Here is a 62377-nt window from a genome sequence, read left to right as displayed (position 1 = left end):
GAGATATTTTCAAATGGATTGGATCATAATAATGCTAGTATAAACTGATTTCTCAACCTAGATCTGCAAGTAGGCCTAAGAGCACTCAAGTATAGCCTACTCATGTATGGATGATCCACATGTGCTCTATCGAAGCATGACTAGATTTCTATGTCATTCAGGTTTTTTATCCTCTAAGGCATGCTCGGATAATCCAACAAGATTTGACTAAACTTCTTATTGGATTTATGGATCGGAAAATCTATTGAACATGACTCGTACCAACTCAACACCTCCTAATCTAAAATTATATAAAAATAAATAAAAAAATAAAAATTCTTATGAATGTTTTTCTTCCTACATACCAACAGGCAAATTAGCTGAGATTTAAGTTAGAGTTTTGGTTGGCCCTTAGAAGCGGCCGGCCGGGTCTTACAGGATATTTTTGGAGGACTAACCAAATCGGCTATTAACCCTCGGCTTTGGTATGAGTGCCTTCGTGTAGCCCAATTCCTACCCAATCCTTTCCGTGATCTAGTATATTCCCAATCATAAATACGAAGGATAATATTATAGGGACCACTATGGTGCTAGAAAAAAAAAAAAAAAAGTTTCATGCCTTACAGCATGGGGATTGGTGCATTTCATGAAATGGGTACGAGACAGTGGGGCTCAGGTGTGAAGCACCAGTCCCCATGTGGAATGCGGTAATGGCAATTGAGAAATTCTCTGTGCACCGCTGGCGGCATGTGCAACGCTTCGACACAGTAATCTCATTTTTTAATATATATTTAATATATTTAATTTTATTTTTTATTTAAAATTTTAAATAATAAAAATATTTTTTTATTTTGATAAAATTATGATTTTTAAGATAAAAATTATGATATTTTTTGACCAAAATTATTACTACTTGTCAAATATTCAAAATAAAAATTATGATACCGTGGATCAAAATTATGACATTCTATGATATAAAATATCATAATTTTGATACATAATGTCATAATTTTCATCTTGAATATAATTTTGTCAAAATAGAGAAGTATTTTCGTTCAATAAATTTTTTTTTTTTTTAAATTTTAAATTACAAAAATATTCTCTATTTTGATAAAATTAAGATATCTAAGACAAAAATTATGACATTGTGGATCAAAATTATAACATCCTGTGATAAATCATAGGATGTTATAATTTTAACCCAAAATATTATAATTTTTACCTCGGATGTCATAATTTTATTAAAACAGAGGAGCATTTTTGTCATTTAAAATTTCAAATGAAAAAATAGAACTGCGAACATTAAATGAATATTAAATGCATATTGAAAAGTAGTGGCCATATGGTCCAATAGGATGAAGTGGTGCGTTCCATATCAAATTTTCTACATTGTAGGCGGTGCACAAAAATTTCTCAATGGCAATTTTTTATTGCTTGATTACATCTTGCAAGGTTGGGCTTGGAAGTTTTACGATACTAAATTTTATTCAAGCAGCAATGACTAGAGGTGGCTCAACACATAGGATGGCCTAAAGCTAAAAATTGACCGTCACATCTTCCACCTTCCTTGCCACCACTCAGCCACTAGAAGCTCGAAACTCTCCTGCCGTCGGAAGCCTGGAACTCCGCCGCCACCGGAGACTCCCCTTAAGCATGGAATGTCTGTCGCCAGAGATCAGAGACGCCCCTCAAGCTAAACCGCTGCCGTCGGATGGATCCACATCCTCTCCATCAACGGCGGTGCCGTCGGTGCCTCCGATGGCCTTTCGTCAGTGTCGCCTGGCCCGTTTTGAGGCCTCTCTCTGCAAGCTCTCCAACGACTTCACCGCTCGAATTGCCGACTTCTTCATCCGCAGCCCCGACAGGCACTCGCTCTTCTTCGCCGCCGCCGCCTCCGCCTCCTCACCAAGAACCACTCTCAAGTCCCGTGAGACCGTGACTTCCATCTTGCCATCTTCGGCAAGAGGACGGCTCTAATAAATGTTAGGGGTGGCGACTCCCGTCTCGCCATCTCGCGGTTCCGTCTCACCATCTCGCAGTTCTCGTCTCGTCGTCTCCCATCTCCGGTGCTATTTATCTTCTCGTAGGTGGACGGTTGGATGCAGTGAAGATGGATGGCAGAGGAGTCTGGGGGCCTAAAGCAAGTACTTTAGTGGTCTTACCCTTAAGCCGGCCTAGCAATGACGCTAGCAATGACAACCTCGGGAGTTTAATGCTTACGCTAACCCAAACTTGAAGTCAAGAAAGTACAGACTCATAAGATGAACGTTTTTTTTTTTTTTTTTCCCTGGTAAGAATGATAAGATGAACGGTTAAACGAGTTTTGACCCCCAGCTTACGTATTCTTTTCCTTAGAATTGAAAGATGAAATCAGAATCAAAAGGTGTGGCTTGAGATTTTAATGCCAAATGCTTCAGGCTACGATTGCAATAATCAATCTGTTTGGCATCAAAATGCACCTCCAAGAGAGAATTTCCGTCAGATGAGCATGATAGTGATATTAGATAAATCATAAAAATAAGTTGTGTTTACTAGAGATTTACCAGATATTACCGCTAGTCTTCTAATCGGAGAAGAGGCTCGTTTGGCAGCTCGATCTATAAAAATAAGTTTTGTCGGTTCTGTTAGGAATCCTCCGATGTTCAAATTAAAAAGAAACAAAGAGAAAGAGCGCGATATACGTTTGTTACACTATGCATTATCTGGAAAGATATCGCTATCTCTTTTCCTTGTATGCTCAGCAAGTTATCCCGTGAATAAGAGAGCTTTCTTGACTTGGCGTAATCGGATAACTAAGTCTAAGCATAAAAGCTTAACACTAACCTGAGTCAGATTTGAAAATACGTTGAATTGGTCAGCACTAAGATCGGACCAAGATAATTTTTTCATTCGTATGAACCGTAATATATTGATCATGCTGACCATATATATATATATATATATATATATATATATATATATATATATATTAGTTGTGACCATTATTAAGCACCCTTTTCAAGTTGTCTGTTATGATTTTTAATGTTGGAGTCTTCGACGGTGGGATGAATTACGGCTCTCTCCAGAGGATATCTATATTTTTATATATAAAAAAAAATGCTTAGTTAGCTCTGTCAATCCAAACGTTCAAATAGTGAAACCTAAGTGTTGATGTATCGAGAATTGCTATATACTTATTAAATGGATAGGAAAGAGAAAGCTCTAACCTTTCCAAAATTCAAAAAAATTATAAAAGAATCAAGCATATCATGTCATGAACTACAAATTCATTGGACTCCTCTTGTCTAACCCTACCGCGGAAAGAAATATTTCCTTTTTAGAATCCTACCAAAATAAAAATTTTCTAATTTATCTTCAAGTAGAACTTTCACTTTAGCAAAATCATTCTTGATTAGAACTAAGATTCCATAATTAAAGAGATTCACCGATTAAAAATATAAATTACTGTATATAATGCTTAAAATAAACTATTTTTATGTAAAATTGTTATCATTGCATGTGCTTGGGTGCATGCAAAACGTACTGTATATTTGGTTGTGCTTCTTAATTTCAAATTTCCACTACACCATACACGTACATTGCATGCGACAGGGACCAGCATGGGCTGTAAAGCAGCTACAAGCAAAGTTGAGTCGAAAGGACTAGAAATGGATGCTTTGAGATAAATGCATGCATTTTGTGCTGACGCCCATCGGAGTGGAATAGCATTATAAGCTGCTACCAGGCTGCCTTTCAACTATCTTCAGGTCTTGGCTCCTTTGTTTACCATTTTTCTTTTTCTTTTTTTTTTAAATATAAAAAAAAAAAGCACTATCTTCTTGTCAACCTTTACAAATTTGTATAACAACATGAGTCACATTGAGCTTATGAGCAAAACCGAGCCTTTTGATTGACACCCAAGCTAATGGACCTGCAAGGTACATCTTGCACATTATCGACCTAACCCAACCCAATGGACCATTTTTTGGCTAATTTCTTCTTATACCTAATAATCCATCAGACCAAGCATGTACTATTCCCAAATCGATTCCACCAGACCCAGTGGCTTAGTTTTGTGTCCAAAAAGGTTCTTGTGAAGCAAATCTTGACATTTAGGTCATCTATAGGACCATGTTGGTCTAGGGATGGTGATGATTTGAAAAAACTTCATCTAGCTTTATCCCACCCACAAGATGAGCAAAAGGGGAATTTCCAAAGAAACGGCAAACCAAAAAAAAAAAAAAAATCTTCTCACTTATTCCACTTAAACTAGATAAAATATGCTGGTAGAGTACTATAAGTTCATTTCAGTTTCTCTCTCCATTTTGCCCCAAGTTTATTCTCTAACACAGATAAAACTGGTCCCAAGACTAAGAGGCGTATAAAGTCTCTACACCATGACAGGGAAATTAAACGAATGAATTATAAGCACACAAAAGTGGAGTGGTGCACAGCCCTCTGTCACCATGTGGAAAGAATATTGACAGGTTGAAGTAGAAAGCAATCTGATGCTCCCCAAACGTCAGAGAAAGAGAGACATTGGTCAAATTGTACATTCCGGCCAAATGAGGTCACCGTTCTTTGCCCAGTACCGAGGACCACACATAGCTCACAACAAGCCATTGTTGAACTGGTCTCAGATGGCCGTTTCCAATCCACAAAAAACCGGAGAATGAATCCAAAAAAACATGGCGAGCAGAACAATAAAGTTGAAAGAGGAAATAATAGACCAAAAGATTTCCAATCCACAAAAACCAGAGAATGAATCCAAGAGAACATGGCAAGTAGAACAATAAAGTTGGAAGAGGAAAGAATAGACCAAAAGATTGAGTGTCTGACTTCAAGTGGGAATTATCACCCAAGCTTTTCCATATTTCTTTTGCGGAACTTTTAACTTATTTACTGCATGGCATGCCTCCTGTGCCATGACGAGGGGACCAGGTACCAAGCATGATAGCTTGCCCCTAGCATTCTTCCAAGAACAATTTCAGGTTGTGATTTATAGGTGAGAATTAGCTCATAGTATAGGCAAGATATTGTCATCAAAACTAAACATCATCCACGTAGCTCTTCAACTCATTGCTTTATTTGCAGGATCATTAAATGCCTCTTAGATAAATCAGCAATTTGGTGGATTGAAGAAGAGGAAATTTGTATTGGGACCGACAAACTATTTTGTTGTGAACACCTTTCCAGGATGTTGTGATCTCTACCTCCATGAGAACATCAGTCCGACATTGATTGATGCCCTAAAATGGAATACAAAATACCCACCCCTTGAGAACCTGAAGTATGCTGTTTCAAATTCCATTGGTAAACCTGCATCCCAGAAACCAACACTCTGATCCAAGGCAGTTTTAAAAAATTGGATTTATTTCAAAGAAATTTCAGTTATGTACAAGTTTGATACTCCATCCTCCTAGTAGCCTTCCAATTACCTTCATCTGATAACAGCATGTTGAGACTAAACTGAGGAAAATATGGCCGTCATTTTTACTTTCACAAGTTGTCTGAGGAGCCTCAGCATGGCAGCAGCAACAAAATGAAGCTCTAGCAAGGTTCCAAATTAGCTAAAAGAATAGCTGATTCCACTTTTCAGTCTTTGAGTGCTTTGAAGTAATATGGTAATATCTGAAGATTCTGCACAGATTGCCTGAAAACAGGATGACACTGAGTATTTTCTGGAAGAGATGGGTACATGCTGCAAATGATGCGCATTCTGATAAACAACGGATATTTGAATTACTTACCAACTCAAATGAAAGGATTGCCAGACTAGTTCACTACAGAGCATTACTAGTTCACAATTTGTTAATGTAGTGTTGGCATAGTGATAATTAAACTACCGAACATAGGAAGAGCCCAAAACTAACGAATTCTTTCAATAAGGTAAATTAGGTAATCAAGAGGTACCATAACTAGAACTGAGTGATCTACTAAGATTAAAGAAAAACTGCTTTGACACTTGGATCATACAGGGTTTCTGCTGATATATGACAACAAATGTCTCAGAACACTTCCGAAAAGAAAATGCAATTGATAAGCTATCTATCACATAATAAGATTAAAAACTTGAATATACTAGTGCCATCTAAACTGTATAATGATCACAAGTAGAGAGTTGAAGTGAGAGATAATTGCAAGTTCAATGGTAGTTCCAGTCCATTAATATACAGGTCATGTTTGAAAGGTTTAGAAACTTCAAGCATCACTAATATGGTGCTAAAACAACATAACATGCAAACAGTTTCAAGAGCTATCAGACCAAACACTACATCCACCAGCCCCAAAAAAAAATAGGAACTCAGAACACAAATCAGGAAATGAGTCAACTTGGGGACATAATTTAATCTGCATGTTTCTCAGAAGTAACTGACACACCTAACTTAAAAAGAGGTATTAAATTGACATCAACTTACCTTGCAGAGGTGTTGTATTAACAAAAGGAACGAATATATAACTGGAGTTCTGAAACGGCCGCAATGGTTCCTGCTCAGGTTCACAAAATAATAATTAAGAAATGGCACTATGAACCCAAAATGTTGGGTAGCAACTTGGGTTACCAATTCCGAGAGAAGTACCATAAAGGTCAAAGCTTTCCCGAAGAGAGCATGTGAGCAGTGCTTGGTTGCTCCATTAACTGTAGCAAACACAAGTTAAAATTTCAAAACAGGATCTTCTTCTAGATTCAAAAACAAATAAAAAATGCATTCTGAATAAATAAGAAAATAGCAATGTCCATATCGTCAGATTGTAAGAGTCAAAAGTAATAATAGGTCATGACAAGCACAACTTAAAGGCCAAATTGAAGAAAAACTGTTATCATTTAAAGTTTTTCTTAAAAACAAGGAAAAAAAAATCTTACCTTGTAACAGTACTTCTTCCTTAGTTTGATAGCCATATGTATGCATCTTTTGACATTGATTTTGAGCATATTATCATTGAACATCTGTAGAAGAGTAGACAAAAGGACAACAACAAATTTTATTCAAGCTAATTGTGACCAACATAAAAAGTCCAATTAAAGCCTTCTCAAATGTCAATGTAAATATGTCAGCTTTAAATATATAAAGAAGCTTATGGACATTAATATTGGATGCAGATTACAAATAAATTCAGGATAAGACATAAAATTCTACAGCATAAGACATGAATATTAAAATAAATATTAATTCTTAGGTCAAAGTACGATAAAACAAATTGTGATTAACTAGAACTTGGCACATGTAACATTTATGACATAGTTAAGACAGTTTTGAAGGATGACTAAGCCCATCAAGCAAAAAAGCTTTTGATTTCTTCAGTCAATAGCATGTATTGAATATGCATCCTCACTTCTTAGCATGCATCCCTTGTGTCTCTCTCTTTAGATGTGGCCAGTCTCACTATGGAACACATGGCACAAGTGGATTGATTTTTAAGACAAAACATAATGGCAATGGTCAGATGTCCATGGAATCACTTTGAGATTATAACATACTAGTAGCGAACTGCTTATACAAAACACAGTAAAGTCTAGAAGCTATATAATGAACAACACCTAATGATAACCTGTCCACTGTTTCTAAATGCAATGAAAGTCACCAGGACAGATTTGGAAAGATATACCTAATCAATTCCTATTTGTATGTAGGTTCTGGAAATAAAGATAAAAAGAAAATAAACTTGCCTTAATCATATCATCAATTGAATGAGTTTCTCTCATAATCTTTTGGCGGTTGATGACGAGGATTGCTGCTACACAGAAAACAGGCAATCCATCATCCTCGTTTCTTGTTGATGCAGTGGTATTGCGAACCTGCAGCTGATCATGTCTTGACCAGAAATTAGCCTTTGTCAGGCCACAAAGGGGATGACCTGAAATGGACCTCACCCCAATGCTATAGGGTGCACATGCTTTACCATTTCTGCGCCAATGCTGCATGCTTTTAAATTTTCTTTTACCATTCTCCAGGTGTTCTGCCTTAATTTCCACCTGTGAATTGTCTCGAAGATTTAAAACCAATGGATCAAGGCAATTTTCCTCTAATTGCTGAGTTAGAGCTTCATCAAAATCAGCAGCCCAGATCATCTGAAGAAATTAATCAGTGGTTAGATTATATACAACAGCTGACGAATAAAGCAAGTAATAAAAGTTACTGAAGAAACTTCTAATCAGTACCTCATAAGTTGTGTTAATAGAGAAAATAGAAAACCTACCTTTCCAATCTTTGTGACATACTCAATTCCTAAACCAGCTTCGATATCTTCAAAAATTTAGCCAATAAAAGGCTAAATCTTAATGTCTACAATTCAACAATAGATTGGCCTTTTTTATTAGATAGAGGTGCATAATGCATTTTTTTCAAAGCTATCTATCTTTTAGAAGCTAAATCGAGCCAGCACCTGTTCATCTAGGCCCTCAATGACAGTCTGTTACTTTTCAGCCCCTTTTGCCTAGTTTAAGATGTTCCATCATGTTGTCATTGATGCGGTTTTATATCATGAGAACTCATGATTATATGCCAATAATGCTCCTGCAGAAAGCACTCAGTTAAATGCTATGGACCTTCCCGACATTGTTATCAAAGAATGTACTGAAATTTGAGATGGACCTTGGTCCTTATTTTTTGGTTTCGCAAATGCCTTCTTTCCCTAAAGTTTATTGTTCCCGTAAGTAAAAGAAAACCCCCAATCATATCCTATCTTATTTGCACATATTGCTCTTCTGTGTTATATTTTCTCCTTCTAAAGCTGGATCATACTTCAGACGCAGCAAGAAGACCAACGATTGTCCATTTACTAAGCAGTAAGTAAAGCTACGCTTAGCTCCGACGCCAAATGAAATCCCATCAATAACCTTCCTCTCTTTTATGTAACTTTCCCACATTTGATCCTCACTAGCTATTAATGCTCCTTAAGCTGTACTTTGCCCACTTTGCTCATGATCAGAGCATATCAAATGGTTCACTTTATTCTCTATTAGGGGAACCCTTAAGCTTTGTCCACAGTAGTCATTTATAATGAGTCCTTCCAAGATATAACAAACCTCAAGATTATATGTATGATAATAATTGTTGCTAAAGCTTATCTTGCATGTGTATGCCATCTCCATTGCCAATTTTTTTCCCAGGTAATAAGATAAGCCAACTTAGAGTCCTATGAAGTGATCCCTCCTGTCTCCTTGTTCTGATTATAAACCTAATTGGTGCCAAAAAGCACATCTCCTCCATATCCATCTCATACTATGAAATTTGGAGAACTCGTATGCCGTTCTTGTGGCAAAACTTATAGGTCAAATGTCATACTGCAGTCCAAAATGATACCAAACAAAGCACACAACAGCAGATGACAATATTACTCTCAAAGCGAACATAGTGAGTATTAGGGTTCATATGCTGGACCACAGCCTATTTTCTCAATTATCTTGACCATAAAAGACAGCTACTACAGAATCATTTGACAAATGTACTTCCCAGATATGAGAACATATTTACAACACAAACCTCCCACATGCGGAAAGCCTCATCAAAGGAAAGTTCCCGACGAAAAAGCACCAGTAGCATTCGAAAGGCAAAATGAAGACTTTCAGCACCAATAAGCGATAGATGTTGAGAAATTTCAGTATCTGTTAATTCCAAGATCTTCCATAATGCTTGCAACTGCTTCATGACACCAGTTGGCCCTTCTATCTCAAAATTTTCACGCTAAAAGACACCACAATGCATATGTTAAAGAATGTATATAATTTTTAACAATAGAAGAGGTGACAAATCCAAGATAAACATAAAATTCACCATTCGTCGTAGAAGCATCTCAAAGCACCAAAAGGCATCTGCATTATCCTCGTATAGCACAATAAAGGGAGAAAGCAAATCACTCATACCTGCAATCAGAGACCTCAAATAATAGTAATAGGATTTCAAACATACTAAAATGGAAATGGCTTTAATTGTTCCCAGGGCATACATGACTAATTTGGTTGTGTCCTTGAAATTATATGGCAGGACTATCAAATCAACAATCCACACCACTTATCAACATCTAAAAATTTTCTAATGTAAAGAAAAATGTCATAAGTGTTGGAGAAAGTATTGTTTGGTTGTATGGTTGGGAATGAACGGAGACACTTGAATTTTGGTCCTCATTTGGCAAAGGAAAATATGACTGGATTCAGTGTGCATAGTCAGTTAGAATAACCATCAATGTATTTCACATGGATCATAAGTTACACACTGGGACCAGGCCATCCACTTATTAAAGTTTCAAGGAAGATATAATTGAGTCTATTCAGTTTGAGACAACAAACGTTAACCTCAATTTACAAAAGAACAAAATGTTCGATATGGAAAGAAAGATTAAGAGGAAACCTTGGCAATATCCAGTAGCAGGATCAATCCATGCATAAACAGCGAGGATATCTGACATTCTGGCCATATTTTTTGGGTCTCCAAAAAATTCAAGATGACTATCAGTTCTTACCACATCAATGACTGCAAAATAATGCATCTCAACCTTTCAAACAGATGTAAAATGAAAGAATATCAATTTTAATTGTTTGGAAATCCTAAGTAAACTTATTAATAGATTACCAATTCGATGAAGTGTCCAAAGCCATTCGGAAACTCTGTCTTCATTTGCAGATAATCCATTGGAAGTGGTCCGATCCACTGTAGCTGCTTTTGGGGCATCTGCAATTGTTGATCTGTTTACAATTTCTATACTACAATCAATTTCCTTCGACCCTTTGACATGATTCGGAGCATCTGATCTAAAAATATCAGTTGCACTGTTGCTTGAATGTAATGGACCACTCAGAGGAGAATTTGGTTCCATAATTAGATCCACATTATTATTAATTTGGAAGCTATGCATGTGCTCCTCCCCAAATCTCAATGCATGCTCATGCTCCTGAGTTTGATTTTCATTCCCATCACCTTTCTGGAATAAGTTTATCATAGGAAGAGGAGGAAAATCAAGAAAGTTGTGTGTGTCATACTGAGGTTCATGGAAATCACTATCAAAATTTCTTGGATAACAATTATATGCCTCGGAAGAGGGCAAAATATATGAAGAGTCATAGGCTGAATCATCTGTGTTCATCCTGCAACTGACTAGCTCAGCAGATTTACTAGAGTTCTTCCTTTCATGTGCAGATGATGTGTCTGTACAGCCATTATTTAAATCAGAATATGTCTCTAACTTGTTAGTGTCATCACAAGAAGCTCGCCCATTTTCAGTTACAGCTTCCCTAATGTCATTTTCTCTTGACAGAGTCCTAATATCCATCACTTTGGACCCAACAACATAGGCAAGAGAGCCAGTACCAACACTTGAGTGCATCATCTGGCATTGCTTAATTAAACTGTCATACCGCTCCCTGCATTGAAAAATTATATGTTAGGTCATGCCCCGGAAGATCCAATGGCAGGGTTAGTTCGATCCCTGGGGGCAGGAGGCTGATACAAGGTAAGTGAAAAAAGCAGCACGCTAAAGATATCTTGCTGATATTTGAAGGAAATGGATAACTTTTGATTCTCCAGCCATCACTAGGCATCCTTAAAGCATGCCAAAGAACCATCTGATATAATTTGCCTCTTTACTACTGTATATTTTTTCCAGACAAATAGCTTTAACTAATTGAAGTTGTTGAACGATGACGATAAAATTACTGCTACAAATATATCTTCTAGTTTTATAATAGTAACACATAGCAGGTACCAAACTTGTGCACAAACATATGGAGATCCTAACATGAGTTCCATGGATCGATAATCACCAAGGTTGCTTGAGAACAAATGCTGTGAAAATAAATGCAAAAATGCAAATGATGCATATATAGTTAGGTGCAACATGTATAGTTATATCTACAAACTATGACCCTAATATTCATTTCACCAACACCCATGTGCCTCTGTCGCCAGGCCCAAGGGGGAAAAAAATGGTGCGTGCATATAATTTTGGTCCCATCCAGGATGAGACAAGCAGGGGCAGCCGTTAGGTGAAAAGCTTATTGCAGCATGTGAAACTTTGTTATGAATCCTAATCAGCAGCTATACATTAGTATTTTCAAGTTTCAACTGACTTATGATTAAATGAGAAGTGGTATAGATAAATATTCGAAAACAAAAACTGCAAAAAAATAAAAATAAAAAAACAGATAGACTGTCTAGATGTGGAACAAAAACATCACTGAAAAATTGAAATATACTGAAGGATCATCGCAACAAAAGAGAGTTAAATTGATAGGTGAAAAAAATTTATAAACTCATTAAGCTCTTCAGGCCATAGATCTCTCTCAACATCGATGCAATTGAAAGAATAAATTTTCAATATATTGGAATTTAAAAATTTGTGGTTCCTCCATGTAAGTCTCCAACTGCATAAAGAACAATTTTCCCTCTCCTATCAACACTTGATAGAGTGGCTCCCGGTTGCAAACTACCCATCCACTCACTCTGCAGAGAAAGGACCAAAAAAAGACAGAATTCAACCCTCAAAAGGCAACCATCCATTCAATTTTTGTAGTCAAGCATAGGAAAAGGCTTTCGACCTCCCGCTCACATGACAAATATATTACATATTAACTCACTCCTAATGAAATTATCACAAATTCAACTCAAGGATTAAAATTTGAAGGATTGATATTTGATACCGTATCAATGGCTGGATGTGGTATGATCCTCAATAGGACTATATGGGAGTGGCAGTGGCACATGTCGATACATCTTGATACAAATGAGCAAGATAATTTTTTATTAAAAAACATACATAGTGGTACAAGGTCAATATGCCTTGTTAGGAGAGGCAACAGACCCTGATATGCCTCAATAAAAGTGATATGGCAGGATATGGGCCTAGTTCACCTAATATCGTCATATACTGGCCCCTTTTGTACCTACTCATGGTCTACATGAGATTTTAACCCTTGATTCAACAACTCAGCCAAAGTTGTAAATCATAGAAGGCATACCAAAATCAAAGTTTCCTAATGGTAACTTATTACAGTATTGCTGATGGGAGAAAAAAATTACAAGCTTGAAGAGTCGGTTTTCACAGTCTGCAAGGGTTAGTAGAAATCAAGCAAATGCAAGTTGATATGAATAAGAAAAATCATCCAGTACAAAATCATAACCACGGTATACAACACCGGACTGAACTGCCCAATTCAGTTGAGGTGGTACTTTATTGACCACAAACTGGGACAGTTCATGATCTCAGTACCACATGGGGCCAAATCTCTTGGTTCCAGTCCTTACCAGGCCAACCCACTCAAAACCAAGTGGTTTCAGATGGTTCAAAATAAACCTTGAGGCAACTATCAATTTTTCAGAATTTTTTGAAAATTACCCATTTTTTAATTTTGAATTAAAAATTAATCAACCCATGAAAAATCATGGATAATTTGCAGATGCATTGTGATAATTGATCCAACTCCAACAATTTTCTAGGATTTATGATGATTGGTTTTATAAATTGCAGGATTAGGCAGTCAACACTGGAACTGAAATGTAAGAAAAATAAGGAATAGGATATCAGGTGGTAGCACAATGAGATAATAAGTGGTCATCCCCTTTGGAGGTGTAAGTGGTGTTCCTCCAATGAGGGATTGTCTGGGTTATCTTGTGATACAAGCAATGATCAAAATGACTCTGAGTCATGGTTCGCCGTACCGAGCCGAACCGCCCGATACGGGGCGTACCGAGCCGGACCAGTCCCTTACCGATCCGGTTCGGGCCTGTTTTTCGGAAGACCCCGAACCACACCGAACCGGACGGTTCGAGCCCATACCGCCCGAAATCGGGCGGTACGGCTCGGTTCTGGACCGATTCGGGGTGAACCGAACCGTACCGCCCATGGAAAAGAGGGGGGAGGGGGGAAGGTGGCTCAGTTTGATGAGGATCTTGTGTTATTTTCTTGGTATCTGAAATAAAATGAAACCTCAAGCATATATCTCTCTCTCTCTATTATATCTGTTATACCATCTGTCTTGTAGTATCCGATATGATGTATTATATCATATTGATATGTTATTTCATATTATACCAATATTTGATATGTTGTTTTGTACCAAATTGAAATATATATCGATATTATAATAGAATGGTGTCAGTATAAGATCCGGTACCGAGATTGTAAAGCTTGTACCATGTATTAGTTCATCGGAATCCAACTCGTAAGATGAATTTGATTTGGTTTTTCATCACCAAACAGATGGAAATGCCTAGGGAAGCATTCTGAGAACTTGAGAGGAACCTAAAAGAAAATTTTGAACCTCTGATAGCTAGTAATGGAGGTTCCCCGCCCCAACAATTACTAAGCATTTACCATTACCCTTCTCCCTGTTTGGTACCATGACTCCTTGCTCATTTAACCCTGTGCATTCGTACCGTTTTAAGTATTCGTTTCCACAACAATTAATCGCAGTTGTAACAGATAGTTTAGAGGCTTCAACAAGATTTTAAAATAAAAATCTCAGTATTATAATCACACAACACTCAGCATTTATGATTAAAAAAGAAGCATGGGCAATATCTAATATTCCAATTAGTAACTCAAAATGGCATCATAAAATTGAATAATATCTGGTTGTATCAATATCATAAATCTTGTGATGCTAGTAGTGGTATATATATGTCTCAGAGTTAATGAAGAAATTCTTATGGTGGAATCATAAAATTGAATAACTTCTGGTTGCATAATGTTGTGATGCTGGAAGCTTAAACTGTTATATGCGATATCATATAGGATCACAATTGGAGCAAGGCTTTTCATAAATAAGTCAAATAGGAGAGAGTTCAGGTGTTTTACCATCCTAATTTTAATCAAGTTAAATGGTTGAGGGCTTTATGATGTGTTCTGAATCTTCCAAACCCATTTCCTTCTGCATAAAACTGATTCGATTGCAACATATGGCTATTAAGAGTCTTTGTACCGCAATCTAACTCCAAATTGAACCCAAATATGTCAATAATATGCAATATAATGCCATATTGAAGTTGTATTTATCAATTATTAACTTCAAAAATCCAAAAAAAAATTGAAAATCAAAAAAAATATTGTGTACCGGTATCGGACCGGTACGCCCAGGCATATCATGTGTCGGTACGGTAGGTACGGTACGGTACGGTACCGGTACCGTACCGGTCCGGGACTGGCACGCCATCCGGTACCGGTACAGCGAACCTTGCTCTGAGTGCTTACAGATTCAATAGTCATAGTGGAGATAGTGGACCAGGAAGGGTAGCATGCAGTTTCCTTTCCTCACTCCATTCACTGGTTAGTTCTAGTTTGAGTATGGAATGCAGGATAGAGACCACAGGCATAAGGATAGGGGGGACATCAAAGCATACAGGAGGAAGGGACCTAGAAGCAGTGGATGCAGACTGATTTAGCTAATGAGGTGATATGTTGAGTGGAAACCCTGGACATATCAGAATAACCCCGGCACTCAAGATCATCATCCTACACTGGATCCTATCCTCCCGAGTTAGGTTATGACCCATAAAGATGCACACCCTCTACATCTTGTTGTTCGAGTGGGTATCATTCTCTCCGGCCTTTGTCAAACTATAGATCAAATCTTGCTCAATCCTTTTTTGGATTTTCACCTCTATACCTGACAAAGCAGCAGCATCAGCATAGCCATCCGATAGAAATGGCCTAACAAGATCTAGATGGCACATTATCAAGGCCAGAGTCAAGTCCTAGGGCCAAGCCTCGAACATCACCTAGAAGTGTATAAGGGATATTGACACTCGACTTGGCATTGAACAGATGCAAGTATGGTATTTCATACCAGTCCGAACAGGTCGATACACCCCGTACCGTACCATACCGATGGAGAACTGATTCGGTTTAGGTCAAATTTTTGCAAAATGGTCTGAATGGGTTCGGTACGGTATTGACCCGAACCGTCCGATACCAGATGGTTTGGTCCGGTTCGATCCAGTTCGACCCAGTTTTCTTCTTTTTTTTTGTGCTGATAGGTTGGATTTTTTTTTTATTTTTTTATTATTGATACAGTACGGTATGGTACAGTCCAGTACGGTATGGTATGGTACCATATTGGCCGGCAATCGGTATGGGTTTTGGTACCAAGTCCGTGAACCTTGGATGCAAGTGTGTTGCATTGCAATTTTTTAGAATGAGTATTTTACATTTTTAATGTTATATTTACTTAAACATGCATTATATAGTCACACTATTCTTTAGGCATGTAACATAAAATATATATATATATATATATATTATATTTAAACATCAAAAACAAATTTGGAAAACCATTTTCCAGTCAAAGCTAAAGAAAGCTTAAAAATCTTGAGAAAAAAATAAAAAATGAGTTTTTTGTATACATATATGGGGATAAGTATGGTACGATACTAGTACAGTACCATATTTGTCATCCATTGATATATAGTATGATCTCAAGAGTATGAATCTTGATCAAAACAACATTAGCTCCTCGAAAAGTAAGATGCTGACATATCTAAATTCTAGAAGTTTAACTTTCAAAATCATAATTTTTCACTTTCATCAATGCAGAATTTTAAAATTTCAAATGGCAATATTATAAGAAAAGATAACTGAAAGCTTGAAAAAGAAGGGCAACTAAATAAGAAAAGAAATTCACGAACTTGGATATACTTTTCCAATTCAAAAAATTTAGGGATTTTATGATTTGCCAAAACAAGATAGCATATTCTCGTCATAAAGAAAAGATATGCAAGCATGACAAAAAAATTTGCAAAAACCGCCATATTTCTAACTTTGCAATCTATTCAAAGGCAGTCATGATATTAGCCAAATTTAATTTTCACTAAGAAGAAATTTCATGCTGAACATATAAGTGAGCCGACACAACCCTGACCAAAAGATATTCGCAGAATTGTTCAGAATTTGTGATGCACCTAAAGACTAACAATCGTCCAAAAGGCAATAGGCAATTTAACCCAGAAATACATTACATGGTAGGACTAGGACACATTTTAACTTATTGACTATGAAAACACTACATGTGCAATAGCCAACTAATCAGCACTAATATACAATTGAAAACAAAAGTAAAACCTTCGAGCCATCCTCAGTTGCTTCCGATACTCAGCAGTGCTGCTTAAAGCGTAACAGCCAAGAAGAAATTCCCAAACTTCTGCCCGTATAGAAGGATCCACACCCTGCTTTGTGTAGAACAGAAATGCATACAAATAAGAAACATACAAAATTAAACTTCTTCAATAAGACAAGGAAAAGACTGAAGAAAAGATTGAGCTAAGGTGATTCTGGAAAATATGAATGATAGGTGATATTGTACTGTATAATTGTCTAGGAAGCATGGATACGTCAAATCACCTGCCGTGTCCATATCATATCCATACCAGATATCGATACTCGTTGGATACCCCTTGAATACATCTTTGATATTGTGTTAAGTATCTTATTTTTTAAAATTGGAAAAAGTACACTACCCGGATACATTTTAGATACATCCCCTTTACATCCAAAAAATGAGAGGAGCGTTAAGTTTGTAGTCTATAATATAAACTTTAAAACATTAAGTATGGATCATGGTCTATGGAATAACGACTAAATAATTAGCTTGTAAAAGTTAATGCTAGCGTATAAAGCATGAAATGCATTATTTTGATAGACACAGCTTATTATGCTTTATGGATTCCTTTCTTAGAAACATATATATTTGTGTGTGTGTGTGTGTGCGCGCACGCGTGCGTGTGTGTATTCTTTGATGTATCCAAGCCATATCATATCCTACTTTTCAAGATTTGTTGTTTGAGTGTATTCTTGTATCGTGTCATATCTGCATCTCAGATCTGCACCCATCTTCATAGATACTTAGCTGAGCAGATATTGCAGCTATCCACTCAATTATGAGTTTGATATAACTTGAAAACACTACATGAAGTTGCATTGCCCAATTCTTTCCTAAGGATTTTCACATGCAAGTTGAAATTGTGATAACAGTGGGTTTGATCACAAAATTTAGAGATGTTGAAAGATCATATTAAGATAGGGATAATTAATATGAATTTAGAATTATGAACAATCATGACCTATTTGTGGTATACTTATGGAAAATACTAGAAAGCACATCAGATGCAATAAATGTTTAGTACAAAAACATCAAAGTCATTCAATACTTAGAAAGAGCAATAAAGAACCTGGCAAGCAACTTACCCCTAATACAATTAATTTAAGCACTTTTCGAAAACCTATAAGCTTCCCGTCGCTGTCAAAAATTGTTTGCCACTTTTCTGGCTTCAGCATTTTGCTTCCCTGTATCATACAATAAAGCAAAAACAAGAAAAGGAAAAGGACAATGAAATTGACAGTGGCTCATAATTTCCATTGTATTGGCATAATACATATGCAGTACATTAGTTTCATATAAAAAGATTCATTTAAAGACAGTTATTCAAAATTAAATATAATCATGTTACAAAATTCTTTAAAGTTTCTGGAAAAGATAACCATATAAGAGCATCAAGTTGCAAGTGACATCACTGGATGATATTATCACATTGCCGTAGTTGAAAATGAAAATACAGTCACAAAATAATATCACAGTCATCATCAGATGTCAGGTTATGGTGAAGATATCACAATTATAACCTCATTTCAGCCAAATCAGTCATCATGAGATTTCATGTTGTGGTAAATACAATATAACTATACCCACATTGAACCTTTCCATAAAGGCAGAAGTCACAACATGTCAAGAGTAAATGAAGGTCAAAAACTGTTGACCACTTGTTGCCAAAAGTTATTTACCCACTATTAGCATATCTGCAGCAGAAACCATCTGGTGACAGCATTATCCTTGTTCATTTAGTTCCATCAGAAATAGGGATGTAAATGGGCCTAGGCCAACCACCATACATCCAAGAACCAACATTGTTTCATGCCAAGTACACCTACCTTGGCCAAGCCAAAACCCAAGCCCAACTCAAATATTAATGTTATTACATTGCATAAAAGTCTATTCTACTATAAAACTCAAAAACAACCAAGCATATTGGCAATGGTAAGGGTCCACTCAGAGTGCTGTCCATCTCCACACAATGTGAATCACATTTGTCAAAGTTTTATATGTAAATCACCACACAAAAGCTTGTAGGATCAACTGCCAACAGTGCTATAACGTGGCAGTAAGTGAAAGCCAAACTTCTCCACTCCCACCCCTATGGTTGTCAAAATCGCAAGTAAACTCGTAAAATCGTCCGAGTTTATGTATCTACTTTCCCCCAACGAGTATAGTTACACTCATAATCATTGCCTCATGAAATCGACAGTCAAATGCGTCAAACTCGCTAAAATTGATAAAATCGTGAGTTTGATAGCGATTCTGGCGAGCTTGCTTCAAGCTAGTAATTGGACTGTGTTAGGCCATTTTAAGTGTTGGGCTGTACATTGGGTCAACAAAGCCCAAGTGCCCATTGTTTTTACTGTAGAATAGTGTCTCAGACCAAAAAAATAAAGTTCCTCCCTAGGGCACAAAAGTCACGATCCCTCCTTTCTCAAACTCATAGTCCCTCTCTCAGTTAAAGGAAGCAACTGCGATGCCATTGGAATAGGGAGAACCAGCAGCGTGGGGACCATGGAATGATTAATGCACAAGAATAAATTGATAAGTTGCTTATTTTCTAATGAATAAATTGGGGATCATGGAATGAGCATTGACCACGATGGAAATTTTGGGGACCATGGAGTTTTTATTTTTTATGGGTTTGAGTTGTTTGAAAGTTTGGCATTTACTCTTTGGCCATACATATGGACGATATTCATTCTGACTTGGAGTCCTGGAATCTTTCACTTTGTCTTAGAGTCTCTCACTTTGTGATTTATATACATAAAGACTACTTTATTTTGGCTTTAATGCTTAATTTATTATATGTAAAAGAATAGAATAATCAATAATCTATGAATAATATTACAATATTAGTATCTCTATGAAACTTATAGTGGCTGGCTAACACTTCTAAATTTTTTATAATATGAAAGGGAACAGTGTCTGACATTGTAATTTGTAAATCTTTATTATATAAATGAAAATACTTTATTTTATCTTAACATGTGTTATTTAACCATAATTTTCTGATACTAGTTTATAACTTTTGTTTGAATATTTATTGTCATTAAGTCGCCCCTACCCTATTGCTGTCCTGTTGCTGGTTTGCTGCTTCTTGTTTCTGTGACTCAGTTCTGAAAATATCAGCCTCTTGTTCAAAAAAATGTTTAAAAATTATGAAAAAGAATGCACCTGGTAATCGATCAGATATAGGTTGGAAATATGGGAAGGATATTGAAAACACTGGCAGAAAAGTGGAATGCAATTATTGCCACAAAGTAATTAATGGAGGAATTTTTAGGTTCAAGCATCATTTAGCTGGTAGTAATAAAGATGTCCTGGCTTGTACACTTGTTAATGAAGAAGTTAAATTGCAAATGATGAATATTGTGGTGGAAATGGAAGCTGCAGCGTCAAAGAAAAGCAATTGATATTGGGGATGAAGAAGAGGATGTTGGGCTTGGGATCAAAGAGAAGAGGGGGATCAAAGAGAAGAGGGAAAAAACTTGTGGGTTTGGCATTAGAAGCACTCAAACAACCATAAATCAGATTTTCAAAAAGGATTTAAGAGAAGAAGCATGTCAACAAATTGCAAGGTTTTTTTACACTAGTGCTATTCCATTTAACTGTATAATGAATCCTGAGTTTGAAAAAAAGTGTCAGCTGATTGGGAGATATGGTATTGGGTTTAAGCCCCCATCCTATCATGAGATTAGAGAGAAATATCTCAAACAAGAAGTGGATCAGACTAAAAATTTGCTTGAAGAGTACAAGGCTCAATGGAAGAAAACTGGTTGTTCTGTCATGTCCGATGGATGGACTGATAAGAAGAGGCAGTCCATTTGCAACTTTCTGGTGAGCAGTCCCAAGGGAACAGTATTCTTACATTCTATAGACACATCTGATATTTCTAAGACTGCTGAAAAGGTTTTTAAGATGTTGGATGATGTTGTGGAGGAGGTTGGAGAAGAGAATGTGGTACAAGTCATTACTGATAATGCTGCCAACTACAAGGCAGCAGGAGAGATGTTGATGGTGAAAAGAAAACACTTATACCAAACACCGTGTGCAGCCCACTGCATTGACTTAATGTTAGAGGATTTTGAGAAAAAAATTAAGTTGCATGAGAAGACAATCTCCAAAGGAAGAAGTATCACAACTTACATTTACACAAAAACACTTTTGATTAGCATGTTGAAGACCTCTACAAAGGGGAGAGATTTAATTAGGCCAGCTGTAACTCGATTTGCAACTTCTTATTTGACTTTGGCATCTCTTAGTGAGCAAAAGGGGGCATTAATAACCATGTTCAACTCAAAAGAATAGAAGTCCAGCAAGTTTGCAAACACCAAAGATGGAAAGAAAGTGGAAAACATAGTTATGGATTCTAACTTTTGGAAGAACATCAGTACGTCTTAAGGCAGCTTGCCCTCCAATTAAAGTTCTTAGGTTGGTTGATTCAGATGACAAACAAGCTATGGGTTTCTTATATGAGGCGATGGATCGGGCTAAGGAAAAGATACAACTCAACTTTGACAATGTCAAGAAAAGTAAGCTTCAATTTTCACTTCAACAATTTAGTTAATTACTATTTAATAGTTGTTTCCTTGTTTTGCAACTAATTTTTTCTATTTGGTTTATGGTTGGTAATCTGATTTTGAAATTGCTGATTGTAGATATGAATCCATATGGAATATAATTGATGAAAGGTGGGCAACTCAACTTCATAGGCCCTTGCATGCAGTTGCATACTTGCTGAATCCTTACTACCACTATAATTCTGATTTTAAGATTGATTATGAGGTAAGAAAAGGATTTTATGATTGCTTAGACAGACTGGTGGAAGATCCCAGGAGAGAAGCACAATTGATTTACAACTCAATGATTTCAAGAATGCTAGAGGACTGTTTGGTTGTTCTACTGCTGTTGCTAATAGATAAAAAATGCCTCCTGCTGAGTGGTGGGACTCTTATGGAGATGGTTGTTCGGAGTTAAAAAAATTTGCCGTTAGAATTCTTAGCTTGACTTGTAGCTCTTCCGAGTGTGAGCACAATTGGAGTGCTTTTGAGATGGTAAGTTTATTCATTTAGTTTACCGTTTTTTAATTGCTAACTTGTTTGGAGACTTTTTTGAAGCTGTAATTTTTATTTTCATATTATATAGGTGCACACTAAAAGAAGGAACCGGCTGTATCAAAAGAAGATGAACGATCTAGTGTTTGTAATGTGCAACTTGAAGCTTAGAAACAAGCACGCAACAAGAAATCCAATGTTTGACTTTGATGATATCCATTTCGATGATGAATGGATAACTGCAAAGAATGATGATGAAGAGGTAGCTGAAGCCTGAAGGTGTTGGTGCAGCTGTAGACATTCAAGAGACTAATGATCAAGATATCCCTGTGGTTGATGTGCATGAACCAGTTGAGAGTTTTGGAAATTTAGAAGATTTTCATGTTGAGTATGAAGTTCAATCAAGCTCATCTGATGGTGAGAAGGAAGATGCAGCTAGTAGTGATGAAGATGATGAATCTGATGGTCGTATGTGACCTATTGATGATTTATATTACCTTTTTATTATTAATCTGTTGATCATGAATTCTTAAATATGGATATTGCACTACTGTTTTTGTAAATTTTAGGTGCATAATGCATCTATTTTGCTGCCCTTGTTGGCATAGGACTAAGGATTAAGTATATGAGATGCCTATCTTGTTATGATATCATTGAACAGAATGTACAAACATAGCATGTTGTTAAGTAATTGTCTTATTATCTATAACTTTATGATACCTTATATTATTATAGGTCTTTACATAATTATTTTTTTAGGTTTTTATCAAAGTGAGTAAACTCGTCCGATTTTACGAGTCGAGTTTACGAGTCGATTTTACAGGCTCCCAATGAGTTTACATAAACACTCGAGTTTGACAACTTTGCCCACCCCTCTCTCTTCCATTTTCTTCTTAACAGCAAAAGACAAACCCATACCCATCCACACACACACACATATAGACATACACAAACAGAGAGAGAGAGAGTGGCCACTAAGGCGAGGGGTTCAGATTTATTTGGTGGAGCAACCCTATTATCAGAAACCTAAAGATGCTCTCATTGTGTCCACACACACATGCAGACATCCCCTATCCATACCACCCTCGTATGTATCTTTTTCTCTCCGCTTCCAACTATCCACCACTCTGCTTAATAAGGATGGCAGTGGGTCAGGTAGATAGGCCATTATCTGTACTCACCCTGTACTTACCTTGGGGCAGAGCAAGGGATGTAAGGTCTCAGAGCGAGGTGGGCAGAGTTAGACAAGGCAGGTTGGATGGATTGAGTTGAACAAAACTACAAAAATCATTTTTTTACATACAAATCAATTTTTTGCCTCTAGGAGGGGATTTGTGAAAAGTTATATATCCTAATCGGGTTCAGGGCAGTTTTTGCCATTAATCGTACCCGTCTTAGATCCATCGCGAGTCAGAAAGAACCCATCCAATTAGGATCATGTCAGGTTGGATATCCAATGGGATGGAGTAAACTACCACTCCTACCCTTATGGCCCACTTAGCTTCTCCACTAGGTCACCAGTTAACTTAAGAGACCTCGTTTCTACTACCATATAGCCTTGATCCTTGACCCGTCCCCACCTTCATTCTGGCTATTCCTATTATAGCCCACCATATTGGCTATGCCTTGCTGCCATGTCACACACATGTTCAGTCTACAACTTTTTGATTCCCTAAAGACCCAACCCACCACACTGGCTTTGTAGCCTACCTTTCTTTCCAAGCTCTCTCCCCCCGATAAGCACTCAAGCTTGAGTCCAGGAACACTCGAGCCAAATTTGGCCCAGCCTAAGAGTTTGATTTACATTAGCTACATCATACATCCATAGGTTAAAGAAATTAGAACTTCCGTTAACATCAAATGTTCTTGAGTAAGATTTTTTTTTTGAAAAAAAAAAAAAGTAATTTGATAAGATTTGAATGCAACAAAACACACATTATTAAATCTAAATTAGGAACTAGTTAACTTTTACAATATTTCACTGCATATAGATAATCCTTCAATCAGCTATCAAGATCAAGGAATAATTACCAATTCTGCAAATGAACATGAGAGACAATATGAAAAGAAAACAAGATAAATGAGCATCAGAAATGGTTGTCAGACAGACGAAGAAAATATTTAACAAAACAAGAGGTAAAGCATGTAACTCACAACAAACCATAGGAAAACCAATGGGCTGCCCTTACTCTTTAATTATTTTATCACCGACTTCAAGCAAGTATCTCCAAATTTCTTTATTGAAAATTTTGTTTAAAAAAAGGTTCTACATAATGAACAAAATCGTCAGACTTAACCAAAGAAATCCCTTTGAGACTTGAAAAGCAAGTACTGAATAGATCGCAAGAACACAAATAACCTACTATTGGGGGCATAACCTAGTACATACAATTTCAATAAGCTCTTTGAGCTGCTCTCATTAATACATGAGAAAGTAGTGTTTTCTGAACATGGTGCAACTACCGTTACGTTACTTTCTTTCACACTCCCATCAAGCTCATTTTTTAATTAATAAAAAAGAGTTTATGAACATGCATCAAAAGCATAATGTTGATTTCTAAAGAGGTTAGGAATTTCTGGTGGTTAGCAGTCCAATATATATTAGTAGATAGCAACATAGTTCACACAAAGGAATTTTATAAGCTTTAATAAGAGATAGAAGTGAAAAGGAGGCACTCAAGATAGACTTTCATCACAGATACCAAGAAGAAACATAAATTTGTTCAACATGCATATTGCATGCAAAATTTCCACTCCAATGAAGAAATAATCAAGTTAATAATATCATCCACTAGTTGATGATACTGAGTGGGATCAAGGCCCATTATCAAGCATCAGGTCAAGCAGGACACGGTTGATAACATGGGAGGTATATTGCTGCATTAGAAAGTACCATTGTGCAATAATAGGTAAATTTCAGATCCAAAAGTAACTTAGCATGCCAAGGCCCTCTATGGCTCTATCACAAAATAAAACCAGTAACGTTGCTTTGATGAGGCCAGAATATATACGTTAGCGTGAGTAATAATCATTTTGTTGGCAGTGGCTAGGACTAAAAAGTTGCTTGAGAAGCTCAATGTGAAAAGGAAATGAAGCTTTTACCAACTTTGGGTGGGCAAAATATTCAAGCTAGGCACATGGAGCTTGTCTAAGTATATTTTTGACAAAGGTAAGGTTAAAAAAAAAATCCTAGCCCACCAAAGGGCACAAATAATCGAACAAGTGGCATCTAGAACACATTTTCAAACAACATCACAAGTTCAGATATATAGAATGTAAATTTAATGAGAATGGAAATGAAGTGTGGCATGAGTTAAAACTTAAAATTAATGACCAAGAGATACCACAAAGTAACAGGTGTCATTATTTAGGATTTATTATACAAAAAAAGTAGGAGGATAGATGAAGATAAGTAATAAAACTAGAGTTACTTGGATGAAGTGGAGAGGTACATCTAGAATATTATGTGATAGGCATATACCTTGAAGATTTAAGAAAAGTTTCATAACACAACAGTAAGGCCTGCTATATATTATATGGACCAAAGTGTTGGGCAATAAAGAAAATGTAGGAAAACACTGAGTGTGGCGTACATGAGAATTAAGCAAAACTTTTATAGCATAACAATAAGGTCTGCCATGCTTAGAGTACTGGGCAATAAAGAAAATGAATGAAAACAAGTTGAATGTGGCATAAATGAGCATTTTAAGATAGATATGTGCTAAAACTGGAAAGGATGAAATAAGAAATGAATATATTAGAGGAATTGTAGGAGTTACATAAATCCAGGACAATGATTGAAAATTGACCGAGATGGTATGGACATATACAACAAAGATATAAGAAGAATCCAGTAATGAGAGGTGCTTTGATTTGTGCTGGAGGTTGTAAGAAAAAAGAGGAAACCCTAAGATAACATGGATGGAAGTTTTGAGGAAGGATATGAAAAAATTTGGAATAATGGCTCAAAATAGAAACATTTGGCAAACAAGGATCCATAAAGCCAAAACAAATAGTTGGGAAAGACTAGATGGTGATGGCATCACGAATCAAGGTATTTTTTATGTTGATCCCTTCGCAACGTTATTCATGAACCATCAACAATGGAAATTAAAGCATGAAAAATGATCATCTTTGGTGCAAGATATTCATAATCAATGTTGTGCCTAAGGAAGACAATGCTTGTGCTAGAAAATACAAGGCTACTTGCAACTTTTACAGTATGCTACCTTCAAACAAGATCAAGGGTCTTATCAACTTGTTAAATTAAAAAAATGATTAAGACTATCGATTGTAACCTGTATCCAATGAAGCATTAGTGAGTGAACAGCATTCAAGAAAGGTATCAAGGGAGGAGGAAAAAAAGATCCAATCAAAATATTGCTCTACTAGAGTGTGTGAAAAATTGAAGTTTATCACCCAAATGTAGAGGCACCCTTCACCCCAAGAAAAGAGTTCTTGGAGTTAAACAACAAAAGTAAAACCCTATATTTGCAAGATCTCTAAAGCAATAATCCTGATCTTAAACAGATAAAAAGCTCAGATAACTCTAGTGGCCAATTCAAGGGTTACCAATTGAATCATAAGCCATTGTATCATGGGTTAGCCACTCCACAATAGATGATTAGATTCAAGGTTTAAGATACTCAAAACATCATTTCCCTTCCGCATGTAAAATTCCCTATATTCTCCATTTCGCCAGCCCCAATATGAGCTCCTCTTCAGCTCCTCCTAATGTGGCATTCTTCCAGATTTGCCATCTCCCTCAATAAAGTGAAGGGAGAAAAACTCCAATGATGGCAATGTCCTCTCCATCCACCTTCATGGCACATAAGTTGACGTCAGTAGATGGCGTATCATTATAGACAATAGTGGAGTTGAAAAACCCTTCAAGGCATTGGGGAATAGCCATTACCATTAGTTGGATTAAGACCAAACATACATGTCGACCCTAGGGATGATTAGGTAATCATTGAGCTTCATGTTGACTAGAATATCATGATCCATGAATTTAATGTCAATTGTTGCCTTGTTGGTAATCCGTGGAACAACCACTAAAGGTAAGCCCAAAGCTATCGTTGTTGGTGGAGGTGGAGGCAAAAATACGAATAAGCAAAGAGGGGGTTGCTGTTCCTTCTTCTACTACCTTTGATGTTAAGCTCACTGCAGTCCCTCACCTCCACTGCTTTGATAATGAGACTCCATTCTCATTTGCCCACAATTGACGCCCCAGGCCAACTGAGTCATGGCAACATCCAAGATCAAGGAATCGAAACATGGCTAATGTAGACACAAGAAATGGTAGCAATGGGAGGGAAGGGATTGGGAAAGAAGACAAAGCTTTATAGTTAAGGGCATAGACTCAAGTCCTGGTGAGACGTTCTGCAAGATTTCGAGGCAGGGCACCATCCTAAGTGTTGGGATGGGACCATCCCAACTTCTCATTCAATGCATTGTAGGACATTACCCACCTCAGATGTTAGGGTAAGGTAGGATAGTGGCACATCCCACTCCTTGAAAAAATCAGGACAACCCTGTTCAACAGGATTTAAATTACTAGTTACGAGATTCGGGATAAAGAAATTTTTCTTTCCTCACTATGCAACTGGTTTACCAATGCAGGTCATTAGCCATCTAATCTAGGATATTCAGATGGTTAAATCACTTAGGTTGATGGATCGAATGAATTTCCATAATTTCCTGGCGTCGATATCACTTGATCCACAATTGGATATAGGTGACAAGTCAACTTGGCCGATCCGCCCCCACTCCTCATGGAATTTTAAATGCTGATCTTAAGCAGGGGTTGGATGACAATACAAGCATGTAAAGGCATGAGATGTGAAGGTTCAAGAAAAATTGTAGCAGTTGATGGCATCAAGGTTCGCCGACTCGATACCGGAGCCCGTGCTAGCCGGCCAGCGGTATGGGTCAGTACGGATCCATACTGTACCGGACCGACGCGAACCGAAACAAGGAAGAGAATCAAGAGGAGGAAAAGAGAGAGAGAGAGAAATAGAGAGAGAGAGGAAGAAAGAAAAGACGGGAGGGGATGGAGTCGGAGGGGCTGCCGGACGACACAGTCCATGCGCACGGCACTGTGGGTGCGACGCCCTTGTTTCATAGAATTTTTTTAAAAAATTGAAACTTAAGTGAAGCCAGCAAACCATTTACCGGCTTCATTGTTTTTGCTTTAAAAAAAAAATTAAAAAAATGAAGCCAGCAATCCGACTGCCAACTTCACTATTTTTAATTTTTTGTTTAAAAAAAAATCTTTTAAACAATGAAGCCGGCAAATGATTTGCCGCTTCACTATTCATCTTTGTTTTTAAAAAAAGGACCAATGCGTGAACAGGGGCGACAATCCCTGTTCTGCTACTGCGACTCCACTCGCATAGTTTTCGCCGCCCGCTGGCCACGACGACTGTCCGGAAACCTCCGATAGCCCCTCCGCTGTCCCGTCCTCCCTCTGACAAGTCACCCCCCTCTCTCTCTTTCTCTCTCGTTTAATGGTCCTATCGGACGAACCAAGCCGCAGAGGCTTCCGCGGCCATAGTGAGCCACCACCGACCTCCGATGGCATCCTCCTCTCTTTCCCTCTCTTTCTCCCTCGACGCCGGTGTGTGCCGCTTTCCAAGCTGAACCATCCCGGTTCTCCGTCGGTTCGATTCGGGACGGTTCTAAAAACCTTGGATGGCATGCTAAAATTTCTCTAATCATTTTGCATTACACCTAACTGTGACATGTTCTATAGTAATTCATTTAGACATATTATACATTACACTTGATAAAAAACATATATCATATTGATATTACGTAGATCCTAGTTTATTGAATGGTTACAATCTGCAAGTAGTATTGCATTGTGCCAAATAGTGGCAAGTTGAGCAGCCCACTTTGCATATCGTTCATCATCCTTCGCAACAAACAAAAGGTGCTTAAAACATTCACAGAATGTTAAACATCCAAGAGACCATTTGCTCCATCATAATCGGTGCATTCAAAACCCTTGCACTAGGGATGCCCCTGCCTTATTCTCCTACTAGTCAGCTTTCTGATATTTAGTTTCTGCCTAACATAGGTTTGGGATCATTTGTGGCTCCACTTACCATATCTTCATCTTTTGTCAACTCCAAGACAGACAGACAGATAGACTTACCATATCATTCGACGTTCCAGGGTGCCCGATTTGATCGACGAATTCGGTAAGCTGATTTGCTTTGATCCAGGAGAAACGTTCCAGGGCACCCGATTTGATCGACGAATTCGGTGAGCTGATCTACTTTGATCCAGGAGAAAGCCCAGTCAGCCACTTTTTCGGTGTAGGTCACGTGACCTACAGCTCGGTCTTCGCTTTTTGAGACTTCCTTTACCCACATCTCTATGTATGTATGTATAGGTATGTATGTATGTATACATATTATATAATATATATATATATATAATATAATATTATATTATATTATATTATATATGTAGGTATATGAATGACTAAAACTTCATATGTCAACATATATAGTGAGCTAAACTAATTAGTTTATTGACTCAAGTACATCTGGCCGCATATATATGAATGAATGATTAAACTTCATACTTCGACATATATAGTGAGGCAGACTAATTAGTTTATTGATTCAAGTACATTTGGCCGCAAATAACAATATAATTGTGATATATTACACTATCATCCTTCTTCATTTGGATTTACTTTTATGGTCTGTACCTATGACACATAAGAAAACATCATAAGACATACACAAAACAGAAGGCATACTCCTTAACAGCATAGAAGTTTAACAACTAATGTTCTTGAATGATTCCGAATCATCAAGAAAAGCAGCTGCTCTGAAGTTTCAACCTTCTTAAATGAATCAAATAAATTCCACTTACAACTAAGGCAGTTCGGATAGCTAAAAACTAGATTCCGACCTTGGTAGCAGGCGATTGATGAAGACATGGGTCTCGAATCTCTCTGACCATAGAGCTGAACCGGTGCAGATTCACCACGCCCGACCTCCCACACATCCATCGCGACTCCTCCCCGTCAAAAGACATCGCAAATTCTTCTCCTCCTTCAACGTCCCTTGCTTCTCACTTCCTGAATCCAACATGTCAAAAACTTCCCTCAAATCCCTCTCAGTATCAAACAAATAAAGAAATCAACCAAAAAAACAAATCCCTGATTCACATAACCGATCAATTAAATAACCAGAAGCAATGATGGTCAAAGAAACTCGCTAATTCGAGAAGAAAATGAAACGATCGACAAATCAAGAAAAACCAAAAAAAAAAAACGAGAAGAAACATGGGAAATCAACGCCCGGCAAATCAAAACACCTTTCGTTCACCGACGAATCGAGACAGAAAACATGAGCGAGAGAGGGACCTGGGAGCGCAGGAGGAGGGTTGGGGAATGTGGGCGATCGCAGAGCTCCGGCGGCATGGAGAGCGGCGGAACGATGCCATGGCTTCTGCCTTGGGCTGTGCGCCGGAAGTGTTTTTAATTGGGGGATCGGAAGAAGGAAAAACAAGAAGCAAATAAAAATCCCAACAACAACAAGAACGGATGACATACTTTCCGTCGAGTGTAAAAGCCTTCTCTTCCCCTCCCCCGCTTACCCCCCCGCCCCCCCACCTTTTTTTGTTTAATTTCTTGGTGTTTAGTTTTTCTCTTAGGCTGTGGACCGGTGCGTAGAACGCTCGTCTCCGGACCCACGCCCCATGTTTGGCCTGGACAGTTGTGTCCATGGGCCACATTTTCTCCCCTAACTTGGACCCATGAAAACAATGTTTTGTTGCCATTGTTGCTCGAAAGTCGAAGAGACAAAGAGACAATGTTCTCCTTCAAGGCTTCAACGCCCAAAAGCTACTTTAGGTGTGGGGTTTGGTAGCAATCCTTATGCTCCTCCCTTTCCTAATGTTTCCCTTGACCATTTCTTGCTCGGCCTCGAGCAGTAGTTGCAATATGGTGCACCTTTTAATTATGACATTTTAGCATGTTATATTGCTTATTATATATAGGGAACCAGAAGTGCTTGTATTTTCGAAAGCAACACACAAGACCACCAAATGGTCTTCATGAATTTATTTGCTCTCAGATTTTGGGGGGATTTTTTTTTTAAATGGGTAAACTGGATTTATTAAAACATTCTAGAATAAATATATCCATGAGCTTCCATCTTCTTACATGACCCATTTTATGTGGGAACCTTCATCCTTTTGCTCCCTCGAGATTAACTTTGATGGTAGGGAAACAAGGGGGATACTAGTGGTGGTGCAGGCTTTGCGATTAGAGGGCCTAATTCCTCCTTATTTGTAACAAGTGGTGCGCATTGTATGATACTTTGGTGCCAATAGTAGGGAGTTGAGAAGGGCATGAGAAGGTCTGAAGGGCTAAAAAGGTTTTGATTGAGGGGCATTCCAAGTCCGGGACCATTATTAGGTGATTACGTGCTCTTGAGCTTGGTCTAAACCCACTCTTATATGGTATTTGGAAGATTAGTGCTTCTTAACAGATTTTTAAAGTTACACATATCTGCTGAAAGGCAACTGGCATAGTAGATTGGATGGTACCCTTCGTTGCCAACCATGCAAACTCCATAATCTTAGACGTCTGTGCATCTATCTCTATGTCGCTCTGCATTATTTTGTGTTCTGGCTTCACTATATCTACTATGGAGCCCTGTAATTATACTACCATTCACATCCCAGAAAAAAAAATCTTGTTAATTCTTGCCCCAGACATTTATTATTTTATTTCTATCTTGTATGAAACTGAAATTTTAGTGTTGAATTGGTCTTTCGTAGATAGATTTTCAGAATCCTGATGCCGTTAGGAAAGAAAAGATTGGGTTAGCTCTCTCTCTCTCTCTCTCTCCTCTCTCTCTCTCTATATATATATATATATATATATATATATGTATATATAAAACTTTGGGATGACTTTCCGGACTAGGATTCTGGCTCACCATACAATGTCTGATAAAATATGAAGGAAGCTTGAAATAAGCCTCATACAAACACAAATGAACAAGTGGTGCAAGCCACGGGCGCGTTCTACAATCAAACAAATAGATTTTGAGCCAAAGGTTTTGATAGTGCTTGTCATGGACCTATAATGATTATTTCCTAAAACAGGTACAATTTTGTTGTCATGGTAATAACAATTTCTTCACAAAGGATAAAAGCTTGATTTTTATGAATGAAAAAACATTCATGATTGCCTCAATATTTACCAATAACTTATAATAACCAATTCTCCGAGAAAAAAAGGGGAATTATAGTGACCAGGTAACATTTTCAAAAACAATTTTTGCTGTTCAATAACAGTATTATACATGGATTATTTATAAAAACAAAGGCATTTCTTATACAAGTTTCAACTTTGTAAATGCTGAGCTGAAGAGATCGAATAAGCTCAGAGCTAGAAAGATTGGACAGGCTGGTGAATAACGAGTGGTCAGTTGTGGTTGAGCTTGGATGAAGATGTTTGCTGATCCCAACCGAAAAGCAAAAGAAACAATACCGAAGATCGTGGCATTTTATTTAGTGCAAGACCCTCTAATATCTAAGTCGGAGATTTCGAAGAACAATAAAGATGTGAGAGTAATGACATCAAGAGTGTCAGTGTGTGTGAGAGAGAGAGAGAGTATGCTATGTATCTAGAGGTCTTCTGGATATCAATTATGTGAAAAGTTAGTATCAATTATCAAAAGAGGTGGACATCACCTTACTTGCTCAGTGGATAATAATGGTCTGTATGTTACATCATGAGGCTTAATTTCACAGATCTTGCAACTATCGCTCGATCATACAGGATGAGTTATAATCATCTTATGTTGTATCTTATAAGTGCGTGGGATCATAACTATCTCTTTAATGGATTTTAACTATCTTAAATATATGCTAATTCAGAGATGCATAGCTCATTGTTGCATCCGCTCAGATTGATAGCCGGACCAACTACTCAAAACCGCAGCTTAGCCAACTACTTAAATTGCTAGCACAATTATTTATCTAAGTTGGCAGGCCAATATGAGTCAATAAATCCATGCCACATCATAATGCCCATCAATATATGTGTGCGTAACAAGAAAAGAAGTCCCAATATTGTTGATAGGGCTACAAGGTCACTATAATTCATAGGCTAGTTGGATTCTCAGATTCAATAATTGGTGCTTATGAAGTTTAGTCTTGCCTACCATCCAAAGACACCTCATCGATGACATTCAGTAGCCCTCCAAGCAATTCCAACTTTGAGGAGTCTACTCTTTCCTAAGCATGCCACTTCATGCCACTAATTTCTAAAGGTTAGGTATGTGCCGCAAAGATGTAAAATTACACCAATCATGTGTCTACAATGCGGCAGTCAGATTCGGTCAAATATACTTGTTTCCACACATCATAAAAATATGTTGTTGTATTTTTAAAATCTAGTTTGAAAAATTATGGTCTATTTGGTACTTGCTGATTTGCTTGTAAAATAATTGAGTTTGGTTTGCGTGTATGTGCTTAGTTCATTAAACAACTCAAATTTTATGCAAGAGAGTTTTATCTTGATTCATGTCTAATCCAATCCAAACCTCTTGGGCTTGGTCAATTGCCATTTGCCAACTAAATAATAAGGGTCGATCTAAAGGCTAGCAGAATAATATTGGTGAATTAGAGTCGATCTAATGGCTAGCAGAGTAAAATTGATGAATATCAATGAAGAATTTTCTAAGTTTTCAATAGAAACATTACCTAAACAGCAAAGGCTCTCCAATCTTAAAAAAATAATATTATTCTGTTCTAATGAATCTTCACTATAATTATTATTGTTTGTTATAATGGTCGTCAGTTACAATGGCCATTATTGGCTGCAAAAATATATTATTTTAATTTTAATATTAAATAATTATTTTTACAACGACATAATAATGAAAAACAATGGCCAATAATACAGAATATGTATTATTTTTTCACTAAGTTTTATTGTTCACCATAGATAAAAATATTATTTTGGGATCGTATAATCTCTTTTGAAAGGCAATCGGATATAAAGCTTATAACTTTTAAGATTATTTTTTTTAAAGAAATGACACATGCGATAAAGTTTTAATGTTAAACAGCACCTCCCTAACCTATTGTCTATTATCAAAATATTATAAAACCGTTACTTCAACTATGTGCAACCAAAAGTCCAACTTCCACTCGCCAACATGGGGCCCCTTTATTTTTCTATTTTAAGAAATGTTGAGCTTTCGGACAGGACAAATGTTGCCCCATAATTAATATGTTTTTAGATTAATCATCAAGATGAGTGTACGGTGGATGCAATGGATAAAAAAAATATAAAATGGTTGATATAACATATGAGTGCATATATATAGTACGGTATAATTCTTGGTAGAGTTCTTTGGACCAATTAAGTACAAAATATTTGACCGTTCCCTTAAACAAATATACTGGAAGAGAGATTGAGGGGAGGAAAACGAGCGGTGGTGACAGCTGGGGGTTTTACAGGAGGAGAGAGAACGTGACCACCGAATGCTGGCTTGCAATCTTGTGCTCGAGATTCCAGATTCAACTCCACGACGAATCATCCTCTGCCCGATACGTGTCCGTACCTTGTCGTTGCATCCATTTCCTCGCCTGCCTGCGATGCGCCTTCCCTTAAAAACAAACAAAAGCCTCCGGGATGCGCCCTGACGCGACCTTTTTGATATGACCAAATTGCCCCCCTTGACCTTTCGTTATTTTTTTATTTCTATTTTTTTCGCGTCTCGAAAGTCGACATTCAACATGACAAGCATTCTACCTTTCGCATGTTCCACATTTATGCTTATCTTCCTTGAGAAAGGAATTTTTTTGTCTATCCATCCGGTCTCCTGGGCTATGTGATAGTTTGAAGATGATGTGCTAACAAATATCTTGAGAGTAGTCTCTATTAGTTAATCAGCAAGTTGCAAGTTAAGAAATTTGTTGCGATCTTTCTCTGATAGATAGTTGGTAGGAGGTCCGAAGCCGACAAAGAATTATCTCGATCAGTGGATGGCGGAATCGCTGGAAGATAATGTGCCGTCATTGAAAAAAATATACACATCAAGATCAAGATCAAGGACGATAATGTGAATGAAAAAGAGATGGTGCTGGACTCTACTCGATGCTGAAAAAAAGAACCTGCAAAATAAATCTCACCGAAGATGGCTTCGGCGAAGACTCTTCGATGCTCAAGTCAGTGAGGCAATTCGAGAAGGAAGAGTGACAAAATCTCTGGATCGCAAAAATAGTGTGTGCATGCCCCCTTACCTAGAGATATCTCTGCTTACCTCTATTTATAGAGGGAGCAAAATGAATGATGATGAATATATGATCATGTCGATCATGTCTGTCGTACGGTACCGCATGGTGCCGTGTAGGCATCTTTAATGCTGACGTCAAGCATGCATTCTACTCGACGCGCTTATGGCGGCGAATACTATCAGATGTGGAGTATAATAAATGATCCTGTGGCGCATTTAATGAAATCGTAGTATCCTATTATAGACGCAGCCAATCAAGTAGAGATGGTGTCTGAATGACATGACCTTGATATGGCTTGTCAGAATCATATGATGGCCATGTTCGATACTCAGCTCATCGGCTGAGACCCGTGTTATCGGAGTCGGCAGAATAAGTCCGTCAGATTGTCTTGTCCTCGATTAGCATAATCGACAGTCAATCGAGTATGAACTCGGTCACAGACCGAGAGCCGTTGGGCGCCAAAAACCGTGGGTGGCACATTAATCTTAGTCGAGCTGATGCCGACTAGGAGGAGCAGCTTTTGGTTGGCTGGGCATCCATGTCGATGTCCGACATCGACCCTGCCGGGTTGATTGGCGGTAGCTTAATCGGTGTAGCTTTCTTGGTTGGCTCAGATACGAGAAGGTTGGATAGTCGGCTAAGTAATGGGGATCTATCCGAACAAAATTTTTTGTCTATCTATCCCATCTCCTGGGCATGTGATAGTTTGGAGATGATGTGCTAACAAACATCTTGATAGTAGAGTCTCTATTAGTTAATCAGCAAGTTGCAAGTCAATTAATTGGTCTCTAGCATGTATATAATTAACAGCACAACCACACATTTCTTGAAGCCTGAAAATTTTTCTATAAATTTTATATTATAGTAATATTTATTATAAAAATTAAAATATAGTTTATAATTTAATAATAATATTATAATAATCATCTTGATAATAGAGTTTTGTTAGTTAATTAACAAATTACAAGTGAATTAAATGGTTTTTAGCATGTAGTTAATAGTGCACCCACATACTCATGAGACTTGTATTTTGATGAATCTTTACAATATAATAATATTCATTGTAAAACTAAAAACTATTTCAATTAATTTGGGGCATTTATTCTTATTAATTCAATTTCATGTAGCATAAAATGAGTCACAATGAAGATTCTACAATAAATAAAATAATATTGTAGCAAGAGCATCATTATGATCATCATCTTTAAGAATTTGTGTATAACTAGAGTTAATTATGGAGCGTGACTCAAGGTTAGGAACGAACTAGCATATAACCCATGTGATTGATGGTATACATCTTTTATTTATAAAATATATCATATTTAAAATATTATTTTTATTAATTAAGTAGTTATTTAAAAACTAATATATATTTTATTAATATATAAATTATTTTATTTTATTCTTAAATATTTTTTATAATTTATTAAAATATTATTTTATTAATGCATTAGTACATTATTAAATATTAATAATATTCTAAAAATATTATCAATAATAAAATTATTTTTTACTAAAATATATTATTTTTATTAAAATACTATTAATATCATCAATATTATTAATTTATTAATTTTATTATTTTTACTAAAATATTTTACTTTTAATTAATATATTAAATATAATTCTCTACACCTATCGCAAACCTTTGAAGCTATCTAGTCAAGTAATGGTAAATTATAAAAAAAATGCTTTCACCCGATACTATTTATGAAAGGACTAATTGAGTTCAATATCACACTTGATGGTAGAAATATAGTTCGAAGGATATATTGTTTAACTAGTAAAAGAATGACTTACATATGATTGGTTGTGGTGTTAGATAGAGTAAAACATCCTTATTTTATTCCTCATGGCTCTTCTCTACTTATTTTACTATTTCTATTAAGGTATTATTATTTTTAATTAATGTAATGAAATATGATTTTTTAGGCCTACCGTAGAAGAAGGTTCCCACTTTTGTAATTAAAAAAAATTCTCAATAATTTCCATAGCTATCAAAGCGGTGGCACTCACCATCACCACTATTATTATACTATCATCCATCCATTTTGAAATAAATATATGAAAGAATGCAACCGTTAAGCTACATATAAAAATTTAAACTAATAGAAAATAATAGTATGAATGGTATCAGTTGAGGTAAAAAAAAAAAATTGATCCATGTTGTTACTTCAGCTCACCAAAAAAAAAAATCTCTTCTTAGCTTGGCTCAAGCTGGTCGCTATTTGACTTCGTCTGTTTGATTAATAGACTTAGTCCTTCATGATTTCTTTAATTAGATTATACATAAATACCCTTTTCTTTCTTAAATTACAGGATTGCCCTCAAAAAATACTTTCTTTGTGATTTAAGTTTTGCTACGGTGCTCCAAAAGATAGTTTAGTCTTTTTATATTTAATTTATTTTTGATTATCAGATTAAAGATGGATGATTTAAATTTTTTTATCAACCATCGGTTGGAGTATCAGATATGCATGGCTAGTGCAGTAAATATCTCAAATATGAGAGCTAAATTGAATACTATTTTTTTTTCAAAAGCTTTGGTGAGGTGTGCACGGAGGGCAAAGGAGGAGGGGTGGGGTGGGTTGCAATAGAGAAGAAGAAAGAAAAGACTTGGGGGAGGGGATTGCGGTAGAGAAGAAGAAAGGAGAATGGAGGGGGGGCCAGCACGAGTAGGAGGCGCATGCTTGTGGGAGAGGAGGGGCGATGGCGGCCTGTGGCAGAGAAGAAAGGAGGGGCGGGCGGCACGAGCACGGAGGGCAGAGGGGGGACAACGGCCTGCGGTAGAGAAAAAGAAAGAAGAGAGGGTTTGGGGGAAGGCGGTGGCAGTCTGCGGTGGAGAAGAAGAAAGTAGAGGGAGGGGGGCGGCGGTAGCTTGCGGTGGAGAAGAAGAAAGGAGAGAGTGTGGGGGGGAGGGGGGCGGCACGAGCACAAGGGGCTAAGGGGGGCGATGGCAGCTTGCGATAGAGAAGAAAAAAGGAGAGATAGTGGGGGGGGTGGCATGAACAGGAGGCAGCACGCTCGTGGGGGGCGGCGACACGAGCACGGGAGGCCGGGGGGGCGATGGCCTAGGTGGAGAAGAAGAAAGAAGAGAGGGTGGGGGGGCGGTGGCACGCGCACTGATGGGGGGTGTTGGAGAGAGGGGAGGGAAGATTGCGGGTGTGGTGCTTGTGCGGGAGGCGGTGGGGGTGGTGGCAAAGACCACCGGAGAGGCAGATGATAGCGAGGAGAAGATGGAGGAGATAAAATATAATAAAATATTATTTTTTAAAAATAATAAAATATAAAAAAAATAGTAGTGTAATGTCTAAATTATCTTTCATAATAAAAATATATTAATAGAGTGTCGTAGGAAAACCCTTGTGATTTTCTTTTTGATGAGAATATTTTTTTTGTGACATTAAATGAGGGAGATTGTGCATGTGGCAGATAAAGGCTCTCTCAACGCAAAGCCTCCAGTTTAATATATATGCATATTAGATTAGGATAAAATGATTGAGTAGATTTTTTTTAATCAATTATCAACATGATGTCAACCCTTCAATAAATGAAGTTGGGTCTTTGACCAAGAAAATGAAGGTAAGAAATGAGCTTGCTATAAAACGTGGAAGGTAGTTGAGTATCAAGATATTTATTAGCTATCATAGTTCAAGCTCATGCAAGTATGGAGTAGCAACTACTAGGGCTGTTCATTAAATTTTAATCGATCCGACCCGATCTGATCCGAACTGATTCGATCTGAAAATCGAATAACAAAAAAATAAAAATCGAAAACCAACCCGAATAAGAGAGAAACCGAATCAAGAATTTCAGTTCGATTCGATTATTCAATTTTTTTATAATTTTTTTTATTTTTAATTATCTATTTTTGATACAATATATTCAAATAATTATTATGGATTTATTATTAGTTTGTTACATTATATTTAATTAAATTTAGGATCTGTTGAATTTATTGATTGATAATTTCTTACATTAAAAATCAACAATTGATAAGTAATGATACATTGGTAATTGATAAATGATAAATCGATAATAAATAAAATATAACATATCAAAAATCACATCATCTATAATACAAACAAGCAATCAAGTATTATAGCAAATTATAATAATAGATCAAATCTAAATATCCAATCATCTATCTATGTAACCAACAATTTCTCAACATAGTAAATAATATAAATTTTAAATTATGACTTCGATTTTTGGATTTTTTGATTTTTAATCGAATCGAACCAAAAATCAAAATTTTTGAAAATAAAAATCAAAAATCGAACCAAACTATATTCGGTTCGATTTCGGTTCGATTTGGATCGATTTTCGGTGTGAAACCGAATTATGAACAACCCTAGCAACTACTAGATAATGTTATTATGATAATTATATAATATACATCACATTCATAATCTATATACATGCATTTTTGATTGTCCATTGGGTTCTCAAGATTGGACGAGTCTAGTATGTGAGTTGGGTATTAAGGTCTACTCTATCCTACATCTCAAATGCTTTAAAATGTGATGGTTCAATTATGTGATCACCATGAGTAGCTATCTTGAGTTATACTCATCCATTAAATATTTTTTTTTTTTTTGAAAACAAATTGCATGCAGTATAAGTATAATCATTAATAATTCTATTGTCTTGGACTTGATGTACGAACCTTCACAAAAAAAGTAGTGTACTTTTGTTTTGTTGTGCTTCTATCATTATACCACTTTAAGTCTTTTGAGCCTCTTATAACTCATTTGGTTCATACAAAAAGGAGAGAAAAAGTATAGTCAATGGAAAAATAAAAAAATACTTCATATTTGGTTGGAATTTTCAAAAAAGAGAGATGAAAAAGTAGTTAACTTTCTTATGAGAATAAATTTTCATATTTTATAGAAAAAAAATCCATGTGGGATATGAAAAAAATCAAATTTCCACCTACTAAATATTAAGAAAATTTTTGTTTCCAAAAATCCCCTTAAGTTTTTAAATAGAATGGAATAAGGTCTTACCTTTTATTAAAGATATAATAGATATTTTATATAATTTTTTTGAAAAAGCATATGCTCAATCAAACATAAGCGATTGTAAATAATGACACTTCTCATGGTCAACCAAACATACAAAAAATACTTTTCCAAGTATCATATAGCCAAGCATCAGCTTTCCAAGAAAAATATTCTAGTAAGAGAAAATTTTTCTTGAGAACCAAATGAGTCTTTTGTAATAAGATTTTCTAAGTTTGCCTCATCTTATAAATGTTGGACCAGCAAATGATAAGATGTTAATGTCCTTTATGAATAAATAGTGATTGACAAGAGAACATTGGATAAGTCAAAATGATGGATTCAATGTATGGCTATGTAGTGTTTTACAATCACAATCAAACAACGGAACTTGTCCAACAAGTTATGTTCAAAATATATCATTGAACCATCATTTTGTCTATTTTTCACAACTTGAACATAAACTCATATGGTCTCCTTCAACTTTCATCCACTCATCCAAATACTTCAATTTAGCACTAGATTACACTAGTTTGTATAACAAAAATCATGAAAAGTAAGGTTTGAATTCATGTATTTCTTTTATTGCTTCTAAAGTGACTTTATTCAATAGTTAGTCTTTCAACAATTGTATATATAATTCTATCAAAAAAAATAATTGTATATATAAGATAAATATATTGCTAATTAATATTTGAGAAGATTATAGAAATACGTCTTCAAGTTTGGACTATTTATTTTTAAATCCTAAGAGTTTAAAAAAGTCGATTAGTAATCAAAACTCTAAATATGTTATAATATGGCCCAGTCGCTATGTGAATCCTAACATCATTAATTGAGTGAGAAAAAGATAAAAATATTCTTGATGTAGAGAGACCATCCTTTATCATTCATCTATCTATACATATCTCAAAGCACTCCATTCTTTATAATCTTTCCATCTACATAGATCTTAATGCTCTCCATCCTCTATCATCCATCCACCTACACAAATTTCAATGCATTCTATCATCCATCCACCTACACAGATCTCTAAGCACTCCATTATCTAACATTCATCCAACTACACAGATCTAAAAGTGTTGTATCCTTTATCATTCATTTGTTGGCATAGATCTAAAAGTGCTTCAGCTTCATCATCCATCCACCATCTATATACACATATCTCAAAGAAATTTATTCTTTATCATCCATCCATCTACACAAATCTCAAAGCACTTTATCTATGATATATTTGCATGCATAGATCGTAAAGTGCTTCATTTGTGATCTATTTATCTACATAGATTTCAAAGTGTTTCATTCTTTATTATCCATTTATCCATAAGATTTTCAAAGCATTCTATCCCGTATCATCCACCTGCTTGTATAAAATCGTAAAGTATTTGATCCTCTATGACTATCATTCATCTACTTGCATAGCTCTTGAAATACTTCATTTTATATCATCTATCTGCTTGCATAAATCTCAAAGTATTCTATTATCTATCATTCATCATCCATCTATTCGCATAGATCTCACGAATTTCATCATCTATCATTCATCTACCTACATAGATCTCAAATCGCTTCAGCCTCTATCATCATTAGCCTACATGGATTTCAAAGTGTTTCATTTTTTATCATCCATCTGCTTGCATAAATCTCAAAGTGGTTCATCCTCTATCATCCACCCACTTGCATAGATCTCAAATCACTCCATCTTTGGTCATCCATCCACTTGCATACATCTCAAAGTACTTTATCCTCCATCATCCACTTGCATGCACATATCTCAAAGTGCATCATTTATTATCATTCATCTATCTACATAGATTTCAAAGCTCTCCATCCTTTGTCATTTATTTACTTTCATAAATTTTAAAGCATTCTATCTCTATCATTCATCCATTTATATAGACCGTAAAGTGTTCTGCTTTTATCATCCATCCATCTATATAGATGTCAAAGCACTACTCCTTGTCTCTATCAATTCCTATCAAAATAGAAGTCCCTTGTTAAGTTAATAAGAAGGGTAGTTCTATTTTTTTTTTTTAAATGGTTATTATGTGATCTTTTTTTGTCTTGTGAGAGAATAATAACCTAATTATTATTATTTTTGCATATGTCTTTTTGGGAGCTATCAAATCCTTTTTGCCAATGCAAGGAATGATGCTGATTTTTCATTGCTAGAGAAATGACTTGTTAAGAAATGGATGTGGATATGTTTGGTACTAAATAGTTTTATGAAAGATATTAACACTTAAATTCACCCACCATTGTGGATTTTTTTCTTTTTAAAGTTTGTTTTCTTTTATCCAAAAGTACAAGTATAGTAATGCCTCTAGTGAATGGTTAATGTGAAGTTTGATCAACTTTTGAATATAGTCTGTTCGTCAAAGGAGATATCAAGATTTTTATTTATTTATTTATTCTCTAGTAGTGCAATTAAAAATTCTTTATGTTGAGATAAAAAAAAATAATCCATGCTTAGGAGTTAGGAATTGCAGAAAAGGATGAGACGCTAACTAATAAATTTATTTCAAATTATTGTAATCTAACAAAAATGAACCTCCCAACCAAGATTATTGAAAATATGAAAGTTGACATGTAAAATCTTTGTTTCAAATCAAAACTATTCCATCTATTTATGTTACATCAAGCATTTGTGTTGGAACTAAAGATGATGTAATGACTAACATATTGATGATAATAAACTATGTAATGCTACATCAATGACATTAGCAACACAATTGTGTTGAACCACAAGGAAATAATATTTTTCAATTCATGTTGCCTATTTTGAGTTTGGGCATTATCTAGAGAAGCATGAGTTGCCACCACACTAAAAATATCTTATATATTCATTTTCCAATGTACAAGTCTATATCCATATATGTTGCAAAAGAATCAAAAGTTGGAAAATAATTTTCTTATATTATTGAAAGGGTGCATAGCGTGATTTGAAAAGAAAATAAGAAGAATTATGAGATGTTTTGATTAGATTATAAGATAATGAAATGAGAAAGTTGGCCTGTTTAGTTAGGTTGATAAAAAAATTATATGAGTTGTAGCGTGGGTTCATCTTAATAAAATATTACCATGTATCCATATATATCATGTGCATATTACTGTTAAGTTACTTCTCTCCTTTTTTTCTACAAGCTAATATACAAGAAGATAAAAATTGATATCATAGTGGTATAATATTTAAGTTTTTTCAATCTCTTTCTTACTTTCTTATTTTTATTATCTTTTACTCAATAAATATTAAAATAATAAAGAATATCATTTATTTTTTATTTATTAGCTCTTTTTACAACTCAATCAACAATTTTGAGATCCTGAATCCTCATCATAGAATTTGGCCATCAAATTCACCAAAATCATGGAGTTCAAAAATCTTGCACAGGTCTAAATTAAACTAGATAAAGATGGAAGTTTGGGATTAAAGAAGGAAGTAGATTCTTAAAGAATACATGCATGCTAATTATTTTTTCTCTGGAAGCAGAGATGATGGATGAACACTTAGAGTGATGTCCAAGAGTGATAAAATTTTTGCAGCCATCCTTCAATCAATATGCAATAAACTAGAGTTAGGTCGATGACTTCGATAAAATTATTTTTTAAAATTTTTATTCTCTATTATTTATTAGATTTTTAAAATATGTGAATCGTAAAAATAATAATAATATGATACATGATAATTCTATGCATCTTTGGGTGCATTCTTTTGATCACCGCAATTTTTGCGCCACCAACATCACCAAAAATTGTTTGCATCCACCATTATTTCTTCTCACGACTCTTATTAATTTCTTGCTTTTCTGACGAAAAAACTCCTTGCATTTTATATGAATTTACAATAAACCTCCTACATATCTAATTATTATAATATTAACTTTCTATGTTTTACATTATTGCAATGTAGCCCACCCTCCTAATTAGGATTAGAACTTATCAATGGTACCTATTTATCAACTGATATGAATATAGTCCGCCATAAATGCCTACTTATTAGTTGACATGAGCACCATTATGCTTCGAACCCCATGGCCATAGAAATTCTATGTATATCGTATCCAGTGTAAAAAAAATGCATTATTTTACTTAATTGGGCCACATAGCTATCGCTTTTCAAAACACATTTAATGCATGCAGTTTTATTTTTTCTTTTAAATTTTGAATAACAAAAATATTTTTTCTATTTTAAAAAAATTATGACATCCTATAGCTATATTATGATATCCTGTGGCCAAATAATGACTTCCTGTATAGAAAGTCATAATTTGACCATAGGATATCATAAGGAAGGAGTATTTTTATTATTTAAAAATTTTATAAATTTTTAATGATAAAAATATCTTTTTTTTTTATAATTTTTAGAAGAAAAATTATGATATCTTATGCAGGAAGTCATAATTTGACCACATGATGTCATAATATGGCCACAAGATATCGTAATTTTTTCAGAAAAGAAGGGATATTTTTGTTATTCAAAAATTCAAATGAAAAAATAAAATTACAGGCATTAAATACAGGTTGGCAAGTATCATAAATTTTCAATGACTAAAATATCTTTCTCTTTTTATGATTTTTGAAAGAAAAATTAGGACATCCTATGCAGAAAGTCATAATTTGACTGCAGGATGTTATAATATTGTCATAGGATGTCATAATTTTTCATAAGAAAAGAAGTATTTTTATAATTTAAAATTTCAAACGATAAAGTAAAACTGCATGCATTAAATACACATTGAAAAATGATGGTTATATGATCCAATCAGACGGACGGGCATTTTTTCTTCATCGGATGTGATAAACAAAAAATTTTCCTTCGTGGCCAAGATTGATGAGCCCCATCCATGTACCGCATAATCTGTTCACGCACCCAATTCTTGTTCATAGCAGCATCACCCATGGGATGACAGAAAGAAGGGATACCAGCTTGATTGTCCTGCATACTCCACCACATATATCTCAACATAGCTCTTGTACCACCTAGTTTCATAGCATTCAAAGACTTCCATAGTATAATTCTTAAGGCTTAGTCGAACTATAGCCTGTTTAGTCTTATGGGCAGCTTTTGACACTATTCCTGAATCATTCACCACATCGGGCAAAGCAATTAGAGCATTCACTGGAGCTCATGGTTATGCTTCAGCTAAAACTCACTAACTTAAATCTATTGTCGTTCATGTGTTGACATTCAATTCTTGCATTCAACCATGGCCTCTTCCCTACTTGGCAGCCGGGAAGAACTTAAAATGAGCTTTATATGAGTAGCTTAAATGCAATTAAGCAGTCAACTTTCATAATGCTAACATATCAGTCATTGCTGTCAGTTATTGCTACAAGCTAACATGAGTTTTGATTCTTCACTCCTATCCTATTGGAGGGGCCAACAGAGAAATAGAAATATACACACACACACACACACACACAATATATATATATTTATATAAATAAACGATCACACCACTCTGATGTGAGTACAATCTAAAATATTAAAATATAAAATATCATAAATGCTCGTGGACACACATCTCCGTAGTGCCATGATCAATCTCCGATGTGATCGACAATAAATGATGCTATCCAATTCGCAGTACTGTTCGTCTTTCGATAGACATGTTGAAAAATCACCGTAAAAAAGTGGCCAAGGACTCTCAGATATTATGGAGTAGCGGATAAGTCCCCATCCGTTTGGTTTCATCTCAGATGAGAATTGAAACATTAATTACAACAATTACAAGTGAAGTCATTGGGATGCTTGAGGAAAGACTCAAATGATTTGTAGCTTGTGAGATGTCCTATATAAAACAGCTGATCTTAGATCTTTCAAAGATCAAATTCACTTCTGGCATTTTAGACCCTATTGCAAACAAATTTTCTGATCCCAAACCCCTCAAGAAATGATCTATTAAAGATCAAATTCATTTTCAGTCATCTTTCAATAGAGCAACCTATTGCCGTATTGATTCTGTCAACTTTTATTCCATTTCAACCAACCTTCCTGACCCCCCAACTCAATTTCACCATAAAAAATCATTAGAAAGCCTGGTCATAAATGGGGGTTGAGGGGATGGGGGTGGCGGTGGGGGTTGTCAGTCATATTGGGGAGAAACTTTGCGCATTAGGATTGAGAAAAAAAGATGATGTTTGGATTAGATTTTTGAGGTAGGCTTTTTTTTTGAGAGGTGACGATGATTCTACATCCATATAATTATCTCCATGTCACATGATATGCAGGTACTTTTGGTAAATTTGTTATAATATGGCCCAGTCGCTATGTGAATCCTAACATCATTAATTGAGTAAGAAAAAGATAAAAATATTCTTGATGTAGAGAGACCATCCTTTATCATTCATCTATCTATACATATCTCAAAGCACTCTATTCTTTATAATCTTTCCATCTACATAGATCTTAATGCTCTCCATCCTCTATCATCCATCCACCTACACAAATTTCAATGCATTCTATCATCCATCCACCTACACAGATCTCTAAGCACTCCATTATCTAACATTCATCCAACTACACAGATCTAAAAGTGTTGTATCCTTTATCATTCATTTGTTGGCATAGATCTAAAAGTGCTTCAGCTTCATCATCCATCCATCCATCTATATACACATATCTCAAAGAAATTTATTCTTTATCATCCATCCATCTACACAAATCTCAAAGCACTTTATCTATGATATATTTGCATGCATAGATCGTAAAGTGCTTCATTTGTGATCTATTTATCTACATAGATTTCAAAGTGTTTCATTCTTTATTATCCATTTATCCATAAGATTCTCAAAGCACTCCATCCCGTATCATCCACCTGCTTGTATAAAATCGTAAAGTATTTGATCCTCTATGACTATCATTCATCTACTTGCATAGCTCTTGAAATACTTCATTTTATATCATCTATCTGCTTGCATAAATCTCAAAATATTCTATTGTCTATCATTCATCATCCATCCATTCGTATAGATCTCACGAATTTCATCATCTATCATTCATCTACCTACATAGATCTCAAATCACTTCATCCTTTATCATCATTAACCTACATGAATTTCAAAGTGTTTCATTTTTTATCATCCATCTGCTTGCATAAATCTCAAAGTGGTTCATCCTCTATCATCCATCTGCTTGTATTAATCTTAAATCACTCCATCTTTGGTCATCTATCCACTTACATACATCTCAAAGTACTCTGTCCTCCATCATCCACTTGCATGCACATATCTCAAAGTGCATCATTTATTATCATTCATCTATCTACATAGATTTCAAAGCTCTCCATTCTTTGTCATTTATTTACTTTCATAAATTTCAAAGTATTCTATCTTCTATCATTCATCCATTTATATTGACCGTAAAGTGTTCTGCTTTTTATCATCGATCCATCTGTATAGATATCAAAGCACTACTCCTCGTCTCTATCAATTCCTATCAAAATAAAAGTCCCTTGTTAAGTTAATAAGAAGGGTAGTTCTAATTTTTTTTAAAAAAATGGTTATTATGTGATCCTCATGTAATAATATTTTGTGGTGGAGATAGCTAGGCTACATTGCAATAAATTTAAAGTTTTGGTGGCTAATAGATCCTTTTAAACTTTTGAGTCTAAGTGCAAATAGCCCAAACTTGAAGAGATATTTTTATAATTTTTTCTTAGTATTTGGATTATCACTTAAATCTACTTAGGTTTAAGTCAAAAATCATTTATCAGAACAAATTATTCTAATGATTTGGATAGTGAACTATATAGAGACAACTAAACATTGGATGTTGTTTAAACAAATAATACCAGATACTCACTTTGCATGTTTAGATATTTCAAAATACTTATATACTATTGAGATGTAAAGAATTATGAAGTACAAAATCTTAAATGCAGGTAAGTATAACTGACCATACATGATGTTGTTGTTACAACATGTACAAAGTGCAAGTTTTCTTTTTCTTCCTTTTTTTGTCTTGTGAGGGAATGATAACCTAATTATTATTATTTTTGCATATGTCTTTTTGGGAGCTATCAAATCCTTTTTGTCAATGCAAGGAATGATATTGATTTTTCATTGCTAGAGAAATGACTTGCTAAGAAATGGATGTGGATATGTTTGGTACTAAATAGTTTTGTGAAAGATATTAACACTTAAGATTCACCCACTATTGTGGATTTTTTTCTTTTTAAAGTTTGTTTTCTTTTATCCAAAAGTACAAGTATAGTAATGCCTCTAGTGAATGGTTAATGTGAAGTTTGATCAACTTTTGAATATAGTCTGTTCGTCAAAGGAGATATTAAGATTTTTATTTATTTATTTATTCTCTAGTAGTGCAATTAAAAATTCTTCATGTTGAGATAAAAAAAAACTAATCCATGTTAGGAGTTAAGAATTGCAGAAAAGGATGAGACGCTAACCAATAAATTTATTTCAAATTATTATAATCTAACAAAAATGAACCTCCCAACCAAGATTATTGAAAATATGAAAGTTGACATGTAAAATCTTTGTTTCAAATCAAAACTATTCCATCTATTTATGTTACATCAAGCATTTGTGTTGGAACTAAAGATGATGTAATGACTAACATATTGATGATAATAAACTATGTAATGCTACATCAATGACATTAGCAACACAATTGTGTTGAACCACAAGAAAATAATATTTTTCAATTCATGTTGCCTATTTTGAGTTTGGGCATTATCTAGAGAAGCATGAGTTGCCACCACACTAAAAATATCTTATATATTCATTTTCCAATGTACAAGTCTATATCCATATATGTTGCAAAAGAATCAAAAGTGTGGAAAATAATTTTCTTACATTATTGAAAGGGTGCATAGTGTGATTTGAAAAGGAAATAAAGGAATTATGAGGATGTTTTGATTAGATTATAAGATAATGAAATGAGAAAGTTGGCCTGTTGTAGTTAGGTTGATAAAAAAAGTTATATGAGTTGTAGCGTGGGTTCATCTTAATAAAATATTATTATGTATCTATATATATCATGCGCATATTACTGTTAAGTTACTTCTCTCTTTTTTTTCTACAGGCTAATATACAAGAAGATAAAAATTGATATCATAGTGATATATTATTTAAGTTTTTCCAATCTCTTTCTTACTTTCTTATTTTTATTGTCTTTTACTCAATAAATATTAAAATAATGAAGAATATCATTTATTTTTTATTCATTAGCTCTTTTTACAACTCAATCAACAATTTTGAGATCCTGAATCCTCATCATAGAATTTGGCCATCAAATTCACCAAAATCATGGAGTTCAAAAATCTTGCACAGGTCTAAATTAAGCTAGATAAAGATGGGAGTTTGGGATTAAAGAAGGAAGTAGATTCTTAAAGAATACATGCATGCTAATTATTTTTTCTCTGGAAGCAGAGATGATGGATGAAACAGTGATGCCCAAGGGTGATAAAATTTTTGCAGCCATCCTTCAATCAATATGCAATAAACTAGAGTTAGATCGATGACTTCGATAAAATTATTTTTTAAAATTTTTATTCTCTATTATTTATTAGATTTTTAAAATATGTGGATAGTAAAAATAATAATAATATGATACATGGTAATTCTATGCATCTTTGGGTGCATTCTTTTGATCACCGTAATTTTTACGCCATCAACATCACCAAAAGTTGTTTGCATCCACCATTATTTCTTCTCACCGGCTCTCATTAATGTTTTTGCTTTTCTGATGAAAAAATTTCTTACATTTTATATGAATTTATAATAAACCTCCTGCATATCTAATTATTATAATATTAACTTTATATGTTTTACATTATTGCAATGTAGCCCACCCTCCTCCTAATTAGGATTAAAACTTGTCAATGGTACCTACTTATCAACTGATGTAAATATAGTCCGTCATAAATGCATACTTATTAGTTGACATGAGCACCATTATGCTCCGAACCCCATGGTCACAGAAATTCTGTATATATCGTATCTAGTGTAAAAAAATACATTATCCCACTTAATTGGGCCACATAGCCATCACTTTTCAAAACACATTTAATGCATGGATTTCTATTTTTTCTTTTAAATTTTGAATGACAAAAATATTCTTTCTATTCTGTAAAAATTATGATATTCTATAGCTACATTATGATATCCTGTGGCCAAATAATGACCTCCTGTACAGAAAGTCATAATTTGACCATAGGATATCATAAGGAAGGGATATTTTTATTATTTAAAAATTTCATAAATTTTTAATGATAAAAATATCCTTCCCTCTTTATGATTTTTGAAAGAAAAATTATGATATCTTATACAGGAAGTCATAATTTGACCACAGGAGTCATAATATGGCCACAGGATATCGTAATTTTTTCAAAAAAGAAAAGATATTTTCGTCATTCAAAAATTCAAATGAAAAAATAGAATTGCAGGCATTAAATGCAGGTTGAAAAGTATCATAAATTTTCAATGACGAAAATATCTTTTCCGTTTTATAATTTTTGAAAGAAAAATTAGGACATCCTATGCAGAAAGTCATAATTTGACTGCAGGATGTCATAATATTGTCATAGGATGTCATAATTTTTCATAAGAAAAGAAGTATTTTTATCATTTAAAATTTCAAACGAAAAAGTAAAAACTGCATGCATTAAATGCATATTGAAAAATGATGGTTACATGATCCAATCAAACGGACGGTGCATTTTTTCTTCATTGGATGTGATGAACAAAAAATTTTCCTTCGTGGCCAAGATTGATGGGCCCCATCCATATACCGTATAATCTGTTCATGCACCCAATTCTTGTTCATAGCAGCATCACCCATGGGATGACAGGAAGAAGGGATATCAGCTTGATTGTCCTGCATACTCCAGCACACATATCTCAACACAGCTCTTGTACCACCCAGTTTCATAGCATTCAAAGACTTCCGTAGTATAATTCTTAAGGCTTGGTCGAACTATAGCCTGTTTAGTTTTATGGGCAGCTTTTGGCACTATTTCTGAATCATTCACCACATCGGGCAAAGCAATTAGAGCATTCACTGGAGCTCATGGTTATGCTTCAACTAAAACTCACTAACTTGAAATCTATTGTCGTTCATGATTCTCACTGTCATGTGTTGACATTCAGTTCTTGCATTCGGCCATGGCCTCTTCCCCTGCTTGGCAGTCGGGAAGAACATAAAATGAGCTTTATATGAGTAGCCTTAAATGCAACTAAGCAGTCAACTTTCATAATGCCAACATATCAGTCATGGCTGTCAGTTATTGCTACAAGCTAACATGAGTTTTGATTCTTCACTCTTATCCTATTGGAGAGGCAAACTGAGGAATATATATATATATATATATATATATATATATATATATATATATATATATATATATATATATATATATATATATATATATATTATATTTATATTTATATAAATGGACGATCACATCACTCTGATATGGATAAAGTTTAAAAAATTAGAATACAAAATATCATGAATTGTTCATGGACACATATCTCTGTGGTGCCATGATCAATCTTCGATATGATCGACAATAAATTATGCTATCCAATTCGCAGTGCTGTTCGTCTTTCGATAGATATATAAAAAAATTATCGTAAAAAAATGATCAAGGGACTCCCAGATATTATGGAGTAGCGGATAAGCTTCCATCCGCTTGATCTCATCTCAGATGGCAACTGAAGAATTAATTACAACAATTACAATGAAGTCATTGGGATGCTTGAGGAAAGACTCAAATGATTTGTAGCTTATGAGATGTCCTGTATAAAACAGCTGATCTTAGATCTTTCAAAGATCAAATTCACTTCTGGCATTTTAGACCCTATTGCAAACAAATTTTCTGATCCCAAACCCCTCAAGAAATGATCTATTAAAGATCAAATTCATTTTCAGGCATCTTTCAATAGAGCAACCTATTGCCTTATCGATTCTGTCAACTTTTATTCCATTTCAACCAACCTTCCTAACCCCCAACTCAATTTCACCATAAAAAATCATTAGAAAGTCTGGTCATAAATGGGGGGTTGAGGGGATGGGATTGGCGGTGGGGGTTGCCGGTCATATTGGGGAGGAACTTTGCGCGTTAGGATTGAAAAAAAAGATGATGTTTGGATTAGATTTTTGAGATAGACTTTTTTTTTTTTTGAGAGGTGACTATGATTCTACATCTATATAATTATCTCCATATCACGTGATATGTAGATACTTTTGGTAAATTACATCTACATCAACTAACAAGTAGGCACCATCTGCAAACTCTAACCCTAATTAGGGAGAAATAATTGTATGGACCAGGTTCGAGTGGACCAAGAAAAATCTCGAAGCATATGCATGGTGGATAATATGCAATTGAAAATTGGCAAAAAACAAAGGCTAATGTGGCATGTTATCCACCGTGGGATTTGGCATGGTCCATCGACCTGTTCCAAGTAATAATTAGACGCAATTAGGAGGATGGGTCACGTTGGAACGATGCAAGCAAATGTAGAGTCGGCATTTTAGTAACTAGACATAGTGGGGGTCAATTGAAAATTTATATAAGATGCAGGATTTTTTTGGCTTTTCTGGGCGACCGGGTGGGGGGGTGGACCAGCTAGAAAGCTGACAGAAAAGGGGAATCCATCGGCAAGAAAGCAAGAGAGAGAAACCAACGCCGAAGGAGGCGTTTTCGCTCCGGATCCTTCCTCTCGCAACCTCCTCTGTTCTTCCACTGCTTCACCTCTGGGACCAGCTAGGGTTTCGGTCTCAGTCCCCGGATCAGCGGTGGTTTGCTTGGAGGTCCAGCTACGAGAAATTCGAGGCCTCTGCGGCTCGTTTCGTGGATTGGATTGGGCTGACACTGTCGGTTTGGTGTTCCAAGGTTTGTTTCAGCAAGAAAAATCACTTTTTGATAGCAAAGATTGGATTTGTAGCCTTGAAAATGGTCCGAAGTTTGAAATTGGAGGTTTTGGTGGGTTTCGGAACGGCCGGGCGAAGAGAGCGGTGGTCGTCGCAGCGTTTTCGGCAAGCAGGTTCGCCCTTTCTCTGTGGGAATTGGTCTCTAATGCCGAGTTGGAGGGACTTTTGAGGAAAAGTTGAGCCAGATATTTTTTTTCTGTGAAGCTCTTAACACGAGGAAGTCCGGCTCTTTGGATAGAAATTCCTGTTCTGAAGAAGCAAGATTTCGTTTTTGCGTTGATTACTATGCCAACAGTAGTCTAGAGGAGTGAAAAATTGCTTATTTAGTTTACCAGCAAGCGGAGATGGATGGTTTTTCACCTATGGATTGTGGTAACGGGAGTGCAGAGGATCCATTTAGTCTTTCAGCACTTATGAACTTTGATGGCTTTGGCGAACCTTTCAGTCCTTCAACTGCGGACCAGATTCACTCTGCCTTGAGCTACTCAGCTGCTGCTCGTTTGACGCCTGGGAATTGGTCTTCCACTGGATCGCCTAACATCTTCGCGGCGCTCGGAAGGGATGCCTTGACTGGTGACGTCAACGTGCCAGCCGCCGCTTATTCTAGCGACGGGGAGAAGGTGGCTTCCCCAAGGACTAGTATGCAGTTTGTGTTCTCCCCGAATTTTTTTGCTTCAGATGACATTCCCGATGAGGGAGCCAGTTTTATTCCCAAGCCCATAGCAGGATTTTCATTTCCTGAGAGGATGCTCAAAGCACTGTCCTTTTTTAAGGATTTTTCATCTGGTGGAATTCTCGCTCAAGTTTGGATGCCCATCAAACAAGGTGATCAGTACATATTAAGTACCTCCGAGCAGCCCTTTCTGCTGGACCAAAGTCTTGCTGGCTACCGTGAAATTTCGAGGCAATTTACATTTTCAGCAAAGGAAGCACCAGGCTTGTTTCTTGGGCTTCCTGGACGAGTATTCATATCCAGAATGCCAGAGTGGACCTCAAACGTTGCATATTATAGTAAGCTCGAGTACTTGAGGGTGGATCATGCGGTTAGTCATGAAGTCCGTGGATCACTTGCTGTGCCGGTTTTTGATCGCTCTAAAGGTTCACGTTGTGCAGTACTTGAGCTTGTCACAACAAGGGAGAAACCCAATTTTGATACGGAGATGGACAAAGTTTGCCATGCCTTAGAGGTCAGTGCAGTTTCTAATTCTTAAACATTAATGTTCTATCTATAGTTTAGTCTTAGGTGGATAGATTATGCTCACAATTGTACTCTTGTTTGTCCACATCTTAGCTCATCCAACATGCCGCAGCTTTTCTATGGTATATGGAATATCACGTACCACAAGTCATATTGGTAACATTTAGGTGGATAGAGGATCTTGTACATGATAGATGTTAGCATGTGGACGTGAATTCATATTTTTGGCCAATAAAGCGTGTGGTGGAGGTTTTGTTGTTAATTGCTGATGGTGTTTACCCTGTCAATTTCATGTTTTCACTGTAGCAAAAATAGTGGCAGTTAGGTTTCCTAGGTGTATCTCCTCTTAGTGTGTTGCTAGTCACAATGCCCATGTGAGGATATGCCTGTCTCTATTTAAGTACTTCTACTTAGATCTACATGTGTTCAGATGAACAAACGGAAGCATATTTGCTTAGCTCAACATCTATGCATACAAATGCATAGTCATATCTGAAATTCCTTCTTTTGTCACAAATTGCAGGCTGTAAACTTAAAGACAACAAAAGTCCGCGCTCATCAACAGGTGCTAACTAATTCCATATCATAATCATATTTATATTAAGATAGAAAAGAAACCTTTTCTCAATTATTGCTTTTTAACTTTATTATTCTCTATTTTCTTAGAATATTTTGCTTAATTTGCAGAACCTCACAAAAAATCAGAAATCCGCATTCACAGAGATACTGGATGTTCTGAGAGCTGTTTGTCATGCACACATGTTACCTTTGGCACTTACATGGATTCCCTTTTCCTATGATTATCATAGTATCGATGAATGCATAAAAGATGATGTTCAAGAGGTACAGTCAAGTTTGAGGGAAAAAAGTATGCTCTGCATCCAGGAATCAGCCTGTTACGTCAATGATACAAGAATTCAGGGTTTTCTTCATGCATGTGCTGAACATTGCCTTGATAAAGGACAGGGAATTGCTGGAAAAGCACTTCAATCAAACCACCCCTTTTTCTCTCCTGATGTAAAAGTTTATGACATACGCGAGTACCCACTGGCACATCATGCTCGTAAATATGATTTGCGTGCTGCTGTTGCAATCAGACTCAGGAGCACGTATACTGGAAATGATGATTACATACTTGAGTTCTTTCTTCCAGTCAGTTGCAGAGGTAGTGAAGAACAACAGCTCTTATTAAACAACCTCTCAAGTACCATGCAGAGAATTTGTAAGAGTTTGAGAACTGTCTCAGATGCTGAAATAATCGGAGCTGATGTAACCAAAGTAGGCATTAGCAGGGGAAAAGGAATAGGCTCCTCCTCAACTGATTTCTCTGCTAAGTGCTCTCAACTAATGGACAGTGATAATGAACTAACAACTGTGAAGCATTCTGAAAATCAAAAGATGGAATCTAATGAGCAAGGAGGAGATTCTTATCATGAGCAGGTCTTGATCTTTGTCTTTATCTTCTTTTTCTGGTCCTGTTTTCCCAAGCTATCCGTGAACAGTTTACTTTCAATCATCTCCATTCCTTAGATTTCTGGTTCAGTTTTTCTGTGACACAGACACCACACATGCATGGATAATGCCTTCTAGTGATAAATGGAAGCCTTATAAGGTGTATGTAGGAATAAACTTATTGCAAAATATATTCACTCTATTATCATTAACATATAACATTTTTTTTGCTAGAGGACTTGTTGTTTCTTAGTTCTTTGACCATTTACTCTCTTGATGGTTTTTATACTCTTTAAATTTGTAGTATATATGTTTCCATGACCGAATGCTTGCTCTGATGGTATCAACACTCCTTGCCGCTTGAGCAAGGGGAGAGGATTTCGATTCAGTTGGCATCCACCCCAAAGGGTTGTGGTGGGGATTAGCCCCTCTTGATCTCAAAAGAAAAAGTATACATGTTGGGGTTGTAGTGGGTATAAGGTAGAAGGTGGGGATTAGCCCCTCCTGATGTCAAAAGAAAAAGTATGCATGTTTCCTCAGTTATTTTAGGCAGTTATAACTTAGATCCGAAACATGCAATCATAGTTGGTTCAAACATATGCATGACCCATGCACGTGTCCGGTGAAGTCCAGATTGAAGTGCTTGGACTTCACACAATCCATGAGGATTCAACTGAAATGTTTTATTGTAGTTGAAATGTCTGGAACCTTAGGCTAGCAAGGTGGGCTTTGAGATTCTAAAATTCTGATTTTTTTGAGTACTGGCTTACTAGCACAAAAGCAAATGATGCAGATTAAGGAATCCTGTACATGATAGGTTAAGAAACTAAGCAAGCTAATGTGGAATGTATGAGAGATCAAGGAACTTGAAGAGGAAGTGAGCTATCTTGGATATTTGGTATGATAGATGTTGCCAAATGTTTTCTCAGGTCTTAGATTTTTCAAAACTAAAAAATATTACTCAGCAACCTGATGATGTATGGCTTATGTGAAATGTATGTATGTAAGTGTTTTTTTTTTTTTTTTGGACTTCATATTTGATTTTTTTCCCCAAGAATTTAATGATGATATATTTCTTTTATAACAATTTTAGCAGAAAAAAAGATGAATCATTTGTATTATGTAGATTTTTTATAGTTGATAAAGCCAAATATATGGCATATACATTTACAGCACATATTGTTTGATGATTTTTATCCATTATTTTTTATGATTATCCATTTATTTATTGTGTTAGTTTGTTTGAAGGTAGATAATTCAACATTCGCACTTCTTAATATGTATAAGGTCCACCATCTCAGTACCGGACCCTATACCAGTACCATCCTATTACGGTGTCGATATATAGTTCGGTACTGTATGAGACAGCATACCAAGAGTCGGTACGGTACATGATATTATACCAGTATGAGACTGGTACGATATGATATGCTCCGTATCAGATGGAATAGGGTGGTACAGCAGATCATGATGTATATAATCAACTTAATGCCTTTTTTAAAAGTGTATTTGCTCAAACACTTGCTCCATCAATTCCAAGTAAGAGATGAAAGGAGATAGTAAGTAGGAAAAGTTATATCTCCTATCATCATTTTCTTAATCTTAGCAAGTCAGATTCATCAAGATAGTCATTCCTCTAAAATTTCTTTACATTGTAACAATAGTTGTTGCAATACTATCGTTGAAGCTTAATTATGAGATTTCTTCAAATTCTTCCTATGATTGTGATCCACTCAAAAAGCTTAGAAAAAGTAATCATTTGAATCCTTTTACCATAATTTGCCTAAACCTATCACATGCTAGCTATTGGTTTTGAATCCTTACTTTCCTGGCTGTTAAATTTTTTTTTTTTAAAAAAAACCTGTTGCTTTAGATATCATCTCAAAACAAGTAACTTTATGCAAATATATAATGTGTTGATGCTGCAACCTTTTTAATGAGCTCTTGTCAAAGTGTGTCTTTGGAAGTGGACAACTTTATATTCATAAACAGGCATTGCTACTCGGTAAGTTTTAAGGATTTGAAGCACAAGAGCACAGTGATTAGGCCCAAATAGCTCCAAACATATATGCTGCTCTATTATGTCATCTGTGTATATGTTGCATACTACAATACAATTGTTAACCAATATACTGCTGATGGACATGATTGTTTTGTTTTTCCTTAATTTTTATCTTTAAAAATGGTGGAATTGTGGTTGTAGGATGAATAATATTACCCTTCAGAAGCATATTTGGTATGGACAATTAAATTTGCTATGTAATACTTCCATGATTTGGTTAAGGTCAATAATAAGTTGAAGAAAATACACTAAGGGAGTCGCTCATTCCATTGGTAGCATCTGATATTATAGTTATAATTTTAGATTTTTTTTGTTCGATATGATTCTATTACAGCATCTCAATTCTAAATTGCAGTCAAAGTCTGGCTCAATGAGACATATGGAAAAAAAGCGCAGTACGGCTGAGAAAAATATCAGCTTAAGTGTTCTTCAGCAATACTTTTCTGGTAGTCTTAAGGATGCTGCAAAAAGCATTGGAGGTTAGTTGCTTCTCTATCCATTTTTGTTAATGTATTACTTAGTCTCCTAACAGAAAATATGTTCTTAGCTTAAAATAGTCTTCAACATAAAGCTAAAAATATGATCTCTTTGCTAATAATCTCTTATAGCTGGAGAAAATTAACTACAGTTTTATTAGTTGAATTAAAATAATGGTAATGCTTGTGTTGGTTGGAGACTTTCTCGTTAATATATTTTGATCATCCTTGTGGCAGTTTGTCCAACGACACTGAAAAGGATATGCAGACAGCATGGGATTTCAAGGTGGCCATCTCGCAAGATTAACAAGGTCAACCGTTCACTGAAGAAGATCCAAACAGTGATTAACTCTGTGCAGGGAGTGGAGGGTGCATTAAGATATGATCCTGCTTCTGGGTGTCTTGTTGCTGCAGTCTCTTCACCTGAGAAACCAGCAATGATGATGCCAGAGTCATTTGGCCGAGATTGTACGTGTCTGTCTTCTGCTCCTCATGATGAAACCGAACAATCTATTGGGAAATCAGAACCAGACTTCTCTTCTCTTGATGTTCACCAACAAGAGACTTCAGGCCAATTAAAATTTACTAATAAGCCCAAAGGTGAAAAGGATGAACTCCATGCTCCCCTAGATGGCTGCAGCAATGACTGTAAGGTCACTTCTGCCTGTGGAGGACTATTACAGCAGGCTAACATTGAAGGTACACCATCATGGCCAATATATTCCAAAGATATTCTCCGTAGTTCTTATCTTACGAAAGAAACAGGCTGCCAACGTGCATTTGGCAAGGGTGGCCTGAGTCTACAGAGCCTTGAGTGTCAGATTATGTCAAAGGGCTCAGGTTCTATGATGCCAATGGATGAAACGAATGCTGAAATAAATGCTGATGATGGAATCATAGAACACAGCCATCCTTCTTCTTCCAGCATGACAGACTCTTCCAGTGGCAGTGCGTCAAGTTGCCCAACTTTCAAGAAAAGCTCAAAAAGTATGGCAGATGTTACTGAAAGTGGGCCAGTTATCACAGTAAAGGCTACTTATAAAGATGACACCGTGAGGTTTAAGTTCCTACCATCCATGGGTTGCCACCATTTGTTTGAGGAAGTTGGAAAGAGATTCAAATTGTTGGTTGGGACATTCCAGCTCAAGTATATGGATGATGAGGAAGAGTGGGTGATATTGGCAGGTGACTCTGATTTGCAGGAGTGTCTCGATGTGTTGGAGGATGTTGGATCCCGTAGTGTAAAGCTTCAAGTTCGAGATGTTCCTTGTGCCACTGGCAGCTCAGCAAGTAGTAATTGCCTGCTAATGGAGCCCTAAGGCCTCAAAGAGATAGGAGCATGCATTTGGATGATGTCGCATCAGTCATTGAGTTTTGTTGGGTGGATATATTTGGATACTTGTCTAGAAGTAGGGAGTGCTTGTTGGGGGATATATACTCCAAAGGAACAGGTATACATGTTGTAGATGTAGGAATAGATATTGTGGGTATTGGTTGGCACTTGGCAGGATAATTAACAAGCTACTTGCTATGTGTTGTATGCAACTAGCACTTTCAGTATCCTATACACAGTTACCAATGTAAGTATTTTGAACTTTCCATATTGTGCATTTTTTCTCTGCAACTTTCAATTGCCCCTTGCTCCACCCGTATTAGATGTGTGGTTGCCAAAATCAGGAATGGGTGCAGGAGTGGGTCCGGTGTGGCTGTTGGGAAGTGGATACTTTAGAAACAATTTTTTAACAACTCTTAGTAGCTGGAGCGGGTTCAAAACTCCGAGGAGTGAAGCGAGTGCATTTCATAGGTAAAACATTCCAGCTACTGAGGTTAGATGTCCATGAATGCAAAAATGAATAAATCATTTTAAAATCAGTTCAGAGACTTACTTTTGCCTGCCTTGCCAGATTTTTTTAGTTAAATCACATTGATATTGGAGGCTGCTTAGTTTGAATTCAAATGATATGTATACTTCATTGTATCTGGATGAGAATTGGATGTATTAGAACCCATAGTATCTGATTGGAAATCCTGCCCATTTAAGCTTTTTTGTTTATAACTGATGAAACAATTATGTGACTTCACTTCTGGTCATATATGTGTTCATATTGAAGGATAGAAACATTTTTCTTGAAGCTTTTCACTGCCAGAATCTTATTTTAAATAGTAATGCTGACATATGTTGCGAGCAGGGAAAAAGCTAAACATCGCTGCTCCACTACCCTCTAACTTACCCATGTTCTCATGGCGCTCATGTAATGGCTAAATAAAGTGCACCTGGGCCCCTTTTAACATCCACGTAACCCCAGTGTACTGTACCAGTCTGTGACCGACATATGGGTCCTGTTAACTGAGTAGGCAGTTTAGCAAGGAGAGGTAACAATAAAAATACTCTGCTAGAATCACACCTTGGAAGTCAGACCTGTTTACTGTTACTGGCATCTACTTCAAGTGATAAATTCACATCAGTACTCTTGCTAAATGCATTTCTTTTTATTTTATGTGGGAAGAAAATACCTATACAACTTGTTAAGAAGTGTTGGCAAGTGTCTTTGGTAAATGGCTATGGTACTGTGTCATGCAACTGGCTTGCAACATGGATTGATCCTTCTTTTGTGTTTCTAAACTGGCAGTTAGAACCTTTTATAATTTAGTCAATAAAGTGCATCTGCAGAATTTTCCTTACAAATATGCTTACTAAGTATGCTTGCAAACAGCCAACATAAAAAGAATCTTTTGATATTTTAATATTTAAAACAGTGTCCATCTTCTGACGCAAAATAATTGTCACAACCATATCTCTCAATGACCATGGATTTGATGATGTTACCAAATGTTTCACTTATGCAAGCTCATCTTTATACTGAGTTATCTTTTATGGGCATTAGAGTAAATACATTTCAGGAGTTATGACTGTGTGATATGGTTGTCAATTATCTTAAGAATCAAGAGCAGGTAACATCACCTGGGTATGCTTGTCAATTATCTCAAGGTATGATTGCTAGCTTCTCAATATATTTCTAGAACATCAAGAGTTGGAGACCTCTATCGAGTCTCTTGGTACCACCTTAACATGCTGCTAAAGTCTTTATGGTGGTTGTGCTAGAGATCTAGGTTCAAATCCTACCTATGCCAGGGTTTGGTGAGTTAGTGGTTTATTTGAGGGAGGGCTACCCCCTCTGTGCAATCCTTGCCTATGGGCCTTTTTCTACTAAAAGCAGAAAAAAATTGATTATGATCACTCAAAATTTATATGTGGCCAGACTTCCTTACAAGTGTCTCCTTAGTTAAGTTGGCTGGTGCCTCGTGGTAGTTAATTGGTGGCACAAAATTCCTTTTTACTAATAAGGTTGGAATAAGCAAAAGCAAGGAATATCAAAATTATAAGTTGGTATAGGGTTCTAACTCTCCAGATATATTTAGTAATTGTTAAATGTCTTATTAAGTGGCACAAACTACCTTTGCATGATATATTGCTTGATTTCAGGCTGTCTCCTGCACGTTTTTATTTAGCATTTTGTTATGTGCTTGGGGACTTTGTGTAAGCATACATTGGATGCCTTGACCTTTGAAAGTTCCAGCAAGTTACCTGTGGTTTCATGACATAGATATGCACCTAGACCATCAGCACATTATATAGAAGAGTCATATATTTATTAACAATAAAATGATCTATAACCCCCTTATATAAACCAAAATTACACTTTTGCTTATGTGACAAGGGATTTTGCATAAATTTATAATGGATGTCTTGACATTTGAAAGTTCCAGCAAGTTATGTGTGGTCTCATCACATAGCTGTACTGACTATGAATTATATAGAAGTCATGTATATAGTCAACAATATGATGATCTACAACTCTGAATTCAAAGCAAAATTCTACACAATGTGAGTCCCTTTTATTATGAACC

At 35.9% G+C, this 62377-nt stretch overlaps 2 protein-coding genes across 6 annotated transcripts in view; one reads left to right on the top strand and one right to left on the bottom strand.

The window, feature by feature from the left end:
• Positions 1 to 4793: 4793 nt before the first annotated feature.
• On the bottom strand, positions 4794 to 30728 carry LOC105051484 (rab GTPase-activating protein 22). 3 transcript variants are annotated; one of them, XM_073243187.1, is made up of 15 exons: positions 30668 to 30728; positions 30479 to 30573; positions 30022 to 30190; positions 18130 to 18228; positions 17008 to 17111; positions 10530 to 11317; positions 10308 to 10430; positions 9735 to 9823; positions 9444 to 9644; positions 7628 to 8029; positions 6824 to 6907; positions 6540 to 6598; positions 6378 to 6447; positions 5397 to 5611; positions 4794 to 5277 (listed from the first exon to the last, which is right to left on the bottom strand). In XM_073243187.1, the coding sequence occupies exons 3-12, from the start codon at positions 30145 to 30147 to the stop codon at positions 6548 to 6550; spliced, it is 2067 nt and encodes a 688-aa protein (XP_073099288.1). In that variant the 5' UTR covers positions 30148 to 30190; positions 30479 to 30573; positions 30668 to 30728; the 3' UTR covers positions 4794 to 5277; positions 5397 to 5611; positions 6378 to 6447; positions 6540 to 6547. The 3 variants fall into 3 exon arrangements, with proteins under 3 accessions (XP_073099288.1, XP_073099289.1, XP_029122418.2); XM_073243188.1 differs by having other exon boundaries at positions 5397 to 5677; positions 30479 to 30705; XM_029266585.2 differs by having other exon boundaries at positions 30479 to 30705.
• Positions 30729 to 52995: 22267 nt separating this feature from the next.
• LOC105051485 (protein NLP2) overlaps positions 52996 to 62377 on the top strand; it is a 10465-nt gene continuing 1083 nt past the window's right edge. The window contains exons 1-6 of one of the 3 annotated variants that reach the window (XR_003801802.2): positions 52996 to 54467; positions 55002 to 55043; positions 55166 to 55918; positions 58348 to 58471; positions 58706 to 60048; positions 60158 to 60272. Coding sequence is in view for 1 of the 3 variants with exons in the window: in XM_010931965.4 (XP_010930267.1) it covers positions 53625 to 54467; positions 55002 to 55043; positions 55166 to 55918; positions 58348 to 58471; positions 58706 to 59787 (2844 nt within the window). In the remaining 2 variants the exon portion in view is untranslated. Of the gene's footprint in view, positions 54468 to 55001; positions 55044 to 55165; positions 55919 to 58347; positions 58472 to 58705; positions 60068 to 60145; positions 60273 to 62377 lie in introns of those variants that run through there. The other 2 variants (XR_003801803.2, XM_010931965.4) reach the window with 2 other exon arrangements.

The sequence above is a fragment of the Elaeis guineensis genome, chromosome 9 (genome assembly GCF_000442705.2).
Source record: "Elaeis guineensis isolate ETL-2024a chromosome 9, EG11, whole genome shotgun sequence".
Lineage (NCBI taxonomy): Eukaryota > Viridiplantae > Streptophyta > Magnoliopsida > Arecales > Arecaceae > Elaeis > Elaeis guineensis.
Note: the sequence above shows the minus strand (reverse complement) of the source record. Positions and strands in the feature narration are given on the sequence as shown.

Excerpts from the sequence above, each read along its gene's own strand:
- LOC105051484 (XM_073243187.1), bottom strand. The coding sequence starts at position 30,147 with ATGTCTTTTGACGGGGAGGAGTCGCGATGGATGTGTGGGAGGTCGGGC. Across the intron at positions 17,112-18,129 it reads TTAAATTAATTGTATTAGGG|GGTGTGGATCCTTCTATACG; the intron begins GTAAGTTGCTTG and ends TACACAAAGCAG. Across the intron at positions 8,030-9,443 it reads AGGCTTTCCGCATGTGGGAG|ATGATCTGGGCTGCTGATTT; the intron begins GTTTGTGTTGTA and ends TAATTTCTTCAG.